The sequence below is a fragment of the Sinohyriopsis cumingii genome, chromosome 3 (assembly GCF_028554795.1).
Source record: "Sinohyriopsis cumingii isolate HCF-2022 chromosome 3, ASM2855479v2, whole genome shotgun sequence".
Taxonomy (NCBI): domain Eukaryota; kingdom Metazoa; phylum Mollusca; class Bivalvia; order Unionida; family Unionidae; genus Sinohyriopsis; species Sinohyriopsis cumingii.
In genome coordinates this window covers 99,486,465-99,558,553 of record NC_142963.1, presented here as the reverse complement: position 1 = coordinate 99,558,553, position 72,089 = coordinate 99,486,465, and the positions used below count along the sequence as shown (strand labels likewise).

Below are 72,089 nucleotides of genomic sequence, written 5' to 3'. Positions count from 1 at the left end.
GAGGGTGCGATCTTAATGAAACGTACGGTGGGTAAACAAAACGCACATAATTTTTAACAACAAAAATAAAATAACAAAATAAACTAACCCAATTAGTGAAACTCTCGGTAAATTAGAGGCTTCGGTTTAGCGTTATTGACCATATTTTTTCATTTTCAAAGGAAGCATTATTTTTCTAACATTACGTTTCAGCAAAAGGCCTGTTAACCCCCTCAGATGCTAAACAGAAACCTGGATTATTTATTCAGTTTATTCAAGTAGAATGTTTGACACAAACACAAAATGTGATCTCTTGTTGTTTTGACATACTTTATTAATTTTGGAAAATAGGTTACAGTATGCTTGTATACTTGTTGCGATGTTTGTTTGAAATGTGCTTTTTACTTCAAAAAGTGAGACCGACTGAATTCGTAATCGTTGATTAGCCATGCCCATTGGTCATGCAAATGAACTAACATAGCGTCGCTGTAATAAGATCTGACAGAGCGTCGTCACTTATACAATCTTATATATAAAGACCCAACTTTGTCTGTATGTGTGTCACGCATATCCAGTCACGCATGATGGGGGTTCGACACACGCGGCAGCATCCCGATTGTTTTTTGAATTTTTATGTTCAATTTTACCTTGCCACCTTCTCATCCCAATTCTCTTTTGGAATGATGCTTTCCGAAAATCTGATATTATCCATTAATGTTGTTTGACGCCATGGCAATATTTTGCGGTTTCGTTAAGTGTGCGATTTACCTGCGCAAACGATATTGTTGATGTATTTAAATACTGTGGAAACATACATGCATCAATTATTTTCCACAGCCTTTTTGCTTTGCTTCTGATGGAGGAGGCATAATATTGTTCACCCGAATTTAATATCATATGCATACGATTTAAACGGAGTACATAAGGAACGAATGCTTACCTAGATATTTACAATCGTATAGACACAGTACGTCCGTTAAGTATCTATGTAACCTTTTCAATCTTGCTTCAGGGCAGCGGAGAAGTGCAGACAAGAGCCTTCATATTTCTAAGTAACTGGTAGGAGAGAAAGAAAAATTTCAATGTCAGCTATTTACAATTAGACGCTTGTAATCATGTACTTAAACATTAGACATTGTACATTTTGTTAAAAGAACTAGCCATTCTTATTGTAAAGAGAAGGAAACTATTTTTTGAGATATTTGCACCTTTCAACCCATACATGTCATCTTCGAAGGTTTAGATTATGTATTTCTATTGGCATAAAAAGACACATGTAATACATTTTACTATGGAATGGAATTATATAAGTTCAACGTCTGTTGTAGTTAATCATGGACCACCCCAGCCCCGCCACTCGGAAGATCATAAGAAGGGGATGTAACCCTAATATACACGTTGATAGGTGTGGTATATATTTTTCAAGTCCTATTGAAAGCATAGACGTCCAAGATCCACAAGTGTTTTGTTTCCTTTTTGTATAATTACCATCAGAATAATGTTTGACTTCGCGATATATTCTCGTTCCGAACAGAATATCCGTTAACGTCGGTAACAATAGCGAGAACATTGTTATCTGAATCATAACCCATTGTCATGCATACTGCAGAGAAAACATGAAATATAAAGCTCTTTGAACACTCCTTAAAATATGAGTTGATCGGAATTGGTATTATTTTTACCAGTACAAAACCTTAACCTAATGAATCTCCTTCTAAGAAAGAATTAAACATATAAAACAGTTGTTTACCAAAACGGTCACTGATTGTGTAATAAGGCCAGCGAAAAGATATAATATCATTTATTAATTGTTTACGTCGAAAATGAAAAATAAATAGAACTGAACTCTTTCATGGATAACATCAAATTCAATAAACAAAATTACATTACAATAGCATTAACGGAACAAAAATATTGAATATAACAGATTAACAATTAATTTAAATATACGTAACAATTAACTTCAAATAACAGGATCATATAAATTACTTACAGATTGGGTTTTGTACGAGTTTGACCCAAAACATCAACTGTTTATCAAATAATTGATATACATAAACACATCTCAATACAGTTGTTTTCAAAAAGAATCATTTTTATAGCTATCTGAAAAGCTTTTTGAAGAACCGAGGGCAAGGAAACCTAAATCCATCAAACACAAATAATAATCTGTTGCATAATATTAATATTCAGTGTTCCCTTTTGAAAAATCTGTCCAGAAATAGAAACAGGAATGCCCCAAATCTAGAGGTTTCTAACTGATTGACAATCGGAAGAAACGTATATTCAACTTAAGTGGATACTCTGAGGAATTAAGATATATAAGCCTATGTTAATGGAGGTAGTAAAGCTGGTTTTAATAAATAAGATATCAAAATCAAACTGGTAAAATGTTAATTGAATTGAAAAAGAACTGGAGATCGTCGTGTTTCAACCATGAGTATAAAGTCTTTTTGCGTGTAAACAATTTGGCTGACTATTTAGCCCACATATAGGTCTTGCAACTTTGGGTAAGTCCTAATAATTCATAAATAACACAAAAATTGAACGGTTCAAATATCAGATAAAACATTCACGATATTTCAGTATCAGTAAATGAATCAAAAAGGGAACATATACAGGTGGAGATAGTCATGAAGAGATGTGATTTCATATATGCTTATCTACATGCATACCTTCATATAACAGACACACTTAAAAATATAAATAGTCATAATCGTTTTGTAAGTAATCGAAACCATATAATCAATTTCTCGCTTGGCTCGCAATTTAATTAAAGTACTCCTATTGGAAAAGTATTTCTCAACCTTTCAGTCATTAGTGCAGTACTGGCACTATAAGTTACATTCAATTCCTAGATCTTTATTATGACAAATGTCGAAGAAAGCAACGACATCAACAGGTTCAAATGATGTTACAACATCCGCGGATATGTGTTCAATACGAAATATATAAATGTCACAGTAACTAACGTCGCAAGAGAATTAGCTGTGTGGGATTCTTGAAATTGTCTAGAATTTATATCCGAAGTCTTTTCATTCTCATCCTGCCGAAGTGTATCCGTAACATTCACAAAGAAAACGGGACCACACAAACAAATGTAACGTGCAGAAAATAGGCAAACTATAATGCTGGTGAAGTAGCTGATTGGTCAACAGGTTAGTCGGCGTTCTTAACAATGACTTTGATCACAATTTTCATATTTTAGTTTCTTCAGTTTGGTTTTGTTTCGCCAACTTGATCAACTGTTTGCTTATCATGACACCCACACATAACAACCTGTTTTCCATAATGTTTAAAGCTACATTTGGTCTATAAGCATAGAAACATTTTTAGTAATCATTACATAAACCTTTTTCGATTGTTCGAAACTAGTCTATTCTATACCGACCATTCGTGCGATGCATAAGCACCTGCTCATTAAATACATAAATGGTCATCGTGGGCATTTATGCTGATTTTTCCCATGCAAGAAAAAGAGGGTCGTGTGCACACAATGCATGGAACGCAAACATAAGTGATAGCTGTTAATTTCCTGAATTGTTTGGATATTGGATACCAGCTTATTCCAAATTGGTGAAAATTATTGCATCTCTGTGATTGTTATACTTCGAACATATTTCTAAATGGATTTGTTTGACAGAACTAGAATAGCATATTTCTCGGAAAGAAATGTTCTAAATGTTTTTATAGATTTCTTAACTTTTTTTCTGTCTGTGCATATGAATTGTTCAATCCAATGTTTGCCAAATTAATTGTACACATTAATGTTCTAAATGTTAATTTTATGCACATAGTGTCGTTCGGTGTAATTAAAAATCAAAGAATAATATGGCAATGCAGTGTACCATGTGAATCTAGAGTTACACATCCTGAATAATTGTCCAATCGATGTATTGTAATAAATATGGAGTATACGCATTTGGTTATAGCGCCCCTTTGTAAGGAATTCTTAGATTTGTGTGATTACTTGTGTGATTAATGAAATTCGGCGCAATCGAAATATTTCTAGTCCTAATAATCAGCCAGTGATTAAGAGCAAACGTCACGGAGTGAAGTGTTGGTAAGTTTCCATGATACCATGGTTAACAAGTAGTGAATTCAGGCCAAAACCGAATGAATGTCCCTGAAGTAAGATAGTTCATATTAAAATCAAGTGGTGTACATTGGTGGTGTGACTGAAATGGCAGTATATACGGTAGGAAACCGGTAAATTAAGCAAGGGAATAAATAAGAAGGGACTTGGCAGATACCGTTTATGTCGCCATGTCGGCAAATATGGTGCAGTTATTATGTGCCTGGAAAGCATACTTTGACTGGCCTAAAGTGGCGGAGTTAAAATAGTTCCCATTGTTGAGGGATACTCATATATTTTCTAAGCCGTGAACGGATGGTGGTAAGGGAACAATATGAAGATAAAACATGCAGATGTGCGGTTGATATATATTTGGCAGGTTGTTTTATCTGTGGTTTGCATTAATTAGAGGAAAATTTAGGTATATAATGGACACGTCGGGCTTTCTAATTTACAACTGAAGTTGTATGGAAGTCTTTGGAAAGTTGGGATAAACGTATGACTTCTAGCGAGAATCGCGCAACGGTTTAACAACCGCTCGGTCAAGTAAATACCCGTGTGCGTGTAACAGTATTTTTAAATAGGTAACTAGAAAGGAAAAAAGCAAAATCAAAAGGTATTGTTTTACTTCTTTTGATGCACCGGTGGGCAAAATAGGACAACTGCATGTGCTGTTAAAGATGGTAAATAGAGTAATATGTACATTTAAAAATTAGAAATCGTCTTGAAAATAAAATATTATCAACAGATTGTATGCGCATATACTGATTGTAATGCACTAGTATAACGAGCTACGTGGCTGTGTTAATATGTATTGTGACAAGAATTGATCATATACTCTTTTCGTTCATTGCGATATCGTTTGCATGTTTTCTTCGAAGCCTTGTTTTCATTTGTGCAAGAAAATCTGGGAAAATTGCAATGAACTATCTACATGTCAACTGGAAAAAACGTAACTGATTTATTTATAACCGTGACAACGGTAATCCTTTGAATGAAAATCGTTTTCTTTCGTAATGTTTCATAGCACGTTGCAAAATAAGGAAGATATCAAATAACGGTTTGAATTTGATTTTATAACCGTTCTTATTTTGAAACCTTATTTAAAAAACACAAAATTAAAAAATATTGTTTTCATCGCTTAACACTACGTATATTGAATTGTAGGTTTGTTGTCCATCAAAGAATATCGATACTACAGTCGACTGCAAACATGTTCATACTACGAAATTCAGACTTGAAAATATATACAGGAGAACAAGTCACAATAGAGCACGAACTTGTAATGAGGATAATATATGTTGGAATGAACAGTGCAAACAAATATAAATGTGGTATTTCAGTCTTATTTTGATATATTTGAAGCACACTAAGAAAAAAATAGAAAATGAAGTGACTAAATAATTACATATTAAAGTATTACAACGTAAACAAACATTAGAAGGATCCAACATTTTTGAACATACAGTTAAAGCATACTGACTTACATAATTTACATAGATACTGCTATTAACCTCAACTTCTAAGTAATTAGACAGAAACTGATTTTCTCAGCACAGGAATTCTATTTAAGAAGGACGCAATGTATAGAATAAGCAAATTACATTGTAACACTCTTACACGATTTACCAATGAGAGTATTGCTCACATATCCAGTCTGTGAATTGCCTAAACTGGCATAGAATATTACTTTTATGTACCCTAAATATGTCAATTACACAATAACAAAATACAGGCTTTCATGTGTAAAGTAGAAACTGCCTAGCATATATAAATATGTCTGATTTATTTCGCTGGAACTGTCTTTATTATTTTCAAAACATGTATAGCATTAGTTCGCACCTACATGTGAGTGCAGATGGCGTAAGGATTACCGCCTAGTGGCACAATAATGAATTTATAAATCATTAAATATCTCTTATACTGTGACCAGCATTTGTGTCTATAACTTAGGTCAGAATAGGCTATATTATTTTCAAACGGAAATAGTTTAAACTCGAGACCGAAATTTGTTTGTCCCTCTTGGTATGTTTATTACATATTTCGCGTGCTTTATTTTCAATGTCAAAGTGTCTAAAGTAAAGTAGACATGATACATACAGCCGATAAAACTGTTTTGTCGCGAAACTGCATCCTTATGATTACTTGTTTATGATTTCCCTCTCGGTACTTATGTGTATGTGATTTGTGATTCATAGCCAACTGTAAGTAATTCCTCTTCTTTACCACCATCGTGGTATTCAAATTCATTTGTATAGACTCAAGTAACAACTTTATCTGATAATATATATTATTATGCAAAGAAAAAATATTTTGTAACATCAAATATACGAGTTCTGGTACTACTAGCTATTTAATAAATGTTGCTGACGTCATAAAAACCAAGTTTGAGATAGGCTTACAAAATAAAACTATTCTAACAGTTCAATGAAGTGACTGCAGCGTCAGGTATTCATTCTCGTTTACAACAATCACAGATTGTGTAGGACTGCCCGCACTTATATGGATAGCGATATGTACATTCCAAAGGAAACATTAGAGTTTGAAATAACTGAAGATATTAAAATAAATCATATATTATGCCTTGAGTTTGTTTCTTCTTAAGGTGTTTAATGATTCTGGGGTCAGTACGCACAAGGTCAACATGACATATATTGAAGATATGAAATAGATTTCGCAGATTAGATTGAGTTATGTTGCTTCTCCATTGTCTAATTGTTTGGTGATTTAAAAATAATACAAAGTATCAATCTCTTTCTTTCTGATTCTTAATATATTTCATCTAACAAACCAAAGATAGATTTACATCAGCATAATAATAATATTTTCCATATGTTTGGGATTATTAAAAATAATTTACGTTGTTCTTGTTCAATTTTGATTCTCGGTACAGCAATTGTCACAAACGATATTGCGTGCTGTAGATATGTAAACTGTTTCGGTGGTTTGTGCCGGTGTCTGACAGGTTGTTGAAAAATTGATTTTAATTTTTAGTTTACATTATTTTTCTATCGTAAATGTTCTGACAAACCTGCATCATGTTCAACTGTGTAGGTATGTATTTTCTTGTAGGATCATTTTCCAACTGCATTCACAAAAACTGTATTTCTTGGTGGATCAGAAGGTTATAACAATCTACTGATTCATCGTGTCTTATTTTTCATGTTGGCTTTTAGTTAAGGAGTAATGTACTTAGACCATGTTTGTAGTATACTCATAATGCAACGTGTTGGTCTTTTTCACTAATGATAACTATTGCCATTACTAAATCATAAAGAATGTACTTTTCGTGAAAATTCATGATTGTTTCAAAGCTTTAAGGGCATTAATTTGTTACAATTTAGCTTAAGAGCACATGAATTTATATTGGTAGCACATGGATGGCCAATATCGCATATCGTACTTATAAGTAATCAAAAGGTAGCAATATTTTAAATCACATTTAAAAGAGACACAGACTCGAGCTAGCACATGGGACAGGCGTATGCGACAAATCGTGTTCAAACACTTGTATTTGCATTTTGTTCTTAAAATTTCTACTGAAATTATAAAAAACATCATCTCCGGATCATCACAAGAGCAGTGTCTGCTTAATGAATTTTCATTTTAGCGTCGTTTCGTCCTCCACTGCCTTATGATTTATAAAGTTAGCAATTTCTGCCACCTAGATTGTCATTTAAGGACACACGGTACTAATTATCCGGAAGAACTGTTAACCAGTCTAGAAATGGGTGAAGAAATAATAGAGTATTTACGGGTTTGGTGGTCCATAATTGGTTAATAATGAAAATTAAAATTTTAGTAAAAATATCTTTTGATAGCTTATCCTATATGTAATTTTGAAACAATTATAGACAAATTTCTACTGATGCAATTTTAGTCGTTTTACAGGCTTGACTCAGGAGTACTCGATAATGAAAGTAGCACCTGATTCATTTGGTGCAGAATCAATAACATGTGTTTCATGCACATGTATGTAAACAAAATACCACGGCTCATACGATATTCTCCACACATAAGCTTGCACCAAGGTTAGATGTGCATAGATAATTATAGGTCTCATCATCAGCACCCAGAAATTTTAAGTTATTGAATTTTGAATATGATGGTGTTTCCATATGTTTACTATTGGAGTTGAATTAGTATTGTGTGTCCTATATGCGACCTATACTATAATAAGAGCTTGTTATTTCCATGGTTACCATGTTCATCCAGAGTATCATTTTGGTGGGTTTTGCATATGACAATCATAATGGAGTCTTTTTTTTTACATTGTTTGCATGTGATTTTGGAGAAAAAATCTATACAAAAGACAGATGGGGATGGTTTTATACACTGGACAGTGGCATTAGATAGCTCAGGCCATGGGGAAAAGAGTATAGTATGGCCTGATGGTAGAATTTCATAGGATGGTACCCACAGAATGGCCTATATGGTTAAATACCACTGAACACATACAACAATTCCCCAAAAGGGGGTGGACGGAAGATTTTATATGTAAGCCTCTTATGTCACAATCACTTATGTATCAATGCTGATCATTTAACTTTAGAGACACATTCAGCAGATCAAAGAAGAGAACATTGGAAAAATCAAGGACTGTGCACAAAACTGCACATGCTGCATTGCTTCAACCTATAAATTGCATTATTATATGTCGAGTAACATTGAATATCAATTATATCTGTCTTTTTTCTTATCGTAGAATTAAACTCCTTGACACCTATTCTATGTTCAGCATGTTTCTCATATTGGTACATTAAATTTGTTGGCAAACAGTATTGGAACTTTTCTGCATCCCTTTTGTTGAGGGAGCAGGGAGGGACATTTTCACTTAAAATAATAGTTTTCAACCTTTCATTCTCAATATAAGTCTGCAAAAGTCCTATATGCATTGCATTATTTACACAGGCAGTTTTTCTTCCCCAACCTCTCTTCATACAGTTGAAACATTCTTGATGTATAACTGCATGGTGAACATATTGCTCTCTCCCACCGCACCAGACCTCTTTTTTCTTCATGTACCAAGTCCCATGATAGAAAACCTTTATAGTCAGGTTGTTGGAACTGGTGCTTTCAGAACATATTAAACCACATCTCAGCATTTGTTCCTGTGTGCACTAAGCGATATGTGTTTTGTTCACCAGATATGTTGTTGTGAATAGATGAAATCAAGCTTCATGTCAGAAATATGGTTTCATATTTGAAACAAAAGCTATTTATAAAGCCAACATTGCTCTGCACTTACTATCAAGTAATAGCAAGGAATCATTTAGCTGTAAATTAGAGCTTGCTATTTGGTTTGCCAAATCAAGGTGTATTACGTCCCCTTTGACTGTAATTGAGTGATTGCAAGGTTTGCTTTGTTTCTCTTTTGTTCAATAATTTATGCATTTTATTCAGCTTTATATTAAAAAGTAAGTAATTTAGCATGATTTTATTGGAAAGTAGCCACATTAATGATTTTGAGACTTTTTCTTAACATTTTATGACTTTTGGGTAAATGTAGGGATAAATTTATGTATTAGACAACTTTAATATGCAATTCAATTCTATTACTTAAATTTAACAAGTAGTTCATGCAGTAATAAGTTTTATCAGTGTCTGAATATTGCATAGAGACATGGACTTGTCTTGGCATCGCAAAGTTTTTCATACATTTCTCCACCTCCAGCTTACTTAATAGCTTGAGCGGCAACAGTATGTACATACACTTTCTGTCTCCAACATCAATGTCAGCATTATAGGACCTTTGGATAGCTTTTTCAAATTTGTCTCTTGTTGTCCTTATGTAACAGACCTCATGTTGCTGTGTCTTTTGGGTTGATACACATTTTTCCCCTTGTTGTGGGGAACATTACCAGGCTTGAAGAAATTACTGTCTATTCTTTGCTTCCTCACCCTTCCCCATAGTTTTATACTAAAAAGTAGCACTCTGTTATTTAATTATTCAGTATAATAAGCTTATGGAACTTTTCTTTGGTTTTTATACCTTTTTATTAAGATTTGGGGGTGATGAATCACATGTGATGATAGTTTCAAAGTTTGGAATGTCAGCATCTCTTGATGCTTCATGGGTGTGTCTATTAGTTTTAGTCACAAAGGGCAATGGCCTCTTATCATTTTGACCTGTCATGTGACACACTTATTTGTTTTGTTTGATTGATGTAAATAGGGATGCACTGCATGTTATTTCTGTGAGAGTCAGCAAGAAAAGTAATGCAATTTTGAAATTTAAAACATTTAAAACTTGTCTTATAGCCAGTGAGAGATGAAAATACAATGCGTCATGTAATTTGCTACCCTGTGATGTCATACTTGCTGATGTCAGCATGCTTATGTTTCTTATGTGTAGCATGCATGTCATAGAAAGATAACATAAAGATACAAAGGCAGAAAACAATTATTTTAATAACAAGAATAAGCCACTAATAAGTACAATACAACACAGCAGAATGTAATGTGGATGCAATTTAGCTATAGACATTGGTATCACATAAAATGCTATTGCACTATTATCCATGCACAAGCATGGCCAGTTCTTTCTTTCAATTATGCTACAATATCATTGAGTAAAATACAAGGATTTCTAAAAAAAAAATAAGTTTGGTTATAGGACACACGGTACTAATTATACGGAAGAACTGTTAACCGGTCTAGAAATGGGTGAAGAAATAATATAGTAGTTATGGGTTTGGTGGACAATAATTGTTTAATATTGAAAATTAAAATTTTAGTAAAAATATCTTTTGTTAGCTTATCTTATATGTAAGTTTAAAAAAATATAGACAAATTTCTACTGATGCAATTTTAGTTGTTTTACAGGCTTTGACTCAGGAGTACTCAATAATGAAAGTAGCACCTGATTCATTTGGTGCAGAATCAATAACATGTGTTTCATGCACATGTATGCAAACAAAATACCGCGGCTCATATGATATTCTCCACACATAAGCTTGCACCAAGGTTAGATGTGCATAGATAATTATAGGTCTCATCATCAGCACCCAGAAATTTTAAGTTATTGAATTTTGAATATGATGGAATTTCCATATGTTTACTATTAGAGTTGAATTAGTACCGTGTGTCCTTAAGTTACCGTTTATGGGAAAAAGTGCAACAAATCCTCACAAAACTGCCAGGGGTGCTAAGGATATGAATGCATCTGAAGCATGGGAAACAGCATGCTTATGATTATTGTTAAAGAAGTTTAGAGTTCAATAACCTATACTAGGTTTGCCCCCACTGACGAGATCAGGTCGCGATGTTTTAAACATTAGATAGTCTAGCAAAATTGGTATGTGGCGCTTGTGCGTATATATATATATATATATATATATATATATATATATATATATATATATATATATATATATATATATATATATATATATATATATATATATATATTTATATGTGTGTGTGTGTGTGTGTGTGTGGCATTTGCATATACCTATCATTCGAAAGTATATTGATCAAAGCCTTTAAGGCGAAATTGAAATTTGAAATAACACACTCTAAATATGAGTGAACAACTTAAAGAAAATATAAGTTAAGAACGTTTTGAGAAAATTACGTTTAAGCAGCCTGAAGAAAAACACCCTTACTGTCGTCGGTACCAATAGTTCATGGCGTCGAACATGGGTTCGAATGAATGAATTATTGGCTCCAAATTCTATAAAACACCAGAGAATGGTACTTTTCGAGCCATTTCCTAAAACAGTGAAGTGCCGGTTTAGACGCAGGGATGTGTTTATTATCTAGTGTTGCGTTTGCAACACATCAGCACACTGGTAGCTTTGTAACGCCCGTTAAGTGTTACAGGTGATATCATTTATAATTTGAAAATAAAGGACAGTTATATAAAAATAAATGAATCCCTTTTCATCCTACATGTCTCCCACTTTTATTACATAAACCTCAATTGTTAGATGTTTTGGGGCTCGGATTTTTATAGATCATTCACCAGATTGAGATTTAGAAAATATTCCCTTTTATATTTAGTATGTTCAAGCAGAATATATAACAAGCCTCAGGATTTTAAATGAGATTGATACAAGGCGTTTAGAAAGTACATACATTAAAGTCCAAATATAGCAGGAATTGTTGTGGATTAGGGTAGGTAGCATACAAAAGTAATCTATAATGTAGACTCCGATGAAAATATAGCTGCCTTAGTTTAATATTTGGAATGGGAACACACTTTACCTGTAATTTCGGAAGTCTCAGTTCCTTGTACTTTTGTGATTATTGTTTTCTAATTGCTTTAACTATATTATATCATTTCGTTTTTAATCTTGTTCATGCATTTTGCTTAAAATATTTCAAAATAAGTTGGGAATTTTAAGAGTGTATTTGCAATATCGTCTTGTCTACTCACATGATTCCTTATCCAGAAAAAAAAACTATTGGAAGATAAAGCAATTGTACAACTTTCTTTTTTCATTTGATTATTTCCAAATCTTGATGTTAAAATTGTTTAAATTTCTAGGGTATTATTGCACAGGTAATATTTAATTCTATGACATACAAATTTAATTTTACTTATTAGTTTGAAAGAATATATACAAATCTTTATTGGTATTAGTGTTCATATTATCATGAAATCAAGTCATCTCCGTATCAATTAATACTTACTTTCATGTTTAGTTTAATTTGTGAAAGCAATAAGCTGCTAATAGGTGACCATTCTTTTGTATCTCTTTTCATTCATTTTGATACATTTGCCATTGATGTACTAAAGCAGAAATCAGAATTACAGATTGATATCAGCGTGGATGGGAAATATATATGTGCAATTGTCCTGAAACTTCTTAGGAACACTGCCATGTAGTCCGTTACACGCATCAAATACATGCATATCATATATGTGCAGTCACTACCTACATTTACTACTTATAGGTAAAATACCAGACTCAAGGACCATATGAGTAACAATATTAAAAGTCAATATGTACATTTAAAGCACTTATTTAAAATGTATTTTTGTAATGTTAAATACTTACATAAGATTAGTTTGCATATTAAGTGAGAAATGCACTTCGCGCTAGATTTGTACGTCTTTCTGATTTTTACAACTCGAGCATCACCGTTATAAAAGAACATATTTTTCCAGACAAGTTTTACTGTGTATATGTTTTAAAAATCCATCATGTACAGTTAGTTATTCAAGATGAGTAACTGTAACAAACGTTCATAAAAGGCAACGTCTACTTGAAATAAAAACATGTATGAGCATCATGCAAGCTTTGATATTTCTTTGTGATTGTATCAAAGATTGCAGCCGCTATATAATACACAAATTGGTAAAATAGAAAACAGTTTTTGAAATCTTCATGTTGAAATTAATTTTCCCAAATATTTGAAAAGAACCCAAAATAGAAGAAATTTGCAGAAGCACTTCCGATTTTCTTTGTATTGTTCATATGTCCAAGTTATTATCTTAAACAGTGTTCCAATCTTGATTTCAGCTTTCCGGTAGCAACATGAATGGCCGTCAAACCATGTCTTCGCGGCAGCAGTACCAGTTTTCCCACCGAGGCCACGCCCCGAAGGAAAATAATGGTATCATCCCTTGCTGCTGCTCCTAGAGGGTCAAAAGAAAATACAGAAAACATACTAAAATATTAAGTACGCGCTATTCTTTAATCATGCTATCACCTTCTCGGAGCATCGCTTCTATGTTATCGATTGCTAAAATAATATGAATGGAAAGTCTGTGTCGTACCTGCCATTCTGCATGACGTAAATACAATTACAGGTTAAATTTAACATTGTTGGATTCTATGTGTCTTAAATCACAAGGAGGAATGTGCATTGTTATGTATGAACTGTAGTTGGTCAAACTTAGTTCCCATAAATAAAACAATAAATTCATATTATACGGCTTGCAAAATACAACACGGTTCTCATGGACAAGGTATTTTAATGATAGTTCAGTAACGTGGTTAACCTCATATATATATATATATAAACGCTTACTTACCTATAGATATCAGGTGTCATGGCTCAAGTGGTTAGAGCATTGTAGTACAGTAAAAATTAAGAGGAGACATTGCAATTTCAAAACCACGCTAAGAAAGGAAAATATTTTTCTATTTTTCTACATTAAGATTGCAATCGAGTTTAACTCGTGTTTCATATATAAACTGAAATTTAACTTGACGAATTATCGATTGGTACTAATACTCACTAGATATTTAATTTGCTTGGAAAGGGATATACTTAACACATATCTATACGGACGTTTTAAAACTAGTTTAAAATGGCAAGTGTGTCTATAATTTTAATCAAATACCATTGATAAACATCATCCTGAACACGATTCTTTCCTTTTGTAAATTAAGTCACGAGTTAGCTGAAGCAAGTAGCCAGTGGGTCTAAGTATATACGCCCCCGAGATACAATATGTGATTGTTGTTTTGTCAATTAAATTGCATGTAAATAAACAATGACGGATACAACTACCTATGCAGTGACGTACGAAAAAACTTTTTGGGGAACCACCCGAAAGATCAAGGCGAAATTTACCTCTTAGGTATACCGTTAAACAACAGTTGCAAGAATGTTAGCAAGCAAACGAAGATCTTGCTGCTGGTTTCGAGCAAATATCAGATCCACTGATCAATTCAGCTTAAGAAATCGCTATCACAACTGCGCAAACGCAATGGACTCTTCCAACACTACAAACAAGCAATGGTGCTCTTTCTTCAATTAATGAAACTCGTCATGAAATTAAAGATATTGCAGAAGTCTTTGAGGAACAATGCAGACTAGCATCAACATCCAGTTATTTCACCTCATTAGATAATAAAGAAGTAATGAAAGATACAGTTGCAGTTATTTGGGTGGATATGCAATAAAGTAAAACATGCTGTTACCATGAGCAATGTAATGTTCGAGAAGATAAATCGATATGCGTGGTAACTACGTGTAATTGTAAGGATTGAAGGAAACTCAAAATTTGATAAGTGCAGTAAGGAAAACACATGGTAAATAACACTTGAAAAATAGAGAACTTCTCAACGAAGGAAACGATATTCACTATCACTGCTCAGCTAGTCCTGATCATATTTTAGCCAATGCTGATTCTCTAGAAATAATTATCGGCGATTGGCGAGCTGTTAATATTTCTCATAAATTTATCATTTAAGCGAAGAAGATCTGCCAGCCATTATGCACTGGTTAAATAACGAAGAGACATACGTATCGTGGGCTAGTAAATAATTATTCGATGATGTTTACTGCATCGACTAACGTACGGATGGTTTATATCGGCAACAGAAAAATATTATCATACACAACACTTAACCTATCCAGTAGAGGTCATAGTCATGGATTCAAGATTCCTTGTATACCGCGCTGTTTACAGCGATAAATCTGATGATGGTTTAGTTAGAAGAATTGTTCTCAAAGCGATTGAATTGTCAAGCAATCTGGAACGAAATTCATCGGAGTTGTCGGAGATAAAGCAATTGGAATGGTTGATGATATTACTGCAAAGGAATTTCATCAGAGACAGACTTCTAAGATCTGTAGTGTCTACAACACCTCCAGTAATGAAACTAGTACGCACAGCGATGCAGCAAATGTTAGTAAATCATAAATGCGCTGAGAATCAGCGATTAGGAGACATTTAGCAGAGAAATCATCTACTCCACCGCCGGAAGACATACAGACAGCAATGGAAACTCATAATACCGTTGGAAATCTAATACCAGGCAGCGTCCAGTTATCGAAACTTTAGACAAACATGACAAGTATAATAATCTATTCAAACTAATATCAAATCAAATATTTCACGGCATGTCATTCTGGGCATTTGTACTGACTCCACAGGCGGTAGATCAGCAGTCACATGTTCGCAAGAGGCAGGGGTGCTGTCTCAATCGTAATGAAATGTTTGGATATTTAATAAAACCTTATTTCATCTCAGGAGATTATTTCAGTATAGGTAATACTGTGCTTTGAAGTTATTCTCAAATAGATTCGTTGTAAGGGCTGGAGAAAACTATAAATCGAATGTTATCCTTAACGGAAAGAATATTTCTAACATTTTTAATACAATTCTTAATTATTTTTCTGTTTAGTTTAGCAAAGATGGTAGACTAATGTTTTTTATTTTCATTTTTCTTGTTTGCAAATATAGTAGAGTCTTTTTGGCATTTCAAGTGTCTGCATTAATTTTCTAGATATTAATTTATTTGTACTACACAGTTTCGTTTAGTATGACTAAAAATATGATTAATATGATTAAAATTCAAATAAATATAAAATGGGACTAAAATGCCTTGAGAAAATTATGAAGACTATTCTAAATCTTGCTTGATGTCATTTGAAACTAAAATTATTATTATAATTAATTTATAATATCTTTGAATTATTCTCAATCATCCAAAAGTAGGTCCAAAATGAGATCTTTGTAATTCCAATTAATAACATACAATATATATATATATATATATATATATATATATATATATATATATATATATATATATATATATATATATATATATATATATATATATATATATATATATATATATATATATATACACAAGTAGCTAATTGATGTACGATACAATAATGGAAAAGCAAAATGTTCTAGGTCCTTTAGATATTGTGACACTTTTACTGCGTAGGTCCAAAATGAGATCTTTCTAATTCCAATTAATAATTTAGAAAACAATTCTTGTAGAATCATATATGAACACAACTGTAACTTATTTCATAGACCATATATATTTATTAACTCCATTAGCAACGTTTAATCACGATCATCGCAAACCTATTGCAATTCAATATACATTGAATATACATAAAAGTGTATATGCAGACCTTAAATACTATCTTTATTTCCTAGGAAATTACTTTCAAAATGTTCTAGGTTCTTTAAATATTGTGCCACTTTTACTGCTTTTTCAAAAGTACAGTTCAGTACAGATACAATGTGTATGATCTGCTTGTATTTTACTCGTGAAACGAACTACTTGGAAGTGATTTTAACAGTTTTCGCAAGACTGAGTATTTGCTCTGTTTGTTCACTGACCCGTATTCCGATTTTTTCAATAGATTTTTTTTATACTTTTGTATAAAAATCATTCAAATCTAAAGAGAGCGACACTAATTATGGGAGTGTATAAGAAGGGCTCGCATTGATGACGTTTTGCCAAAATACACAGATTTTCCTAGGGAAAAATATTATATACACGTTATGATTTCATTTACAGAACAGTGTGATTGATAGACAGTGTTAGGGATTGAACAGTTTTTAATATATAAAGGGGACATATGAGCAAGACAAACAAGAAAACATATTGAATGCAAAGAACCTTACTACTATTTTCATTTAGTTCTTGAAGTTCTTTTAAAGCTTTCTTAGTTGTTGTGCAGTCAATGGAAAATGTATCTGATTGTCCATTTTCACATCTTTGGAATATTCATTTGATACGTAAAGGATCACTACTGCTTATTGTAAACATATATAAAATTCCAGAAAATATAATTTTCTGACGCATAACGGACTGAAACAGTTTGGTTTGCATAGATAATTGAAGCTACACTTTCAGATTTAAATACCGTCTTTTGGCATTATATAAATATCTCACAGTATTAATGTATACATATATAAATATCTCACAGTATTAATGTATGCATATATAAATATCTCACAGTATTAATGTATACATATATAAATATCTCACAGTATTAATGTATACATATTCGAAAAGAAGTGTATGTTACCGTTTAAGCAACTTTGCTTTTTCTATTATCTTGTTAGTGTCTTTTAGCCATAACCTTTTAAGCACATAATTAGATGAACCTGTATCTAGCTCCACGAACTTTCGGGTGCTTTGAGTATGTGCATCTTAGGCACAGGTGTGGTGTAAGTTGCATATTTTGGAGCATTTAACTTTAACGGCGTGGTGTTCATAATTCATAGAAAGGAAGAGCAGTAAATTGTGCTGCTTTTCTGATTATTACTTTCTGAAAATAACTATCCTTTAGTTAAACACGATACAAATGTCAGTTTAATAAACTCTTCACATGAACATATCTGTGAAGCGATATAAACATTATAAGCGTTTTGCATTTTCTGTAATAGTGGCATCTATATCGAAGTAGAATCTGTCTGCTAAGGAACCAACCATTTAAGTTGTATGTCCACAAATAAGATTAATAGTTTTTTCAAGCTATATGAGAGCACGAAATTTGTATTTGTATGGGAAACAATCCAGCACTCACCATCTTCCTAAACTTACATTTGCAAGTTTTAGCTTAGAGCTGGTAGGAGACAAATAGCTGATTTAATATGCAAATAAAAAGTTATTTTATTCTTTCATTTGCATCGAAAATGTGGATTTACTTTGTCATTCTAAGTGTATGAGTGTCTATACGGTAGACAGAACATGTTTTCGTTTCGGATAAGTAGGATAAGCAAATAACGTAATCAATTGGATAGGTGCATTTGGTGAAGAAAGGTATTTGCACAGAACATTAAGCAGGATAAATGGTGTATTAAACACCTGTCAACACTTCTAATTCAATCCAACTTAAAGGCGTAGGACTAGATGGGATTTATTTAACATCCTTTCATCTCTGCCTCTATAGTGGTTTCCACTTAAAACCTCAAGGTGTGTGTTTGTTACTGTGTATTTGAAAGTTTGAGATAAACAACATAATAAGTATCTACTTGCTTGTTCATAACAGGACTGGATCTATGAACAATAATTTTCATTGATAAATCATATAAGAATGCTGGAATCTGACTGGTTTATTCTCTGTCTCCAGTCCTTCTTATGTATGATTCTTCGGTCGGACAAATTCGACCCTGATGGATTGCTAAAATTAGAAGTAGCGGATAATAATTATAAGCGTTTTGCATTTTCTGTAATAGTGGCATATATGTCGAAGTAGAATCTGTCTGCTAAGGAACCAAACATTTAATATTTTCACACATATGTTAGTGAACACGCTGCTGTAATTTCTCAGTTTCTTCCATTTGTCTTGCAGTTATATATATTTTATTTATGTACATTTTGTAATTTCTTTTTTATCTTTATCTTCTTAAAGTTTACTTCACAGAAAGAATATGAGATTGCCACGTAAAAGAAGGCAATAAAACAGTTATCTTTGTTCTCACTACATGATGTTTTTCTTCGATAGGTATTATCAATATTCAAAGATGACTGTCTATAATAATTTTTGCTTCTCACCAATGAAACATATAGCTATATAGCTTTTCATTTAATATTGTTGTAATAAGGCTTTCTACCTTGGTTTGCGTAAACAATGGGCAAAACTTGTGGAAAAAACGGTCCCGCCCCCCCCCCCCGGAAAATGTTTACTGTTGAAAACGTTGAAAGTAAATTATATGTACTGATGACATTCACTGCAATGTTAGAATATTTCGTAGCACATACATCATGCAAAACACTCTTATATGACATACTATTGTCTGTTTGCATAATCCTCTAATAATTGCAATACTATTCCATACATTTTCAACATTTTAACTTTGCTTCATTATTTTCATTTATATTAGAAAAATGTTGAAATTACGATCCTTTTCACTTTAAAAGTCTGGACATCGCGTTCAAGGAGGGCCAAACTTTGATCCAATTTAGCCCTTTCTCGTTTAAAAAAAGAGTTCTTCGACGCGTGATATGGTCAAATGATAAATCGCTTTCACATTAATGTGTGTGATAATAATAGACTATTTACCTGTCTTCCACGCCTATTAACATTTAATTTGCACTATGGCGGAACATGGAACTAAACTGTGTTTACCATAACGGTTAACATATCATCATTGGCGACTCAGTCTCGGACGACCATGCGAATAGAGCCCTTGGGGTGTTGTCTGTCTCTGTTACCATCATCTGCTGTGGCTGTGCAGGCTTATACGTGAGTGACAATCCCTATTGCAGTTGGTGCAGACATACTGGGATGTCTGCGTTACTGTGGTTGCTGCCGCGTTCTTCTGTCTCTTACGTTTCGCCGCCGCAACTGACCTCTCCTCGCTTCAGCGACTGATATGCCGTTGTTTACCGTCAGTCTCCAGGTGCCTTGGTCCTCGGCCAGCTCTTCCGAGCCATCGGGTGAAATGTTGCATGCCTTCTTGTCCCTCTTGCATACATCCTTGAAACGGAGTGAGGGGCGGCCGACTCTTCTCATGCCAGTGGCCAGCTGTCCATATAGGATGTCCTTTGGCAGCCTCCATCCACCATGCGTCGGACGTGTCACAGCCATCAAATTCGGCGTTTGCTCAGCAGGGAGTACATGTTGTGGGTACTTGCACGCTGCAGGATCTCCCTGTGTGGAACACGGTCTTGCCAGCTGATTTTCAGGATGCGTTTTAGGCACCGTATATGGAAGGAGTTGAGCCGACGTTCTTGCCTCATGTAAGTACTCCAGATCTCACTTCCATATAGAAGGGTGCTGAGAACGCAGGCCTGGTAGACTTGGTGTGCTCTGTCAGCGCGTTGTTTTTCCACAACCTCTTCGTTAGTCGTGCCATGATGGTGTTTGCCTTTCCAAGCCTTCTGTCCAACTCCATGTCAAGCGAGAGAGTGTTGTTGATGGTCGACCCCAGGTAGGTAAAGTTGTTGACTGCTTCCAGGGTGACACCGTTGATTTTGATGGAAGGGCAATGGTGGTATCTTACACGCTGACATTTGTTTTTTCCAAGCTGATGGTGAGACCAAACTGCATGCAGGCATCAGCAAAACGGTCTCCCAGTCTCTGGAGGGCTTTCTCGGTGTGGGTCACAAGAGCTGCGTCATCTGCAAAACGCATTTCCCTGATGAGCACAGCTCTCACATTGGTCTTTGAGCGCAGTAGTACCAGGTTGAACAGCCTCCCGTCTGACCTGGTGTGTAGATATATGCCATCCGTGGACGTGTCGAAGGCGTAGGACAGGAGCAGGGAGAAGAAGATTCCAAAAAGTGTTGGTGTCAGCACGCAGCCCTACTTCACGCCGCTGTTAATTGGGAAGGAGGTTGAGGAGGATCCATCATATAGGACTGTTCTCTTCATATCTGCATGGAAAGAGATTATCATGCTGAGGAGTTTTGGGGGCAACCGATCTTACGGAGAAATTCAAAAAGGCCCTTCCTACTAACCAAGTCAAAGGCCTTGGTGAGGTCGATGAACATCATGTAGAGTGGTTAACCTTGCTCTCTGCATTTCTCTTGGAGTTGTCGTAGGAAGAAGATCATGTCTGTCGTCGACCTGCCTTCTCTGAAGCTGCACTGGATATCCGGGTACACACGGTCCGCCAGCAACTGCAGCCTGTTGAGTATGATGCGGGCGTACACTTCACCAACGATACTCAAGAGCGAGATCCCTCTGTAATTATTACAGTCACTGCGGTCGCCCTTGTTTTTGTAAAGGGTCACAATTGTGGCATCGCGCATGTCTTGGGGGATTGCTCCTTCCTCCCAGCAGAGGCAAAGTAGCTCATGCAGTGGTTTAATCAATGTTGGTTTTCCACGTTTGATAGCTTCGTGCGGGATGCTGTCACTACCTGGTGCTTTGTCGTTTGGGAGGGAGTCGATTGCTTTGCTGAGCTCCTCTAATGTAGGCACGTTGTCGAGCTCTTCCATGGTGGGAAGATTCCTTATGCTGCTGCTGGCTGCATCGGTGACGGACGTTTCTCGGGAGTATAGCTCTGAGTAGTGCTCCACCCATCTGACCATCTGTTGTCCACAATCTGTGATCTTCTCTCCCATTAGAGATTTCAGGGGAGCGACCCCTTTCACTGTAGGGCCTAGAGCCTTCTTGATGCCACTGTACATACCTTGGATGTGTCCGGACTCGGCACTGCGCTGAATCCCTTCACACAGTTGTTGCCAGTACTTGTTCGCACACTGTCTAGCGATGCGTTGGGTGTTACTTCGGGCACTTCTGATAGCAGCAATCGTCCGTTCATTAGGGCATTTTTGTAAGCTATGAAGGCTTTTCGTTTCTCCTCGATTTGTGGTTCCATCCTTGATAGGTGTGCGTTGAACCAGTCCTGGTTGGGTCGTTACTTCTTGCCAAACGTGGACATAGCTGTACTGTAGATGGCACCCTTTATGGCGTTCCACTTGGCTGTGGCGTCGTGCTCAGGCAGGTCCTGGAGAGCCTTGTCCAGGGCAGACACATACTCCTCCACCTTGGCAGGGACTGACATCTGCGCAGTGTTTATGCGAGGGTGTCCTTTTGGTTTTGAGTGGTGTAGTGTGTGTGGCTGTAGTCGCACTCTGCTGCTCACGAGGACATGGTCGGAGTCGCAGTCTGCACTGTGGTAGGTTCTGGTGGAGAGGACGCTGTTAAGGGCAGAGCGCCTGGTGATGACCAAGTCGAGTTGGTGCCAGCGATGAGACCTGGGGTGTTTCCATGACACTCTGTGTTGTGGCTTACACTTGAAGAAAGTGTTTGTGACACACAGGTCATGGTAGGTACATAGCTGCGGCAGTCTCTGACCGTTTTCGTTGGTCTTTCCAGTGCCATGATATCCGAGGCAGGTAGGCCATGACTCGTGGTCCGCACCTATTCTGGCATTAAAGTCGCCGAGGAAGAATAGTGGTTCGTTTTTGGGGCAACCTTTGATCTGTTCGTCCAGCTGCCCATAGAACTGATCCTTTGTGTCTTCTGAAGACGTGAGGGTGGGGGCGTAGACACTGATGATGTTGACAGGACCTGCAGCAGTGGTGAGGCTGATGGACAAGAGATGCTCAGTGCCCCCTGTGGGAGGTTCAACCCAGGCCAGGAGATTGTTTTTGATGGCGAAGCCCACTCCGTGCTGGCGGGGCTCCTCAGGTTCTCGACCGTTCCAAAAGAAGGTGTTGTTTTCCTCTCTGATGGAGCCACTAGAGGCGAGTCTGGTTTCCTGGAGGGCAGCTATGCTGATATTTAGTCTGGTGAGTTCTCTATCGATGATGGCCGTCTTTCTGGTGTCGTCCACTTCTCATATAGAGTGCTAATAATTGTATTACTTTATTTTATGAGAGGGACAGACATAATTTTGGCGTAGCGTGAACAATATTTCAGTCATATCGCTATTATATCTACAGTGTGATAGTTTATAATGATATTTTGCACTGGGGCATCATGCTGCAGACATGTAGTCACATTATCCTGACACCAGGCCGACCAGTCCTAACACTAACCTCTTAATATTTAGTGCCTATCTAGGCAGCTGTAATTGCCATTTTTATAAGACTTTGGTAGGACTCGGTCGAGTTTTAAACCGCGACCTCCCGCATCCAAGGCGGACTCTCAAACCACTAGGTTATCAGAATGGTCAGATAAATAGAGAATAGATGTTCTGATTATTGCATTTGAAACACTTTGCGATTTACTCGCAATCCAATAACAAGCAATTGCATGATTAATCATCTGCTTTAAAACTGCATTTGAAAACTAGTTTACCTTAAGATAAAAAACATAACTATGCATTGTTCATCGCATTGGAGACAGCAGTAAATACCCTATTAATCTAACATTGCAAATCGGCAATGAATTAAGCTGGATGTCATCAGTAATAACAATACATATATATGATGTATCGTTAACCGTGTCAACGGTAAACATTTTCCGGAAATAAAGTTTTTTGTCGCAATTTTCAGTTGCAGTTTGCAAAGTGCAGTAACATAAAACAAATCTGGAATTAGCTTCATCTGTCCATTATCTACTCACCCTAACTTTGAAAGTCTACAAAAATACATTTTAAATAAAGAGCGATGTAACTATAGTATTGCAGAGAAAAAAGTTATGAGCGTCATCATTAAATACTGAAAATACATGTAGAAAGAATTATGTAGTGAGAAAACCTCATGTTTTCAAATAGACAATATGAAACACACGCTTTTAGGTGTTAAGTGGAAACCACCATCAAGACAGAAATGAAAGGATGCTAAGTAATATTTTCGGTATTCAATAATGGCTATGCCTTTTTCCTTTAAAAGGATTCATTTTGAAGTGTTGACAGGTGTTTTAAACACCCTTTATTCTGCTTAATGATCTGTGTAAATACATCAACACCAAGTGCCCCTATCCAATCGATTACGTTATTTGCCAAAAGCAAGTTTCATTTGTTTTCCATCCTAAATTATTTGTACATCCTCTATTGTGTTCTACTTATCAGAAACAAAATTACATTTGCTAATACATTCCACCCTTTCTCAAAGCCATAGAACTAACTATTGCATTATCTTTTCAATGCAAATAGTTATTATTATCGCACATTCTACTGAATAACTGAATATAAAGTCTCGACTACACTTTTTAAAAGAAACCGTCAAAAATCTAAACAATTTGTTGGAATTTATTTTAAAACAATAAAGTCAAGAAAAGGCGGTAAAGCTAAATATAAAACTCATTTTACTATACTTATGTACTGCCAACAAGTTTACGCTGTCGCATAGATATCAAATGTTATGGTCGTAAGATGAGGAAATTAGGACTTTCTTTAAATAAATAAGACAATTCTCATTTCCTATATCTTTCTGAAGTTATTCACTTCATATTTTGTTTTTTATTTTCCATTTCAATTTAATATAAAAGAAGATAATTATTGAATTTTGAGATATATATATATAATTCGATACAGATGCTCCGTCATCAAATTCCCCATTCCCAGATCTGGCTTCATCCTGAGAAATATCTCAGTATTAATATTATGTAGGAACGTTGATAAATCTTTATCGTCATGAATAATTATTGATAATCTTTAGGGGAGTGTATCAACTAACAAAGGCCTTATGGAAATGGAGAGTCATTTCAGTTAGGGCAAATACACAATACAGAAACTTACTGTGATTTAATATTTACACTTGTGTGAATCTGTTCATTTTTATATGTTTATTGCACTCTCAATATGTTGATCTGTAATTCACGTATATCGTTAAAATTAATATGTGAATTAATTTAAAGGATTGAAAAGAAACCATGTTGATGCATGGTCACTGCAAGTTAACCCCATAAGCTGCTACAGTGTTGGGTTAGAATTTGTTCAGAGGATACGTAAGATACAATGCTTCTTTTTATAATATCAGTGTATGCACCCTCCAGCCTGATGGCATAGCAAGTTAGTTTAGGATTCCAGCCGTTGTTCAGTCTGTTCTAGACTTTGTTTTCCCACATTGACTATTTCTGCAAGATACATTATTGCTACACGTTGTACGTATATTTTGTTTAGGGAACATAATAAACGTTTGATTGGGTCTCAAGCATTTTAAAGATGAAGGCACACGTACCAAGATATGGAAAGCAGTCTCCACACGATAAATTGATTCCCGTCCATGATTTATTGACTTAACTTTGCTATTCATCTACTTTTGATATAAGACAGACATATATCAATCATTCGTAACAAGTTGTATGGTCTCAGGCACTCTAAAATAATGTTTGCATGTTACGTCATGAGTTCCTTATTACGTATTTACCAACTAGTATGGATGCCTTGCATTTACAGTGAGGCCATCTGAATCAGAAAGAAAAGGAACTCCCACACAATTATTTAAGATTTGGACCATATGTCACGGATACATTTCGTAAATCAACTGCACTTAAGAGAGGAGAGAGAATTATTAATTTTGAGGTTAAAAGGAAAAGGATCAAGATCCTACTGACCACAGGAAGCAATATATTTTCTAGAAATTAATAGTGGAGAGCAATTGTCAAAATTTGAAATGCAAAATATATCATGAAATTTGACCACTAGAAAGAAATCTTGTGAAATACACTAACGAAAAGAGCAACGGAAATGTTGACATTTTCATCACTATGCGGATATTTTCAATATTAAGTTTCGTCTTTTGGTATGAAAAATTCTCCGTCAAGAATTCTGCGTTAAATGAACATGTTAACATCTGGGCTAGATATTTGTGACTCAAACAATGACGATGGCATCATCTAAAACGACGCTTGCAAAGATTATTTGGAAACCATTAAAATATTGTATCAACTCAGTGACGCAAATTTGACCAATAACTTACGAAAAAGTGAATTTATCATTCTTCATTCCAAATCCCTTTCACCAAAAGCAATTGATTCAATGTTCAAATGTGCGTGATATCGTAAATTTTGAAAACACCTTTTTCCAATAATTACTAAACAATTGACAAATTTGTGGAGTAATTAAATTAAAGTTTCATTGGTCTGACAAATGTCAGAAGGATTTTGATGAGATAAAGGCAATAATTAAGAGTGCACAATTCTTTCAGCTCCAGATTTCAATCATTTCATATGAAACCTCTACTCATGGAAGAGAGTGCAATGCTCTTGATTCCATTAAAAACATATAAAACAAAACAAGACAGATTGGTGAAGTTCATTTTGATGCTGCAGGAAAAAGAACGCCAATATTAAACACATACAAGGAAACGATAATATCAATGCTGTTGCAATTTCACTTGCATAGAAATAAACTATTGTAATTGTAATTATCATATTGTCATGCAGATGTTTGACTAATAAGTAAAATGAACAATATTGCACAAATCTTTCTTTTTCTTTGTGGGGGGTGGGTGGATGGCGCTGTGTATGTTTAACTTGAATTGCATAATTGAATTTTGTCTGAAATTTAGTAAGAAAGATTGGACCGACCGGTCAATTGTTATTTTTCAAAACAAATATGTTTAATTGGATTTTAATTCATGACCTTCGTTTATCCATGGTAATTCTATGGTTACCTGCTTTTGCCATGCTTGTGACTTATGGTTATGTTTATTACTGATAAATGAGTTCCAGTTCAAGTAGCATTTACTGAACATAGAATGTTCTAGAGGCGAACTTATTTACAAATTTGATGAAGAAATAACCCACATCATGGTAATCTTATATATATAATTTATTTAATCATAATATTTCCTTAGTATCAGTAATTGGGAATCCATGATCAGAGTTTATATTTGTACCCAGCTATAATTTGATTGTGGTTAATTATTTAAATAATTCGTTGGAATTACAGACAGATCATTGACTGCTGGAACTAATATACTATGTGGAATTGTTGAGGTGTCATTACAAGACAATCTGGATTATATCGTTGTGATACATGAATATATTCTAGATTAATGAAATCCATTCTCAACATTCTATATATTTGGACATGTGATAAACCATTTAGGATTATTTGGTATGCAATTCACAGTATTGTAAGTAGTTCATAAATGTTCACTTTGTAACTTAGAGAATGGATTTATTTGCTGATTTTATTACACATGTTCGGCTTTGCTTCCATCTCTTACATAATTTAAGACGCAGGGTCGTAACAGAAATAAGGGTTTGTCCTGGATCTGAATACATTCAAAACATAGAGAAATGTAAACAAATTATCTGTAAAATTTAATTTGTCTTTCGGAAGTTTTCGTTGTGCCGGGTAATGATTTCAATTTCATACATCTGAGAAATCTTTAGTAAAACCACCAAGTATTTACAGTATAAAGTACAGTAGTGACTGTTTATTTTTTCAAGTCCTACCATAGGAGGATAAGAGTCCATGACATAACATTAAATAAAGAATATTTTTATCCAATATATGGTTGCAAATTACGTTTTGGATGATGGTTCTTTTGATTTGCTAGTCAATCCCTATCAGCCAATGCGAAATTAAGCCATTGTTGTCATTGTCAATATTAATATTGTAAGCTGTTGTTGTTGTTGTTGTTGAATCACATAAAATATTATTCCAGTTTTTGAATTCTGTATAAATTCTAGTGAATATCTTTGTCCAAGAATTATCAGAGTACGTTAACATTTCCAGGGAAAGCAATCTCGCCAGTTTAACGCCATTGTTCAGCACAATATAGGCTATTCCTGGCGGCCAATTTTTTATATGCATTTGTTAAAGAATTTAATATAGATGTGAGAGTTCATTATTTTACCAATTTAGTGTACCTATGCCGGATCGTGAGGATGCAAATGATGGAATGCAAAAAGACTTTAATGTCTCTAGTTTAACAAGTTTTTGGAACTCAGAAATACTGAACAATCTGGACCAAAGATTTCCACATCTAGGACAACGGGAAAAGCGTAAACTAAAACAGCCAATATGTGAATATGAGCAAATGTTTCCTGATGTTCGAAACGAACAAATAAACTGTGCCATGACGTTGGTATATACTTGTGAAACAATATTCCTACATCATGAAGAATCTCACACTGTAGTATTTGAAACGGAAATTCAATATTTATTGGATAATTAATGATGTTGAAGAAAGTAAATTCAATCTCAATCGAAGTTCGCCGTGTTTTCTTGTGTCTAAACAGGATAATAAATTTCGGATCTGTATTTATTATACAAAGATCAGTAGTGTCCATGATGCGAAGTACTGCATTAACAAACTTTGAAATGCAAAATATGTCACAACCTAAAGGAATCTGGATAACTCAACTCACATCAAACAAACGAAAGATCGGCATTCGAAATTCTAGATGGACTATCTCAGTATAAAATGATACTATTTGGCATGAGAAATCCTACTGAAACATTCCTGCGTTTGATGAACATGTTACATTTGTATTAGACACTTTTGAAATGTACCGCAATGACGTTGCCATCTACAACGATTCCAGGGAAGATAGATTGGAAACAATATGAAAATTATTGGGTAGACAAGTGGTGTAATCTTGAAGGTTAATTTAGGTAAAACTTCGGTTTTGTCGTTCTCGTTTCATATTTTAGGATATGCTGTGGAATAGGCTCTGCTTAAACCAATTAAAGTGAAAGATATCTCTGAATTCACAGCGAATATTGGTATAATTAAATTCATACGATTTGGAAGCATTGCTAAATATTATAGGAAATTTTCCTCAATTTGTTTTCCATAATTGCCGGACCTAAGATAAGTGTGTTCAACAAGAAATCTAAGTTTCATTGGTAGGACAAATGTCGTGAGGCTTTTGATAAATTAAACACATGAATAAAAGTCCGCGAGTTACTTAAGAGCCAAATGTTAGCCAATAACTTAAAATGCCGTTGGTGCAATTGATATTGGGGATTCTGGAGTATTTATTCAAGAAGACAATAATGGCAAGAAACATGGAGCATGCTATTTGTCCAAAAATCTAAACAAGCACTAGATCCAATATTCCAGAAATTAGAAATTAGAAGGAATGTTTTGATTTGACATTGGCATTGCAATTATTTGAGGTGTATCCTGGTTCAGCTATTTATAGTAGTGTGCCTGCTTTTATCTTGGCCAGGCTGTTATAAATGTTGCTAGAATTTAAAAATGGGTATTATTTCCATTGTGACCAGATAAATTTGGCAAGAAAGTGAATAGTAAGAATCTTAAAATCCTATTTGTTCTTGCATTCATCAAGTGCACGGCGATTATGCAAAACGTTTTCATAAATTAGATCTATACGAGTAGACTGATGGTGAATTACATAACAATCAAACGGGATGCACGTAGTTTATCCCATTTCGTTTGAGATTGTTTTTTAGGCGGTGTATTAGCCCTATTTGATGGTGCTATAACAGCTATTTGATGGTGCTATAACAGCTATTCGAATGCCAGTTAATGTTTTCATCAACAATCACATGTATAGTGTTCTCTCATACAATCATGAAAGCCAGTGACATAGCTGTTTTCAAGTAAAACGATCACCAATAAATGTTAACGTGTATTGACCATGACTGGTGCTGGTCACAATTTAAGGGCCGGCATCGAATCCGTTTTCTTATTTTGTCAATTAGTGTCACATCTTGGTCACAAACTGCTATCCATCATTGTCCTAATTATTTCATACCTAGTACTAAATGGAATGAAAGGAATATGTAGATCTCAGACAGATGTGAATTTGCATATCGATAAGTATCAATAACTTGGAGAAACCTCGCATATACTGTTTACGGAACGGGTGTAAATTTGAAACTATTTTAAATGTACAAATACAGGTGATCTGTTTTAACCTTCCAAATCAACTATCTGTACAATTTAGAATATATTCTGGAGAATCCAAACAAATTAAACATATCAAGAACATAATACTGATAGCAAAAAATAGCACTGTTAAGTCGATGTGTATCGTAGCTTTTATGCATTCTACGGCATGCGACATACCTTTATCAGTATGTATGTATGTATGTATGTATGTATGCATGTATGTATGTATGTATGTACGTATGTATGTATGTATGTATGTATGTATGTATGTATGTATGTATGTATGTATGTATGTATGTATGTATGTATGTATGTATGTATGTATGTATGTATGTAGAAGCAGCTTGAATTACTTCAGTTGTTGTTGCTATGGTGTTTAACGCCATTTTTCAGCACACGATAGGCTATGCATGGCGGGGCCAGTATTAATGGTGGAGGAAGAACCGGGCGAAAACCCCGGGAAGAACGACCGACCCACGAGAAGCTACTGGTAAGCTTTCTCACATACCCACTTTAGCCGAATTCGAGACTCGGACCCACGCAGACAGAGGTGAGATGGCAGTGATCCGTAACCACTCGGTCACCCTGGGCCCCATGAATTACTTCAGTAAAGTAGAGCCAATCAGATGTCATTTAATGACAAATTACAAAATGTAATTAAAAAAAATGGAACTTTGAACATTGGAAGACAGCTATAACAACATAAAAGTAAAATATTTGTTTCATTTTAAGAAATTCTGGATTAATTAGACATCGTTCCTCTTTTACTCAGGTTTTCGGAGTTAGAAATGGTTCAGTTTTAACGTTTACATTTTTGTTTGTTAGACGCATTATATATTATACACCGAATCGGGGCGTATACAATATTCCATTTTATATTCAGTATGTTGAAGTAGAATCTCTGATAAGCATCAGTACTAAAATTGAGAATGCTATGAGGCTTTAAGAAATGACACACATTAATAGCACAATACAGGGTTTGCAATTAACACAGGTAACACTAATCATTTCATTGATATTGAAAAAAGTTGAAATTTGATTTTTCTAAATCAGGTAATCATAATCAATAGAACTACTGAATAACTTTTATAGCCGCATCGCTGCGATTCAACAAACTTCTAAAACATTACACACAATGTTTTGATTTGCTCGGTGTTGGTACTTTACCAAAAGGTGTCGTTTATTTCTTCTTTCTTTTCGTTCCTTTCCATACATTTGCAATCTATACTCTACAGTCAGGATATCGGATTAACTAATACTGGCTCAGTGTGTGAGAAATCCATATGCAGTTTCTTCTTTCACTTGGAATTAACACTGCAAAGAGGTTCGCAACACGTCTCAAATACATACATATCATCTCTATGCAGCTCTACCTACATTTGTTATTTACAGGTAGTATAGCATACGCCCAAAGTAAATAACGTTCAGTTTAAAGTATATATTAAAAATTTGTTTATTTTATATTAAATAATCCAAACAAGTAATTATAATATCATGGAACAAACGAAATTTAAGCCAGGTGTTTACATTGTGATGCTTTTTGCAGGATTGGAATCAACGTTACGAACGAAAATATTTTCCTATATTATTTTTCTTTCACTCGTTTAAAAGGGCTTTAGATGTAGAGCTATTTAAGAAGAGTAATTGTAGCGAATGTCCATATGTGGTAAAGTGTGCTACAGATAACATTCTGTATAAGCATTAATGCAATTTTACATCTTTTAAAAATACTTTGTAATTTGAGTCAAATTTCAATATGATATATCCGGCGTTTTACCATACTGAACCGAATTTCGTAAAAATGAAATTGATATTTTGAACTTACTTTATGGAATTCCTGTTTCGAACATTTTATAAAGATCATGCGCAAAAATGTGCATTGCATTATCGTTGAACAAATCAAGGAGAAAACCCACAACAATATTAAATATTTATAATCACTTAGGTCCTTAATATTTGTTGTTTAAATATCCATGTTTTATCTCAAACGTGCTTCTATCTTTACCTTCAGACTATCAGCATCATTTGTACCTAAGACTTATGTGTATCCCAAACATATATATATATATATATATATATATATATATATATATATATATATATATATATATATATATATATATATATATATATATATATATATATATATATATATATATATATATATATACTTTACAGGGCAACTTAATGCAACTTTACATCTTTTAACAATACTTTCTAATTTGAATCAAATTTACTTTATGGAATATATATATATATATATATATATATATATATATATATATATATATATATATATATATATATATATATATATATATATATATATATATATATATATATCTATTACAGGGCGACTTAGAATAATATTCTGGAATGTTTGCGTAGAAAAAATGTGCAGAGTGTACTCTTGTAATATATTTAGTAAGTTTGTGTCCAGCCTAAATATTTGTCAAATTGTCTTGCGACAGCGAAACCTTGTATAGATAAGATTAACCTTTAAATGGCTCAGTGAGGAAAAAGGTGTATATTCAATTATTGTCAGTGCCTAGAAAAAATCGTCCAAGTACCTCGTTACAGGCATGAAATACGTAAAGATTTTACCAGTAGAGTATGTGCCTCTGTTGTACAAGTGTTTGGACAGATGAAATGTACACGTGGCTTGAACACAGACATGGTCTCTAAACAGGTTTAAAATAAGTTCTTTAATATCAATTCGTTCTCATGTTTCATTATAAGCATCCTATTATACACTATCTTAAGGAATGTATGAAGTTATCGACATATTTGTTTATGTTGTTATGCAAGCAAGGCAAAGTAACAAAACAAAGAATTGTCACTGATCACTTTTTAAACTTCAATTGTTAAAAACATATATCAGTAGTAGTGTTATTTAGAAGGACTGACCCTATCAAAAACTTGTACATACATTAAAGTCTACTTCATTTAACACCCTGCATAATTCAAATGTTACACTGCATCTTTAGAATATTAGTGACTATGTTTCGTCACATTTATCACATGAATCAAATGTTTCATTAGGTTTGCATATATTTTCTCAAAAATTAGTGTCTCGATTTCCTCTAAATATTTTATCTTTTCTCTATATTTTGTGATTAATTTAGTCTTACATGGTAGTTTACGATATTTTCCCATCAACAGATTACAATTAGCAAATCTTATTTTCAATTTTATAAATTAACACTACTTTCTGGAGGCTATTTCCCAGTTTTTCACTATCTACTGCGCCTTTGAGTACACGTCGTTCCACACAGATACTAGCTGAGACTGGTGGAACAAAATAGTTGCCATGAAAAAGACGGTTATGGTAATAAAATTAGTATTCCTCGTTGTAGAAAGGACACGTGCATCATCCGGGCTGGCCAACCAAGAATCTGAAAAAGGTTTAATCTTTGTCGTACTGCCAGCTAGTTATGTAAATGATAGGCAGAAATGGATATTAAACTAAAACTGATTCTGATTCTGATTATTATAAATTAATAGGGATTAATGCATCTTTGTTATTTTTGCACTTTCATCCCTTTCGAATTGGACTGTTCTGACAATTGGAACAATGTATATATATATATATATATATATATATATATATATATATATATATATATATATATATATATATATATATATATATATATATATATATATATATATATATATATATAAATGGCAATACAAGCCTTAAGAGAGGCGAAAAGTGAAATGTACCACATGAAATTTCTATGTTGTCCTTTAGAATATTCTTTATCAATTTAGGTCATTTTCCAGAGTTATTGGCTTTGAATAATGTTCCTTTTGATGTAGTTTTAAAAGTGTGACCAATACACACCAAATCAAGAAGAATTTATTACTTTGTAAATTTTGATTCGCTGTCGCACAAGATACGACAATTTGTACGAGTCTAATGTAAATTGTATGTGTTCCTTTCCTTATGATATAAAACAATGATATGTGTATATTTAACATTAGAAGGCATCCATATTTCCCATAACGTATTCAATCTCTTCTCAGGATACATTTAATGGTGGACATCGTGCATTTATATGTGTCTCTGGGCCATAGAGTAGAAGTGTGGTCTGTTCCTTCTATAACGTTGGTCTACTGGACTTGCCTATTAGTTACAGGATCCATTCACACCTTTGCCCCTACTTTGAATTTGGTTGCACCACATATATGGTTTCAGCGGAGACATGCACCCATCGTCCCGAAAAGGCTCTTGAGGCATTAAAACTGAAGGAATAACCAATAGTTATCACAGCATTTTATGCTGACCTTTCTCCTGGGTGCCTAATTCAATATCTTTAAGCCTTTTGCAAGCCATCGCATATATTAGGCGATCATCCACCCGTGTTTCTACACGCAATTCAGTGTCTGGTTTAACCAGTGAAGAAACTCCACCAGGCTGAAATATATATGTCATCCTGTCTTAATCAGTAGAAACAAGAAAACAATAAAACTAAAATTAGTCCCAGTTTAAAACCAGTTCTAAATATATATGTCACCCTGTCTTAAGCTTTAGAAACAAGGAAAGAATTAAACTTAAATCAGTCCCAGTTTAAAACCACTTTTAAATATATATGTCATCCTGTCTTAAGCTTTATAAACAAGCAAACAATAAAACTAAAATCAGTCCCAGTTTAAAACCACTTTCTTCCTTTCAGTTCACAAAGAGCTGAAGATATTTCATATATCAAGCCTTTTTCGATGATAGGTTAGGGTCTTCTGATAATGAATACGTTCTTCCAGAATCATCAACGTTATATTATATTCCACATGTCTCAACTAGTATCTGTATCGGAAGAAGCTGCCACATGGCCTGGCATAAAGGGTGAAGAACATACAGAGGCTGTCATAGTTTCAAACAGAGGGACAATATTTAATTCATTTTTCCCTTTTAAATATATACGTTTCTGATGATCATTTAGTAATGGAGTACAGGAGGAAAACTAAGTATCATACAAACTTGGGAGATAAATAACTTAGGTTGTGTTCTTACAATACTTTGGAAGACTGAGATTTTAAATTATGTTATGTAAACCAGTGGAGCTATATCAGGCCCCAAAGTGGTGATATTGGAATATTTTATACGCAGACATAGTTTTACAGGCCACTGTCCAAGAATTAAGATGCAGTTACCAGCCCGGCAGTACCAAGTTCACTCAATATTACTCAGTTTCCTATAACGAAGATATGTGCTTCGTCTGTTGAAATGGAATATCCAACAAGAATCAGTTAAACATGATTGCTACAGCAAATGCTGAAATATTCACCAAGGCAGACTTGGGAAGCGTACGAAGCAAATTAGAACATGACAATGCATATGACTGTTAAGATGAAAGTATTTGTGCTCATAGAATAATGTTGATCATCATTATCTTTAAGGGTTTTGATTTTGTACGAGCTATGTCATTTTCTCTTTCCTAGAGTAATTGATCTAATTGGATCCACAAAGACGATACAAAAGTGGATGGATGACCGTTGGTTAGACACGATGGCCTATAGCTTCATGTTCATTGAGTAGAGACTAATAAATGTGTGCTTTCTAAATTTAAATACTTTATTGTTGGGACCAGTTTCTTCAAAGGGAATACATTAAGGATTATACGGATTAAATGGTTATGGTTAGGTATTCTCGAAGTGTAAATTGAACATAATTACCTTTGGAATGATCAGTTACACTCCTAAGAAATTCAAAAACTGATTTGAAGGTGCATGAAAAGAAAAGAGTTGATTTCAGAATAGGAAGAAAAAGGAGAACCTATTCTTGGAAACACATTTCAAGCAACGCATTCCTAAGATGAATGAAAATACCTTTTATTTCTTGTAGATGTCTTGATCTATACTTTCTAGCCATAAGATGTAGACACACATATATATGTTTTATTCTCTACTACAAATTCCACAAGAATGCTACTTAAGAATAACACAATGTAGAGAATTGACCGATTAAATTCCACCATTCCGATATGATTTAATAATGAAAATTATTGTGTACAGATATAGCCCAAGTTTTGCCCAAACATGTACATTCTCCAACTGGGATTTACACAAACCTCTGTAACAATGCACAATAACCAACTTTTATTTTTTCCAGTCCCGCTAAATGAAAGGGTATCAAATAATGTTGAGGACTATTAAATCTTATCAGAGTGATAAGTCTTTAAGTGGACCTAAGTTGGAAGTGTTGACAGGTGTTTCGAAAACAATTATCTTATTGAATGTTCCTTGTAACTAGTTATTGAACATCGTTGTACAACTACACGTGATTACCTAATTTCCCCAAATCGACTTTATTATGTTTTCCAATCTATGATAGCAAATTATCCTTTGTAATCTACTTTTCTCAAACCAAAACAACCTTTCGACTTACATTTTCCTACCTTTTAATACTCTTTCTAAAGCCTTAGAAATAGCATTTGTGCAATATCGTGTCAATACAAATCGTTAGTATTATCTAACACTCTAATTGAATAAATTGAATAACAATATTCACACTTCTCTTTAAGAAAACAAGACTTCTACAGGTTCAGGTTTTACAATTATTACCTGCAATAAAATTAAAATAAATAAAAGAACAACTGAAAGCAATATCCTATTCACATTCTGTATATCTGGAGGACATTTTACGCTGTAACACGTGTCTTAAAATATACTGCCCAAATATTTGGAAATTTATAATTTTATAAATCAGTATATTTCTCTTTCATTTTGCTAAAATTAGTTTTATCTTTTATCATTTTTATAACGTTCATTTGTCCTAATTTACACTTCCAAGTACTTAAAAGTAGCCATAAAACTACCATCAAATGGAGTTTTGAAGACTTTATCAATCTTTAAAGAGTTTAGAAATCCCGTCTGAATTAACGGATACCATTGAGGTATGGATGGATCATATCTCCTAACTTTAAAACTGAAAACGTTCATGGCTTTGAAAGGACTTCCTTTGTCTTTGTTAAGATGTTTGTTTTTGTTAAGATATTCGTTTCATATGTAATTTCAATTTCACTTTCATTAAGTAGATTGGATATTGAAATTTAAGATGATGGATATATAGTTAGATACAGATGGCCCATGACCAGTTTCGCTTTACCAACTCCTGACTGCATTCCGATGAATAGCTCGATACAATCTTTATGTGGGGACTCGATTAGTATATTTTGTCACAAAACTCGGTATCCTTCTGATTTTAGTTTTTGCGTATCCACCAAAGCGTAGGTGATATATTCGATTTCGTAATAATTAGTACGAGAGGGTATGAGATGTTAATGTTTGGAGCAAGATGATGGAATAACATGCCTATCCAAATAGTACAATAAAGTATTTGAAGCAGGGTAATTGTACCATTATTAAACTATTTCGGTGTTACCTATTTTCACACTTGTGCATATCCACCTTTTTGTTACACTCTTAATATTTAGATCTTCACACTACTTACATGATGAAGAGTGACATGTGATTCATCTCATGGAGAGAAAGTCAACTGTATCAAACGTAGGTGATTGTAGAATTATTGTAAACATATGTTCATCAAAGTATTTTCGTTTCAACGTGTTTATATAGTTTTGGTTATTAAAATATATAAATGATGGCATAATATTTCGAATTCTTCGTCCACGAACAAGTATCTCACTTTTTCATAATTTTCTTGATTCATTTGTTTAGTCACTGAATTTTTTAATTGTAGTTTAAGGTTTCTGAAAAGCGGAATATATAACATTTAACCACAAAAGCATGATGTTGAATATATTTAATAATTCTCAATGAATTTAATTTTTTATGTTGGATACGTCAGCGTTCTTTTACAAGGACAAGTGTCGTAAATATATCGCAGACGCAGTCACAATTCCTCACAAAAATGTGTTTATGATGTTCAATTTAATGTTATCTTTTTGGGATTCATTTCTACATTCCAACCATAACCTTCCGTAGTTCCTCCTCCCGAGCTCCACATTAAATTTCGAGGCCCCGAGTGGCCGAGTAGTCTAAAGCGCTCACCGTTACGGATCACTGCCATCTCACCTCTGTCTGCGTGAGTTCGAGTCTCAGCTCGGGTAACGTGAGTGTGTAAGAATGCCTGCCAGTAGCTTCTCGTGGCTCTGTGGTTCTTCCCGGCGTTTTCCAGGATTCTTCCTCCACCAATTATGCTGTCCGCCATGTATAGCCTATATTGTGCTGTAAAATGGCTTTAAACCCTACAACAACTACAACAACAATATTAAAGTTCACTTGTTTAAACATGAAACAATCTTAATTTATGCATAACTAAGACAAAATGTATAAGAGGTATATTTGGAACATTTAGTATATCTTTAATTTTATTTTCTGTACCTCATCGAAGACATGTTGGAACATTTAGTATATCTTTAATTTTATTTTCTGTACCTCATAAAAGACATGTTGCAACCACAGCTATACGAGTTCTGGTGCATATCGTAATTTAAATAATGATGCTGCTAAAGAAGAGACGAGTAACAGACTTTAACATATATATATATAGAGTTTGATGGATAAAGTCTTACTTTCAGTTCAAGATTTGACAGAGAAGAGACAGAAGGTCTCAGTGACAATAAAGTGAAGAAACAAAATTTGGAATTGCTTGTGAAAAAAATTTCGCTGCTTTTGGAATGCCATCAAAGCTGCGACCTGGGTCACAGTAATCTTTCATTGCTTTTTAATTTATCAATAGCGTATTACAAACTCGAGATAAAATAAAAATGTTTTTCATGATGTGGCATTTATTATTCTAATGTACCCTTGAAACGATTACTGTCTATCCCGCTGTTTCTGGCCGTAATGTCAATATAGTTCATAGGAACGTAAAGCCAACAATTACTTTAGATTACCATGACACGTATTTCTCTTTAATACAAGGAGAAATGTTGAGACATAAAATTTTTAAATTTATCTTTAAACATTTTAACAGACTCATACAGTTATCGTACATTCAGTTTCGTTCAGACTTCAAAGTCCTATAAAACACGGAGATAATAAGTGATATCAGATAAATTACACAATAATGTAATGATCACGTCATTTTCAGCTGAGTCGTAAATATTGATTCCACAACGGACATCGTTAATGCAGCTTTATCATTGCTGTTCTTCTTTATATTTACGACTTGTTGGGTTTTCTTTAATGATGTGGTCTGTAAATTGTTGCCTCAAAATGAAGTCGATTTAAATGGAAAATACGTCCATTTTCACTCCTCTGAAATTCCTCACTATGAAGCGCGGTAGCATACGAAGTACCTACTATAACCTCAATGAGGTATTGGAAGAAGATTCAGTATTATTAGTAAAAAAACACACATTATTTCAATATAAGAAAAATCCGCTTTTAAGGTGGCCCACTTCTATGCCACCATGAACCCTTGTAACAGGGTATTGTACTTAAAAATATTTGAAAATGAAATTTCATGAGTGTGTCAATACTTTATTTCAAGCCACTTTTATAATTTATTTGTAACAATCTCTATTATATCTGACAGGTACCTGCTTTGGAAACGCATGCCTAGACACGGAGGTGTTTGCAGTCCTTAAAGACATCATTTCCTGATCATTAAGGGAGCAGTGTCTACTTAATAACATATAATTTTAGCATAGTTTCTTCCGTCACTGTCTAATAATATATAAAGTTTGGCAACAATTTCTGACAATGGGTTTCTCCTTCTACAATTAATTCATGCACATTTATACGAACTATAGCCCAGACCATAACAAATGAATCATCGGCGGAGAAAATGGTGCACCTGCTACCTACATGGTGAACAGAGCAGTGTGGTCATTGAGGTGGCGACATGGTACAATTACCACCTCTGCCAGGACAGTGATGCGGTTTTCCTCGGGCTGTATAAAATATTCCGGATAGCACGAAGGAGGATGAATGAACAAGTATATTTGTTTGGTTAATATCCCGAATTAATAGATAATAAAAGATGTTTTGACTTCTAAAAAGAAAACATATTATCAGTTAAGAAAAAAATAAAATACCTTTGAACCTCATTGATATTCACGACTTTATACAATGGTATTGCTTTTGTACTACATAACAATCTTGTACTGTTCAAACCAGTTTTAGTATAATTTTGTTGAATCTAAATATTTTCCCGTTCTGACACTAATATTCAATACACTTATAGCATTGCAACATTGTGTGCAATGCATGCACATTAAAAATAGATAATTCAAATATCAATCCCCTTTCTCGTTTTTTTTAAAGAAACTTTTAAACGTCAATATGTTTTGCTTTAGTATGATGATGAATAAATATTTAAAGCGGTAGTGCTGTATAGAAACATTTTTATTTTTATATTAAGTACATTCAAGTAGATGTTTTGATAAGCATTATGACTTATATTAAAACACTTAAATAGATTTGAGCGCCTAAAAACAATATACAATTTTAGCAAAATATAACACACAAGGTGTTTACTTTGGACAGGCTGGATGCAAAAGAAACTTTACAACCAATTTAGCTTGCATAAGAAATGAAACGTAATTTTGCCAAATGAGGTAATCCATAGTAGAAGTATAAAGCGTGTACAAAAATAATTTACACAGGGTCTTAGGTAGAAACCTTGAGTATGCAACACGTGTCAATACATCCAACTCGGGCACTCTTAAATACTTAACGCTAGAGAGTATTTAATAGCCTAGACATTATATAATATTCTTTTATTTATGTCTTGTGGCAGTTTCAATTGAAAACAACCAAGTGAATAGTTTACGTTAAAGAATCAACCTTGCATTTCATTTGTAAATCACATAAAAATGCTTTGACTTAATTGGTTCATTTTCTACATTGTGTCCTATTTAAGTAGCATTCTTCAGCTAGGAAATTCATTCCCTCTCTGAGTACTGGAAGTAGAAGTAAAGAAGAAACCATTAGCTTCAGAGCATCTTTTTGTGATATTTAGGTGAGTTAAACTACCCTTTGACTATTTATTTTTCTTCTTGGAACGCGATTCGCTCTCTGCTATGTTATCAAATATATTTGAAACCTCTAGTTCAAAATATTCGAAATGCTTGCAAGTATTACAAGCAAATAACATATCATTTTTAATTAAACATTTCTCATAAGGAGGGGTATTTTTTTAAAATAAATTGTTTCTTTTTGTCTATAATTATAATAGACAAATCGAATCATTTAGCTGCTAGATTGTATCATCTTAAAAAAAGAAACGTACACCTGATTTTCATGTTGTTGTATTGCTATGCAGAGTGGTAAGTTGATGTCCTTACTGCATACAAGTTTAATCTTCGTCTGTTTGAAATGAGTAAATAATGTGAAATGTCAATGTGATACAGTGCAAACCATTTATATTCAGTAGTACTACAACACCCAAAAAATATTTGATGACCACTCTAAGGTTTTATTCTGTCATTCGTTTTCTTGGATGCACCGATAAGCATTTTAAAATCAACTTGATCCTTAGTTTCTTTCACGCTTCTGCTGCTGCTGCTGATCTTAATCTTATTCCGATGTTTAAAATATGTCAGGAATATTGGGATACACACAGTTTGTTCGTCCACTGATTTGCCTCTACTTACGCGATTTCCTTTCTTACCGCTAAATTCGGTCTTAATCACTACATTTCGTGGTTTAATTCTTTTAGGTGAGGACGATATTGAAAGAGGTATGATCTTTGGATCCATTTCCTAGCAGTTCTAAGATGGAATTAAGTCAGTTGTTTAAAAACATTACGGTGACATTATGATACTCATAAGAAACCTATATATTCGCAGATAACACATGAATATTTCGGATATGTAATTTATTGAAAACTTCATACGCGTACAGGAGGATCATTAACATATGAGGGAGTATATATTACATGGTACCATTTAAGAATTCACCACTTGTAAATATCCCCTACTAATACTACTACTAATACTACCGCTTCTAGTACAATTATTATTATTATTATTATTATTATTATTATTATTATTATTATTATTATTATTACTACTACTACTACTACCACTACTTCAGGTGATCAATATGAAGAGTTTAATCGTTCTTGCCATTACCGTCCACCTGGTCAGCGTACAGGGATCCGGGATAATTCAACAAGAAATCGACTATGAGCATTTGCTTGACAATGGTAAGATCCTTACATGTACGGTTTACTTTTATGTATATATGCATGTATGTATGTATGTATGTATGTATGTATGGATGGATGCATGGATGCATGGATGCATGTATGTATGTATGTATGTATGATCTTGAACCACTTTTACACTGATGAAATGTACATGAATCTGCATCGTTACCGCTTAAACATATCATTTTGAATATATTACTATAATAAGGAATTAAAATAAGTTTCATTCTTATATATCAGGGTAATATATAAGTGAATACAATAGACTGCATTTTTTCACTTACTTATACTTGCAACGTTTTCGTTCAACAAAGGTAAGGATTACACTAGTGTTGACAGCAGTGACGTAATCATCGCCGGTCACAACCTAGCCGAGCTTCAGGATATGGGAACCTTAGAGGTTGCCCGTCTAGAGAAGAGAAACAATCGTGTCAAGTGCGAAGGAACAACCTGCAAAATATGCCATGTTGGATGTAAGTGTCCGGTTGTATTTTTATTTTCTTACAGATGAAACATATGCATTAGCTGACATTATCTTCTTATCGTACAGTTGTGTGCATTTGTATCTACCAAATGATGTATTTACCTTGGATTATGTATACACGTTTGAAATAAAACACGACATCTGCAAGATAACCCCAATGTTGAAAATACTTCAGTGAATCAACAAGGTATTTATGAATACAATTATGCATTGAAATTCAAATCAGAGTAGGTAGTTGTTCTTGTTTTAATAACTTATATATATTTTGTAAAACAAATGTAGAAAAGAATAGACTGACCCAGTAAACATATTCTGGCCTGCAATATATCTAGACATGCAAGGAAGTGATTTGTTAATCAGACCGTTGTATAATACATCTCTGGTCATTTTTGTATTGGATAGCAATTACAGCGGGAGCATTATGTTACCACAAGACTATCTCTAGTACTACTTTTTATTATACCTACTCACGAATAAAAGAAAATGTATCTTTACTTAGAAATTGATTATAGGACAACACTCATGCAACCTAATTTCACACAGGTACCCTGCTTGTTCAACAACATAATAATATTTTCCTTGCACAACAACATGGCCAGATTCAATAATAAAATATTTGATTTGTGATATATATTTGATTTGTGACATATATATATATATATATATATATATATATATATATATATATATATATATATATATATATATATATATATATATATATATATATATATATATATATATATATATATATAGATAGATAGATAGATAGATAGGTAGGTAGGAAGGTAGAGAGATAGATAGATAGTTAGATAGATAGATATCATGATCATGCAAGGATTTCCTGTGAGTAAAGTTTTTCTTACTAAGCTGAAAAGACTTCAAACATTCGGATAAAGACTATACAATCATTCTTAGTCAAACATCATCATATGTATGATCAATGTACTTTACCCCGCATTAGACTGTTCCTTTTGCAAGGGAAATACAATGAAATATCTGTCTTCATCTAAGTTAAAAATGTATATTGAATGTTCTCTCTGCAGTATGCCTGGGATTGACGCATATATCACACAGTCAGAAGTTATATTTGCATGTTACCTTCCGTGAGCACATCCTCTATGACAAGACCATTCATGGTAAGTCCACGTTTTCACTTCAAGTAAGTTAGATCTATGATCATATTCGAGTGGATTTGCATTCAGTATAATTAGTTACTGGTTTCGGAGTGTTGTCCTCATCTATGTGACAGTAGCATAGTCAGTAGCTAAAACTGACTGAATGAGTGCTTGCGTCGTATTTTGTTGTGGTACTTATCATGTTGCGGTTTGTGTGGAAACGAAAAACGGTTAGATAAATGTTAAACCTAGTCAAGAAAAATGTATAACAGATATATTCTCCCCAGCAGACTCCAAGCTTTACCTTCTCAAATGCACATCAAACCTACTCAGCTCAAAGCAATTTTCAGTAAACTTCATATTTGAACTGTGTTCTTTTCTTTCTAGCAAAAGACTGGTCGCGGTGCCAAAAGGTGAAGATTTTTAAGCGCAGTATGACACCCTGTCTAACGCTATCCAAAGTGAAAATCGAAGGTACTAAAATCTGTACAACTGTTGCGGTTGGCATGTCGTCTTATGCCAAGAAATCGTATGATAATATTTGTGTGTAAAGAGCAATGGCAATTGCTCCAATGTAGCTAATACTGAATAATATTAATGTTGATAACAGTATATGAATTGTCACTGCTCAAGGAGCGAACCTATCCTAAATAAAACGTTAATTTCCTAATATTATTTCGTCCATTGTTATATATCCTTTTTAAGTTACTCTCCATGTTTTCTCCAATGAGGCAGACATATGTGATCCTTAAACATTCCAAAGGTTCCATATATGTTATAGACATATTTCGTCAGCAATCGGTATCCTTTCAAAACACTCTCAAGACTCAGGCAATTTAAAAACTTTATTAATGAAGATTACACTCATTAATAGTCTTTAAAACATCGTTGTATTCAGGTGTGAAATAAATATTATGTTTTATACATAAACCCAATGATATGTGGTCTATGTTATGAAATGAAATCTTTTGATGACGCCAAGAAATCATATACGCGATCTACATGGAGTTCTATATTGTAATTTATTTTGTAACCAAACACCTAACGCAAATGACAGTGCCAGAAAAGAGAAAATGTTATTGTCATTCTATATTGTACATTTTACAAGCAATATTGAGCCAATAAGCAGTCAGGTTGTAAACCTTAAAAATCCATTCATGTCAATGACATCAAAAACAGCACACCAAATGCCATGACGAGTGTGTCTTTGCTTCATGTCAACTCGCAAGAAGTATGATAGCATAGTTTTCAAATGAGCAGACTGTATACATTAAATTTGAAATAGTTACAATTGTTTCTCTAAACTGTTATTGAGGAACCAAACCGACACCGATGCTTTCAAAACAAGAGAGACAGCAATGATTGTTTTGAGCAAACATTCTACTCATGTATGTACAAAATTTGCGGAAGGGGTGGAGTTGTCCAAGCAGTTCTTTACGGTAGACAACAAATAAGTAAACGATCACGATGATTTAAGTCTAAAGTACAGAGATTCCTCATATGTGCAGTGTAACCTAAATAATAAATATACAAATATATTCCACTATTTATTCATAACTTGCATCAATTTCATTTTCTTCCAATTACCAATGAACAACCCATATCAAGAAAACTCTCTAACACCAAATAACGAATACGAATATAAATCGCTTAGTTCAAACGTTATTGTTCATCCATGAATAAAATAGGAACGAAACCCACAAAGAAACTTATGTTAAAAGAATGAGGGTTTTACATAGTTATCTGTTGATTGCTACTGATGAATTCATCTTGCTCAACATCTAAAGGATGATAAAGTTACAGAAACAATAAAGAATATTGACGAAGTGGAAACCAGAAATTTGAAAACATATATTTATCAAATGTCAACATATTATTGTTTGAAAGATTTAATGAAACTGAAAAGGCAGTAATTTTATAGAAGACTCACTAAATCTTGAATTATAACAAAGGATTACCAGTTGTTGAAAGAAGCTTGCCCAACTAAATACCTATAGTGTTCTTGACGACAGCTACGTGCAGAAAAATTATTTAATGTTTTGTTTATGCTTTGGAAGAATATAGTTCTGTGTGTTTAAAACAAAGCCAAGCTCATATAGTATGTGCCAAAATATTACAACTTTGAACCCATGCTTTTCAGAAATTTTAAATCTAAACACGTAATATAGATTAAAGAAATGGAAGAATATATTATATATTTGACTGATATATGTAAAACTGCATTAATTTTCACTGACATTTCGAAAAATAAAACAAATATTCTTTGCGACTAAATAAAACCGTATTATGATTGTTCAAGTATTAATACAAGAATTATGTGGTTTTACAGATAAGCTATGTTAAGAAATAAATGTATGATCATGTCAGAATTATTTACACGATCGAAGGAGAAAAACGCAATGATTGCCGGCGCGTTCAAATGGTAATTTGGTTCAAACCACGTACTGGGGAAATTTAACTTCATAATAAATTAAATTTATCCTTAAATTTCTTTGCACTTTACATTATTTAATATGAAATACAGATCAAAATGGGAAAGGATGTGCAGTTAAAACTTTTCTAAACGCTTTTATTCAGGTTGGCTGAGAAAGACCTTAAGTTTAGTATGTTGTCGTGCTGTCACACGTAACAAAATCTCTGCAGATACATTGGAGCAATGTTGCTTTAAATTTTGTTTATAATAACAATCTCGCTTTATGAATATTCTTCTATGGTAGAATTTTTGAATTATTCGTTGGATTCTAAACGTTATAGATGTTATCTGTGATAAGTTTACAGTCCTATTGCTTATCAATAGGGAAAGTACAATTATTGTGCCATCAAGGTCACATGTGATCCATCGCCACCAAACTGTTTCCATAAAACTATAGGCATCTCTATTTATCCTTCAATAGTTTCAAGCTATAGGAACACTCCACCACAGGTTTTCAAAATAGTTTGTGAAAAGCCCAAGAGTACTGATCTTGAATTTGTTATGAACACGCTAAACTCTAATATCATATTGTCACTTACGCCTTCAATACTGCACTAATATGCAAACTGTCCAAGACACAAATCCAGCACATAACTCCACTTCACTTGGAATCTGCTAATCCCATCCCCGAATGACCCTTCATATGGAAATTACAATGAAAATAGGCTAGGTATCACTTAAATGGACAGGATTTATCTACCTTGCATATCTTCTTTTTGCTACTATAGGTTATCATCATGTTACTAATATATTTTGTTTAAATTAATTTTTCTTTCTTTGGATATAACAAATTATGGCATGCTTATGTTTTGGGGAGGCTTTATGTTTTTGAGTCTGTATTTATAAAACCTTTGTACGTGGCTTCATTTTAGGTACTTAGGTTGACAGCAAAAATATATACTGTAATTAGGTAAAAAAAATTGGGTAAAACCCCTAATCCCTTGACTTACAAATGTGAAAGAGAATGCCCCATCTGCCTCATTTAATAACTGCATAATTTCTCGCCCATGTGACGACTGAATACATTTCCCCGTTATTAGCTGGCTTAGATAACTATCGTTATGTTAATCGTATTTACCTGTGTAAATAACTAGGTCTGTAATAGCAAGTCTTATGCAAACAACCTTTTCAACAATCACCAAGAGAAATGATCTCATCTACATTGTAGCCCCAATAGAGCAAATCGATAGGACAGAGAACCAGAAAGATACACACAGATGAGTAATAAAGACTATTATAGTGGAGCGGTCAAGGAATAAACAAGAAAATGTCAAGCAGTTTGTATTCAATCACGCTGTAAAGCGAATCTGCTGGAAACATTGCGTCAAACTCTTAAGTCTAAAATGTAGGACATCTTCCTCAAAATGAAACCCTATAATACTTAGATACAATACAAAATATTTGATGGATACAACTGAGTATCGTTATCTTTCAACAACAGATGTGTTCGGAACGTCCAAATAAATATTTGGTGCGAATGTCAGGAACTAATTATATGATTCCATTTTTACTAAAGGCTATCTTCATAATATCATGCAAGAGTAGTAATTTTAGGAGATTTTACAGTAGATTAGTCAGAATACCTAAAGGGACAGAATAACGATTGAACATTTAACAAAGATAAGTTACCTCAAAACGACAAGGAAGTTACCTAAAGGGCTGAGATAATTTGGAAAATATATTATTGAATGGCAAAAGCTCGTGTTGGTAAAAGGAAAGGATTGGATTAATCTTAGTTATTTTGAATAATATGTTGTCTACCACGTCCCGCCCTGTGTACCCTGAATAACATTTCTAAGAACGACGTAATACTATGATGCAAAAGTAAGTATTGTGCTATATGAAATTATCCAATGATTTGTATTATATTTAACCTAAAGTGGCCTTGGATGAAATTGAACATCAAAAGCAATTATACGCCATACTAACATTGTAGAAATATATTGAAGTCGAAATATCTTTATAGCGGAGGAGATAACAAAATGACACAAAAATCAATCCAATATTACTTGTACGTGCGTAAATGCTCTCTTTTATTTGAAACAATAACAGCACAATATGTGTGTAATTGAAGAACAAGTCAAAAACTATTTGATCAAAATGGTCATTTCGATAAAATAGTATAACATAAAGGCACACACTTTGCCTCCTACAACAAATATAAAATAATGTATTGTAGACTGGTTCATACATGTCGCCTCCTACTTAGAATAGTAATAAAGAGAAAGTTCCATAAAAACATAGTCGACAGAAATATACTAGACATGTGTATCAAAGATTTTAAATGACCTTTGTTTCCAAGGTGAAGAAAAACCAAATTTTAATTGTGTTTCTTTGATGATTAATCAATTTGTTTTGATGTTGATGTTTCGGGTGTTTCTTATTTATAACTCCATCATTTACTAATTTTCATAATCCATACTTGCGCATACAATAGAGATTATTTTAAACCGACTATGTACAAAGTGATAGATCATTATAATTTAACTGTAACATAAAAGGTCCTGAACATTTACACCGTAATTTGAATTACAAAATAGGAAAAATTGTATCCACCATGCGGATCTGATTGCAAAAGCATTAGAATAAAATATAATCCAAGTCATCGAGTATCAATACTACCAAATAATGACCAAATATAAATCCTTTAATGACAATTGTATTTTTGATCAACGTAAAACTTGGGAAAATAAAAAAAAATGTTTACGGTTCAACGAACAGTCAAATTTGAGGTATTTACCCGTGATTGTGTCAACAAATAGCGCACCTTGCTAAAGCCCACACAGGAGAAGACATTTACAGGAAGTAGAAACAAGAATTTTGGGAAATGATAGTAATTCATACCAATATATGGGTCCATTTGAAAGAATGAATAAAACTGAACTGTTACAAAGTGGTTTTAAGACCCTCCAGATCTTAAATTATCGCAGAGGATTATCAATTTTTAAGATATATTATGAAACATTTCCAATTGAATGCGTCTGTTGATCTGGATTTCTACTACTGAAAGAAAATTTTATTGTATGTTTTCGTTTCCTTAGAATATAGTTTACTGTGTATGAATACATACAAACAAGACACAGCACAGTCAAGACTAGTGCCATAAACTATTCATTCCGTTCTGGAAATGTGGTGATATAAAGCAAGGACCTTTCCCGTCGAGTTTTACATTTGTTACAATCACATTTAAAATACATCTTTATTTTTTAATGTACTAACCAATCTTCGCGGAAGTCTCTCATTTGATACAAAATTTAATAAGCAGAATGAAAACCGATTTCCGCAAAACTATAGAAGCTTTGGATCACACCTCTCGGCGACATTTGTAAATTGCATTTAAGACAAATGTTACGACTATATGTATTTAAACTAAACGTTTAGTAACATTCAACAAATAACTTATTTTTCTACCATAAAATTATAAGGAACCTATAAGAAATACTAAACATTTCGTAATAAACACCTTATGTTTCATGGGTGGCTCGTAGAATAATGTTATACATTAAAATGTATCATAATGTTTCAGTCATTGGATAGGTATTGAATATATCTATCAAATGACTTTAAAACACACACACACACACACATATACATTTATATATATATATATATATATATATATATATATATATATATATATATATATATATATATATATATATATATATATATATCTTCATGCACGTTATTGCATATGTTTTATATTCCTAAGTTGGGAAACTTTCGATCTTACATCAAACACTAGATGACTAAGCAAACCAAAACAAAAGTGGATTAAGAAAAACTATTTGCTTGTTGTGGCAAAGACATTTCTCGCCACGAGGTGCAGATTCCTAGTTACCGAAAATATGTGGACTGTTTAGAGGAAAATACAAGTGAAATTTACGTAGGATGTTTTTAAACAATGATTAGTACTGATGTAGGATTAATTCTCGTACAGTTTCATGATGTAAGTGTAATATAAACCAAAATTTTGAGTGCAAAATATCGAGAAAGCTAAAATAAAAGATTTACACAAGTGTTCAAATTAGATCACATTTAGATGGTTGTATATGATGTACTTGCCCTCCTTCAAATGCCTCTATGTCTACATATCTTGGTTAGGTTTGTATTTGTAAATTAAATTAATGAATTGGATCCTCGCGATACACCAACCATCGTCTTGCTCCAAGCACAAAAACCTCATTATCTCTCTTACATATAATCGAGAAATAGAATATATAAGATGTGTTTATCATTCAAACCAGAATGATGCAAAGTTTTGAAACGAAAGATTTATCGAGGTCATCACATAAACACTTTACTGCAATGCTCCTCTGAATGTAGTTAGTTGTGGGTAGAGGGAAATTGACGACGGGGCATCTCTGTCTCACCTAACAAGTTTACATATACTTTTAAGTCAAATCGAAACACGTTAAATATGAAGCGAATATCTCAAACCAACATAAATCATACAAAACTATTTTAAAGATCAGGAGATATAACCAATCTAGATACTGATATCGATGAATTCGGGCAATGGTATAATATATATTTAAAGTTTCATGTGAACAAACATTTCCTTAGATGACATAGAGGTAAGTATGATGCCATCTGCAGGCATATGTTAGTGCGAATTGATACATGTTATGCAATGAAAATATATTGTAATTAGATAATTATATTCAGTTTTGCCTCACGTTCTTTTTCTCTTTGAGGTTAATAATTGTTTTAATATATCTCTCAGATATTTGGTGTTTGTTCAAACAGAAACTTTAATTTTGGATTCAGTTTATTCAAGTAGAATGTATGAAAAAAACGATTACTTTTGGAATGAAAATGCAATAGTTAGTTTTGATGGTTTCAAAATGATTTGGTAAAATAGCAGCAACGTATTGCATGAAAAGTTCTTGTTTCAGACATGTATGTTAAAATATAGAATTTACAATCAATTTATATTGGAAAACAAATGAATGGTTATTTTGGCAGATTAGGTAGTCAATGGGAGGGGTACAATTGGTGTAGAAAACTAATTTACACAGAACATTAAGAAGGATAATAGTTTTTTTAAACACCTGTCAACACTTTCAAATCAATTCAACTTACAAAGTTATAACGGACTAGACAGGATTAAATAGCGTAAACATTACTTAACTTCCTTTCATATTTGTTGTGGCATCTCAGAATGTACATATTCGTATCCTATCCGAAATAATTGTTGGTACAGCTGTTTCAACTTAAAACGCTGAAGACTATTTCTCATTATGTAATTGAAAGCTTAACCTAAATAACAGCAGGATTAAAAACCTGTTTGAGCAAATTACGAGCTGGATCAATGTACAATAATTTTAATTGGAATATTATATAAGAAAACATTAAACTAGATTTTCTATACATCGCGACCTATTTAAATACGATTTTTGTACCTGGAAAATCAGTATACGTCTGATTGCCAGAATCAGATGTAAAGGTTCGAAGCACCATCTTTTCAAATTAGGTAAGTGAAGACGGTTTTGCTAATTTCGAAACTCTCCGTTCCTTCCATTTTGTATTATTGTTTTTATATTTTGTTTTATATGTGCAGTTTGTCATTCCGTTTCGAATTTTGATTTTCTTGAAGAAAAGCAATTCAACATTTTTTGCATTCACGGTCCTTTTCAATAGGTATCATCAGTAGGTAAAGGTATCTTGGTATTATAATCGTTCTCGTGTTTATATTTCCAAGTTTGAATTAAATCTTATTTGCATCATATCAGTCAAGTATTGTATCGATATGCGTTGATTGAAAACAAACATGCATTTCACGCTGCGGTGAGTTCAAGAAGAGAACAATTATTTATTATTTTCCATGTCTAAATATGATGCGTAATATGGCCACGTGATAAAATAGATGATAACCTGAGATGTCACATTGGATGATGGTACAAGTTTATAGAATAACGCTTTCAAAGTCTACAAACATGATTTTGACGTTGGCACCAAAATTATTTATATGTAGAGCATATGTAATGCCACCTAGCCCAAGTTCCAGAAAGGTATCTTCATTAGTTTCGAGGTTATCCGACAAAAAATGTACAAAATTACAAAGTGTGAAATTAAGTTAGCGGCAAGAAGGACTATATATTGGATGTGACACATGGTCTGTAAATGATATATACATGGGCAGACTACCCTCGAACATATCTCCAGCTGGCTCAGCGTTCTCCACTGGTTAACCAAATGCTAACAACCTATGGCGTATACATCGTTCAGATACTTTTTCCCAGTTTAAGATAGCTGTTAAAATGCAATAGTCATCATTTAATACAATGTGGTAATGCACTTACCTTAAGCAATGACAGTGCATGGTATGCAACAATCTTTCTTTATTAGTATACAACACTGTCAAATTATTATATAATTTGTAAAACATCAAAAACCGGCATTTTAATATCAGTATACCTTAAAAGCTGAATATCACTGGAAGATTTGTACAAAATTACACTCACATTTATGCACACTGATTCTACGTTTTTTTTTTCAAGGAGCAGGTAGGCTGTATCACTTGTACAGTTTGCACCGGAGTGAGTGTAATCTAAAGTGAGACACAACACACATATACTTACGTCAATAATGCATCAGTATATTACCAGGTTTCCGATCTATATTGCTAGGGGTATGATTTAACCGGGCAAATGCTTTCAAAAAACTATAAATATTTACTTTCATTCGTACTTATGTCCTGGGAACCTTAACGGTTTCCATATTTCAAGGATAGGCAAGTTCCCAACAACAGCGGCACAACCCATATTATTTGCTGAATATACATGTAGTTCTTTCTCATCGTGCCCTTCAAACCTATATAGTTATAGTCTGGTGGGTTAAACCGTTTCCAAGTGATGACCCAGGAGCAAGTCTCCATTATGGTCAGATAGGAAGTGTGTACAATTCATTATGTCCTTCAACCAACATATATGCTTAAACGTCATTGCTCGCAAATGCTTCACAGCGATTGTCCTGGGGCATGCATACAAGCTAATGGGCATGATCAATAGTCCGCACTGGATATACCATGCCATTATGTCAAGTTACAGCTCGTGTCTGTGGTATCTTTAATGGTGTAAGAGACACATTGTAATGATGAAGGAGAGACAGACAGACAGGACGATATAATCCCCACCTTATGAAAGATAGATAGGCATGTCAATGTTATATATAACTATTCAAACATTATGACTATTCATGGGCATTATTAAAAGATCTCAAATACTATCAACGCTTAGGGGAAAACATTTGGTTATAAAATAACGCATTACATGAAACGGCTTTCTATGAGATGAGAAATAAGAAAGCAACTGACACATCAGCACGTCATGATATAGCTCATAACTACATAACGTATCTATAATACGCGACTCATTTTCATTTTCAATACAAATTATAATTTTGTTACAAGTATAGACACATCTGTCTAGGCAATTTTTTACAATAGCATATTTTTTATCTGAGAGATAGATCGTTTTATCACTCTATATGGAGTCTTCAGCACTCATGAACAGTCCCAATTGTTCAATTATCTATTCATTCTTTCTGTGCTCTATTTATGCAATTGGGATATTCAATGGAGTAATTAAATGTGGTATCACTTCTTGTTAATTTTCAGTGCCATTGAAATTAGTAAAGTTTTCGCAATTCATTAGAGAAAGAAAAAAGAATACTTCATCTAACTATCGACCTAACTCTGTTTTTTACGTTCACCAAATATTGAAAATCATGTCAGCATGCATCGTTTCTGATATCTTCATTTTTTAAATCGCAAACATGTTTCTGACAAAAGCATTCATGCCAAACGACATAGGCATCAGAAGAAACGTAATTTTTGGATCCATTCTTTGGGACATCTAGGAAGGATATGTATTCCGACAAATGCAACATTTAGTAACCGTGAAATTTGAGGCTATTTAATTAGAAGACTTGTATAGGCAGTCAAATTTGGAAAATGCATCAAAATTTTACTGGGTTAGGGCCACAACACGTAGGGCAATGTGTAAAGAAAGATGGTTCATTATACGTATTTTTTTCTTGAACCACTTTTACACAGAAAAGCACATATGAAACTGTATCGATAGTAAGCAACCTATATCATGTGAAAATATTACTCGTTAACATTTATATTTATTATTAGTCGAAGGAAACGGACTTCAAAGTAATGTGTCCTCAGGTATAATTTTACAATGTTTCTATGAATAACGTACACATCTGTTCAAAATTCTCATTACTAATGCATATTGATTTATTTTTCAGAGGGAAACAAAGCCCAGGCAGTGTCAACAAACATTTTAAAACTGAGCGGCGATACCAGCGATCTTAAAAGTAAAGAGAACAGAGACGCAATTAGACCTAGTAAAATCCGTGATCTGCATACGAGCGGATCCTCGTGGCTGGAAGTGATGTTTCCACCTTTAGGAATTGCGAACGCAGTAATAGCTCTGACAAAAGATGCTATAATTCCATCCTATCCTCTTGTAAAAGTAGTATCTCTCGTGGAGGACCTTAAAGGACTTGTAAAATGCCATGACTACACCTGCAACATCTACGTGCTAGAATGTAAGTGTATTGACTTTAGTTTCCTTTTGTCTTTTTTTCCACAGGAAAAATGATATTGACTGTCGGTAACTTTTTTATTGGACTATTTACTAAGAAATAGACGTTAGGACAACACTCAAATTGTATGATTTCATTAATAATGTCCTCTTTTCACACTTGCAAAGTTTGTAAATCAACTCTGCAAACAGATTTGTTTACATAACCACATATCTAGTTATTAACTTTGATTGACGTTAGGTATGTTCAAACAGACACTGCATAAATTCAGTTCTCCCTCCATAAACATTTGTTTTGCACAATTTCGTTTTATTAACTATTACATTTAGTGACATTATATAAGAATAATGATCACACAACTATTACTGTATACAAATGTTTGGCAGAGGATTGTAAAAACAGTTGCAACAATCATTGGTTCAAACTCACCACTCGTGCTTCGGCAAACATTGTCCTACGAAAACTATATCTGAGCCCATGTTCCATCAGCATTAGAGTTCTCACCATAGAAATTTATTAGAATAATACATTTGTAAAGAGTTGAGCCAAATCTATATATTTAATGTTTTCTCTGCAGTAAACATAACAGCGGCCTATGATCCAGTTGATATTGGAATCTTCTTTATTGCCCACTTCGACGGAATTTCGATTGTGAATGAGAGAATATCGAGTAAGTCAAACATTTCGCTTGTTGTAAGTTATATATATATATATATATATATATATATATATATATATATATATATATATATATATATATATATATATATTCCGTATATATAGAGATAGAGTCAAAAGGAAGATAGAAAGTGAAAAGAAAGAATTTCTATGGTCAGTCTTGCCAATATTACGAAGTCAAAGTATGTGAGTACACAATTGAAACAAAGACATACGTTGTACTTGATGCTGGCCACTTTCGTGACGTTGTAGTGAACATAAACGATACTAGTGAACCAAATAGTTGCTATGTATTTGCCGCATGACATAACTATTTGGACAAAGTGTAATGAGTAAACTTGTTAAGAAATTGAACAATGAGACATAGCTTATAAAACAGGTATTGTTATGAAGCTGCAACCGCCACAAACATAAATACAAAAAGAGAGCTTGCGGCATGTATGACAGCAACAAACCTCTTGGGTTATAATACTAAGAAGATGGGGTCCATCATAAGCCCCTTCGCTAGATTTTCCAGTTTGGCGCCTGGCGGCGTTTGATGTTGACAATGGTGCCTTCATTCTGGGCCACTTCACCTCCGCCTTCATTTTGGCTATTGATGGCTTCACTTACTTTTCTGTCATTTGCGACGCCACGCAGCATTCTTTGTAGGGGACATTTTGTAACGAATGCCACAAAAGGCAAGTAAGTACATGCATTGCAGTGTTTTACTACATAGCAATTTGTTGCAAATACAAAACGCTTATTGTAATATAAGAAACATCTCTGTTCGTTGTATTGAGATGAGGCACGACCTCCGTAATAGAAAGAAAGAAAATGAAAATATGAACAAAATGTGACCATTATGAAAATTATGGACCATTGATTGGAGGTGCGGAATGCAATATAAAACCAGTACCAACAGAACAATTAAAGATCATTGGGCCTAAACTGGCTCAGCAACATATATCCCACTGACATGGAGAGAAGCAGTGGACGCAGAAGGCATAAATGACCAATCAAGTGTAAAATTGTGAGGTGCGATATCCAAGTACGCCAAGCATGAAACTCTTAGCAAACGTAAAACGTACGGAACCAACTGATAAACACACAGGCCACTGATACGGAATGAACTGGTAATCATAAAATGCAGTGGTACGAACCAACTGATAAACACACAGGCCGGTGATACTGAATCAACTGGTAATCATAAAATCCAGTGGTGTGGGAACCATCTGGTAAACACACAATCCAGTGATACGGAATCAACAGGTAATCATGACATCTAGTGGCACGGAATCAACTTTTAAACACACAGGCCATTGATACGGAAACTACTGTTAATCATAAAATCCAGCGGTACGGTACCAGCTGGTAAACAAAAAGTCTAGTAGAGCACGGAATAATATAGGAAATACAAAGTCCAGTGGTACGGAACGAACTGGTAAACCAAACAGGCTCGTGCAGCCAACTTGAAACAGAAGGTTAACATAAAATCCAGTGATACGGAACCAGCTGGCTACATACAATCCAGTGGTAAGGAACAAGCTGAAAAAACACAATCTAGTGGTACGGAACCAATAATGTCCGAAAGTATTTTAACAGTGTACCAAGAACAAAAGAGAGACAATGCACTCTTATGCACATATCTTCATGAAATCATTTATGTAAGAGACGATGGGAGGTATATCTACATATAGCGTTATTGTTCTCTAGTTTCATATTGAGTACGATAGTGAGATCGAATAAATCTCTCTCTTTCTCTCTCTCTCTCGCATATAGGAAAATACACAAAAGTCTGAAGTTGATATTTTAATAAAACGTTGAGAAAATACACTCAAACGTAAGAAACCTATCGATTTGGGTTCGATCCATCTATTTCGATTTTCAGACTAGGGGTTAACATGCTTAATCACAACTAACGCATATGGAAAGTATATATACGAAAAAACTTTAGATAGAACTTGGTAAACATACCACATCCACCAACGTGTCTATTTTGTTACATCTTTATATTAGGGTGGAGTTTCCATGCATAATCAAAACAGAGTTCGTTGGGCCTCTTTGATTACATTCAATAGTTGCGTACTAAGGCGCATAGTAATATATCTTACATGTGCAGGACTACCTATACAAACGCATACTCGAAATCTTTGAAGATGATCGGTGTGTTTTGAAATGTGCAAGTATCTCAAAGAAAGTTTCCTTCTCTTTTCAACAAGAAATGCCGATAATGTGCGCAGTATGTAAATTGAAGCTTAGATAGCGTTTGATCAACCAAGATAGTACATACCTTCAGTTAGATCATTTAATAGCATGGTGACCATCGTTTCTGCGAGACAATTTCGCTGAGCGAACACTTAGGATGGATACCGGCACAGTTCAGAAAGTAATTCCTATTTTAACCCTGTAGGGTAGGAGTCCAAGAACACGTCACTGTGCTTACGGTGACAGTTGGCGAATACTATACAATCTTTGTTTTCAGTAAAGCAAACAATAAAAGCAGCGCTGTACCCCTGAAATGGAGTTACTGCTACAATGTATCTTCCTGCTCTAATTTGGACACGTCGTTTACCTGGCTCACTTAACAAACACGATTTAATGGATGGTCAGTGAAGGTGATGGAGATAAGAATTGTTTTCATCTAATAAATTGTTTATTTAGCATGTGGGCGCTTGAATCTACGCAGTTCGTGCTTAGAACCATTTAAATTGGAGAAACGAATTTTAATGCATTCAGTTTGATTTCTTCCATGCACAAAATAAACATTTGTTTCATTTTGCTTTGAAAAACCTATTCGTTTGAAGGCTGTAAACCTGGATAGCATTTTCTTTCTTTCTGAAAGCTAGATCTCCATAATGGAGCAAACATATCTGGTTCATAATGAGAGAATATACTTACTGTAAAAAGGATCGAACATCCTGAAAGTAAAACAGATCAGAAGAAGATAAATACTATTCTAATATACCAGGTAAGAATTTCTGTTTTATGAGCTTAATGATACTGTGTCTGCTTCTATCGTGACCAAGGCCGTTTTAAATGCTGCCAGGATTTGAAGAAAACAAGTGGGTAATATATAACATGTGACCAGATCATTCAATATACAATAACGCCTCTCATTTGCACTGTTTTATTATTTTCGTCTCTAGCAACAGGTTTTCGTTACTGCGAACCAACTGAGCTGCAATCCGTAAAGTGAAGGTCTGTATTGAGGTCAGTCATCTGGAAGTCAGCGAAGAAAGGGCCTGTTTGAATCTGGGGTTTTCCTTGCTCGGTTACTCTCATGTATTTCCAGACCTTTGTATATTTGGATCAAGAGCGGAAAATTGATTCTCTTCTTTATATAATGATAATTACCATGTAATATTGCAGTAAAGATATCACACTATATAACTTGTCGCCTCTGAACGAGTGAATTAGTCCTAAATAAAGACTTACTATTTATATTTGTATTCCCTTGTTATATGCAACTTTTCAGTTATTTTGTTTTCTACTTCTTCTACCTATGGGACATGACGTATGTTATGTAATCGTTCGTTCTAGAGGCAAATACAATCATAACAGTTTCCTACAATGTTTATGTCTACCTCGCATTGTTACTAATGACTATAATATTATGAAATATATCCCTCTTCATTTGAGATCATGAGTGTCTTTAATTTTCGCTAACAGTCTTTTATTGTTTTCGGAGGAGAGTAAATTATATTCAGATCGTGCTTTAACATATACAAGATAGTTTTGTCAATTAAGCCAGCACTGGTAATTCACAAAATAAAAATGTCAATAGGTTAATCTCGCTAGATTACCTGGGTTGTTATTTAAGTCCTAATTACAATATATACTTCTATGAAATAATTACCTGTATTATTTGAATTACATCGACATACACGTACAAACGTCGGTAGTTGTGATTAAGTGTTTACACTCTCCGGGATATCATAGTTTGATTTACAATTGTTACGATCGTGCAATCGTGTATGGCTTAACTATCTTTAAGGTCGCTCTACACGGCATAAGTAGGTTTCACTGTGTGATAACCTTACCTGAAATTGGCAGCAAACTGATTCTTTGTCCAGGGACGATGTCTATCGAGTTGTCTCGATCATTCCAGACATTTCTTGAACCAGTAACTGTTTCTATCTCACCTTTTGAGCATTTCAAGTTAGATTTGGAATGTTAAAACAGATCACTCGTATTTGTACAAGAGTCTCAAATTTACACCGGTTCTGTCAAACATATCTACGAGGTTTCTCTAAGTGACTGATACCTATCGAGATGCACTGCAAACAAATTCACATATGTTCAAGATCTACATATTCCTTTTATACCATGTATTATTTGGTACGTCAGATGTTGAAGTAAAATTAAATTTCACCGATTGCTACTTTCCAGCAAGCTCTCATTAACAATTACTGATCACACCCTTTAGCAAAGCGTCAAGATTAAACCAAGGCTAGGAGTCCCAAGAAGTGATAAAGAAAACCTACAGCAGTGATGGATATCAATTTGTGCCAAAGATGTGGCACTAGTTGTCAAAATATGAAAAGGGATTGGATACTGGCCCTTAAAATCTGACCTGCAGCAGTCATGGTCACTACACGTCAACATTTATCAGTAGCGGGCCTGGGCGACTGGCCCTAAAATGTTACGAAAATGATTGTACGAGAGAAACTATAAGTGGTGTTTGTTATTTCAAAACATTCACTGACATTCAAATCGCTGTTATAGCAACATAAAAAAGGGTACACACATCGCCTAAAAAACCTATACGAAATGGGATGAGCTATGTGGATCAAGTTTGATTGTTTTGAAATTTACTATCAGTCTACTCTGATAGATCTAATTTATGAAAACGTTTTGAATAATACCTAACTCGAGACCAAAAACGTTGCGATGTGAATATTACATAGGATATAAATCAGCTGCAACACAAATTTCACATGTATTTCCCAAGTTTGTTTTCTACTTTTGGTGTTGAAAATTGTGATTTTCTCTTCTAATCCGTTTGGTTTTACTTTTGGTCTTGTTTTGTTTTACATATTCTACATGTACCACATTCATTTGTGTCATTTTTTTGCGCTTTACCTTTCTTTTGGAGCAAATATTTTAATATTTTCTTCTCGTGCTCTTACCTTCGTTTAAAAACTTGGCTTCTATTATAAAAAATAGGTTCATAAACTGGAATATAAATATTAAAAAAGTGAAAGCCACGTCCAGGTTAACTACAACAGATACTTGCTAAATATTGTCTTGTAAACTGTTTAAGAACGATGCGACAGTTGTACAGTTTGTAAGAGAACTATTATTGATTAAATAATAATAATAATAATAATAATAATAATAATAATGATAATAATAATAATAATAATGAAAACAATAATGTGGTCTTTGTATAGCGCCTAATCTTTGGATGCACTATGCGCTTTTCAACATTAGACAACACCTATAAAATAAAAGACCTAATGATAAGATTACAAAAAAACAAGCACCATGAAATCAGAAAACAAAAACATGCTGAAAACATTTAAGGTAGTAAACATTAATAGGTCCTTAAGTTTGTTCTTGCAGTCGAAAAAAGTGAGTTTTAAGAGCACTCTTGAATTGGATCACTGTGTCTTTGAGTCTAAGTTCATTGGGCAATTTATTTCACGTTGCTTGGCCCTGGTATGCAATATAACTTTGTTCATCTTACTTCGTTTGCGTAGTGGGAATGATGAGTATACGATTGTCAGGAGAGGAGCGTACATATCTTGCTGGTGTGTACACATGGGTGAGGTCGGATAGGTATGTTGGACTGAAGTCTGTCAATGAAACTCTGCTCAGAGAACAAATTTTGTGTTTGTTCTGTATCGAATGGATATCCAGTGTAGGGTACAGAGCAGAAGGGAGGTGTGCTCTTATCGTGGAACTCTAAGTAGGATCTGAGCATCTTTCTTTTGAACGTTTTGAAATTTGTTGAGTAGCTATTGAGATGAACCAGACATAATTGAGTTACAATAGTCTAGTCTTTAGAGTACTAATGAACACACAAGTGTTTTAGGGACATCAACATAAATATATTTGCGAATGGAGCTAGCTGATGAGTCTCAACTCATGATATGCAGTCTTGCATATGTTAATGATATCTTAGTGCAATTTGAGGGTATTGTCCAGATTAACACCTAGGATTCGTGCTGACTGTGTATTTAGTGTTGGTGTTGCTGATACTTATTGTGCGAGGCAAAGGATGTGAGTGAGAAAGTCTTTGTGTTAGATTGGTTTTAGATTTATCATCTTTAATCTGCAACTTGTTACATCCCATCCATGATTTCACATCAGAAATGCATCTCTCTTCACCTTGGATGGTAGCATCTACTTCAGTTTGGTGGCTGGATTTGTATATTTGGGTGTCGTCAGCGTACAGTTGGTGAAACACTGGATGATGATGCATGACATTTGAGAGTGGTTGATTGTATATAATTAAGATAACAGATCCAAGAACAGATGGCTGTGGAACACCTCAACAGAGATGAACCGGTCTGCAGTGTATTCCATTTGCATACACTACTTTTAGAAGAGTAGTTTCAGTATTGTGGCAAGTGCGATATGCCGATTTCACATTGATTAAAAGAATGTTTTAATTCAGATGAGATAGAACAACATTTTCTAAGATTGTTTATATGAATGGGAGATTAGAAACTGCGCGGCAGTTCTTTAAATCAATATTGTCTAGTGTTGGTTTCTTCAGCAGAGGCTTTACAATGGCAGTTTTGAAAAATGGTGGGAATTCCCCGGATGAGAGATGTATTAATAACATCAGTTAGTGAAGACAATACTTGATCTAAGCACTCAAGCAGCAGTGATGTTGGAATTTGATTAAGTTGACGTGACTTGCGTGCACTCTTTATCACGATTGTACGTACCAAATCCATAGAGATAAGTTCAAATGATGATAATGGTTCCGCTGCAATTGTGTATCCCAACTGTACTTGTTTTGTCAAGCTTATCTCTAATGGTTTATACTTTGTCACGGAAGAAATTTGCAAACAGGTCCGGAAGGTCGACTGAATAGAAGGTAGTTGGAAGTGATGTACATTTTGTCCTTGACATTAGCTTGTTATTAATCTCGAAGAGCTCTTTGCAGCTGAAACTTTCTATGATCTTAGTATTGTAGTAGGGTGATGTCGCTGCATGGACTATGTTACGTTTTTCTTAGTGGCTTCATAGATTTGCTTATGAATAGTGAGCCTGGCGGAAAGCAAAATCCTCTCAGCTTTACGGCCGGTCTCTTTTAGCAGCGCGAAGCTGGTCCCTAACACTGCTATACCATGTAGAACACTTTTGAATTGATACTCTGTACCTGGTTGGCTGGGGTATGTTTGTCGAGCAATGAACGCAGGCAGTTATCGAGTTGTTCTGGTGAAGGAGATAAGAAAGTTGTTAGGTTTACTTGGATGTCATGCAATAGTTTGGTTCTATTTATCATATGGAGGGTTCGTTTAGCAGCAAAAAATGTGGAAGGAAGACTGGTAGATCAAGATGGCAAATAATGCAGAGGTGATCTGATGCGAGTTCCTGGGATACCAGGTAGGACCGGTGAATATTATCATCAGGGTTATGACGACTTCAGTCTAAAATGTGACCATGGTTTTGGGTGGGTTGGTTAACTTAATATTTGAGGCTGCACACATTAATGGAATCTAGGACTTTTGATGTGTTTGGGTTTCCGGGACTGCCAAAACAAATTGATTGATACAAGAATGCAAAATTCAGAATAGGATTAGACCATTAAAGATGTCAACGATTTTCTCATACATTTAGTTTGTTTAGTTATCGGTATAACATACGTTTATGATGATTAGATGCTATTAAATCTATATCAACATATGAAATACTCTTGTCATGGACAAATACTTAAACATTTTTTAAACATTGCCAAGGTATGTACGTTATAATGTTCTAAAATCTGTCATTTGAGACTTGAGAGATGATTATTTATTTGAAAATTAAAAGACAAATGACAATCTCTGACGTTACGCCGGAACGATAGCAGTATCTGAAAAATATCACATGAAATATTCAACAAACCATGAATAAACTTAATGGATAGCCTGCACGAAATGCGCCATCTATATATTATGGTTTCAATAGGTCCAAGATAAATATTACTGACTGATCGACAAATGGTTTACGCGGATCATCTCGAGTTTTGTGACCTTAATCTTGTAGTATATGTCCAGAACTTAAGTTTAAGACAATGTAGTTATCTACTAATTTCGGATTCACAATTTCAAGCATCCGACGAATGAAACAATTCTATTTACACATGTCTGGTATAATATAGACATTATACGGTGATTTTCATCTTTGTTGATAATTGCTTAGACTTATAGCAATAAAAACAAAAAAATTTGCATCTTGCAAACCTAGATACTATTTCACATGCTTATGTGCATCTGGCGGGATATGTGGTGTCGTAACGTTTTGTTTTCATTCATGTCATACATTAGAAATGTATTCAGATTTTGTTGAGGACAATTTCGTTGGGAATTCTGGAGCATTTAACCGTTTGAAAACTTTATGTAATGGTTCCAGCAGTCTAATATTACTTTCAGGGGCACTTTATTTCTTTACTCTGATACAGTGTTTAATCAGATTTACGTTTCCCATGCAAATAACCTATGATACCGATTTATAGGAGGTTACGATATGCATATTATTTACACGACAACGAAGACACCTAACCTTGGTATTTTCATACTGTGACATTGTCTCCGTCTCGTTTCACAAATATATGGTCTTTGAATTGATTCAATATACTCTGCAGATAATGAAATAATTAGCGTATAAATCTAAATTATTCATTTTATTGTTTTCAATTATTTTCAAATAGACGAATTTACGTGTTTGGACCATCAACCACTAAGACCGTCATTTCTTAAGTTAAGTTATATTACTTAGTGCTGCCCCACCTCGTTTGAAACATATTTCACCAGCTGTTTGGTGAACGCAGCATTGTATTAGGAACCAGGAGATTATTTATATTAATTGGAATGGTCATCATCAGAAATTTGCGAAGCAGCAAAACTAACGTTTTGAAATAGAAAATGACGCCACGATAATTTACTAGAACATTGACATTTCAGTTATTCTCCAGCTAATGTAACATTTGGCTGCTAAATAATTTGCACATATGTTGTTAACATTAAACTTCTTTCAAAATAATTTCCAAAAAGTGATAGTATAAAACAAATTCGAAGGGTGTGAAATACACATCATGTTAAAACGACAGATCTACTAATTAAGTGTATTGATTCCAATGCAAGCTCATTGAGCCAAGGTATGATATATTGCAATAGCCAACATTATGTACAATGTGCATTGATCTTGGCGTGTGTGCTATTTTGTTTGTTCCCTTTATTCATGTCTTTGTGTAAACAACACCGACAGAGAGTTGTAAAGAGTAAGATATCGAATTGGAACATGCCGGCGTTAAAACAAGCTTTTTCAAGTATGACTTAATTTTATCTTGAAAATGCATTTTGATATATCATGTTTAATTTTTCCGTTTGCTTGAATCCACGAACAAAATGAACATTGCAAACACACTCTGTCGTTAGGCACCAAATTTACTGCAGTTGGTGGTAAATATGCTAACACCGGTCTTTTCTTATAATAATTATGTATATGGATTATTGTTAACCACAAATATTATGTACCCGAAATTGCTATCTATTTACAAATGAATGACTTGGTAGGACTTCACATATTTGTCTGTATTATAACGATCGAAACAATGATAAAAGATCGCACCCATGTCTGAATTGCAAGGAAATCCCTGTTGCACCGTAAGCGCTATGAAGTGTACTTGGACTTCCATCCTACAGGGATCCAGTGGGAATTACTTTGTGAACTATCCCGGTGTACATCGAACGTCTTTGCGCATCCATTTTTTGTCTCGAAGAGTGGAGTTAATGCTACTATGAATACTATCAGTTATAAGGGTGATCATGTTAGTAAACTGTCTACTAGTAAGTTGTTACAATCGTGGTGAATTAAATGTGATCACTTGTTGTTTTGACATACTTTATTAATTTTGGAAAAGAGGTTACAGTATGCTTTTATACTGGTAGCGTTGTTTGTTTGAAATGTGCTTTTTACATCAAAAAGTGAGACCGACTAAATTTGAACTCATTGATTCGCCATGCCCATTGGTCGTGCATAGGAACAAACATAGCGTCGCTGTGCATACGATCTAACAGAGCGTTGATACTTATACAATCTTATATATAAAGACCCAACTTTGTCTTTATGTGTGTCACGCATGTCCCATCACGCATGACGGGGGTTCGACACACGCGGCAGCATCCCAAATGTTATACGTTTTTGAATTTGTATGTTCAATCTTACTTTTCCACTTTCTCATACCAATTCTCTTTTGGAATGATGCTTCCCGAAATTCCAGTACTATTCATTAACGTTGCTTGACGCCATGGCAATATTTTGCGGTTTCGTTGAGTGTGCGATGTTTACCTGCGCAAAGGATATTATTGAAGTGCAGACAAGAGCCTTAATATTTCTAAGGAACCGGTAAGATAGAAGAAAAAATGTAAATGTCAGATGTTTACAATCAGACGTTTGTAATCATGAACTTAAACATTAGACAAAACCTCTTTGGCTATACAAGTATTTCTACGAATGCTATTACCTTCTTAGATAAATATATACAGGTAGTTTGACAGTCTCACTAAGTAGAAAATAAGAAATTATATTGTAGAACTGAACCCCTGTGCAAATTATGTACATTTATTTTAAAGAACTAGCCATTCTTATTGTAAAGAGAAGGAAACCTTTGTTGAGATATTTGCACCTTTCAATACATACAGTTCGTCTTCGAAGATTTAGATTGTGTATTTCTATTTGCATAAAAAGACACATACTATAGAATGGAATTATATAAGTTCAACGTCTGTTGTAGTTAATCATGGACCACCCCAGCCCTGCCACTTGGAAGATCATAAGAAGGGGATGTAACCCTAATATACACGTTGATAGGTGTGGTATATTTTTTCCAAGTCCTATTGAAAGCATAGACGTCCAAGATCCACGAGTTTTTTGTTTCCTTTTTGTATACCTTACCATAAGCTTAATGTTTGACTTACACGATATATTTTCGTTCAGAACAGTATATCCGTTGACGTCGATAAGAAGAGAGAGACCATTGTTATCTGGAAAATAACCCATTGTCATGCATACTGCAGATGAAACATGAAATATAAAGCTCTTGATTAGGTGTATACAAATGTATTATTCTAATTCCTTACTATTGAGAAAATTCGAATGATGATGGAACATTGGCATATATATAATTTTCTGTTAGGCAATGTTTGCCAAAACACGATTGTGGAGTATGAACCAAATTTTTTAAATTGGTTTTACAATCCTCTGTCAAACATTTATATACAGAAAAATGTATGTGATCATTGGTCTTAGAAAATAGTATGTTACTACAAATAACAATTCTTAAACAAAATTTAGGAAGATAATTTGCATACAGAGACAACATAACTTAATGCAATATATATATATATATATATATATATATATATATATATATATATATATATATATATATATATATATATATATATACTATATATATACTATATATATCTATATACTATATATATATATATGTATATTATATATATATATATCTATATATATATATATATATATATATATATATATATATATATATATATATATATATATATATATATATATATATATATATATATATATATATATATATATATATATATATATATATACTTTTTTCAATAAGCCTAACGTCACACAGACAATTGCTTTTTCAAACTGGACATGCAGGCATGTAAGCAAATGATTCCTTGCAGAATTGATTCGTAAATTGATCATGTTTGTAAAGAGAGAATTATCAGTCGAATTTAAAGTTGGATAGTTTTACCAACATCCATTTCTTAGTAAAAAAAATAATCTTAATCATGATGAATACATTTTGAATTGTCTTAGTGGTATGAATTGCCACAAATATTTTATTTAGGTCATCAGATGATTTCTACAATATTTCCACTGCACACAAACACAAACACACACACATACACACACACAAACAAGCACAAACACACGCATACACACGTTAAACCTACTTTAATAGAAACAACTATCTATGTATACTTAGAGTACCTGTTGAAATTATTCAGACCTTCGAGCCATGTTGACACACCGCGTCTTTTGCTTCAAAGTTCATTGAAAGGTACGTTTTCTTTAGGAAAATGCACAAAACTGTATGATATGCATGATCTCAGTATGCCAATTTACATGACTGAAATAACCGTTATGTAAAGCACGCAGAGACAATGCTTACGTAATGATCCATTAAAACGTGATACTGACAGACAGTGCAATTGTTCTTCTTTGAAACAAAGAGCAAAAAACCAAAACAATTTCCATTACACTTACAGACTGCCATGCAGATGTTGCATTTGTAATCCTGGCAATGAACAGATGGTGTAAGGTCTGGAGGTTCATTCAAAACTTCCTCAAGCTCCTTTCTAAGTCATGTAAGTAAATTTGTGAGATCCTCGACGCCCGAAACTAAGTCAGGGACATCTAAGGATCAACAGCATCTTGGGAATAGCGGACACTTCCAAGCCCAGAACGTATGCCCAAGCCCAGAGGATCAGCAAAGATCGAAATTAAATTCCGGAAACGCCCATTGTCTGGATTGTGACCTATGATACTCCCAATTATGTCTTTACTCTCAAGACCATCGCCGATTGGAATAGCTCTACTTTCGTATTTGTTGTCTTTATAATAAAGAGTGTTGCTATCGCCGGTCAGTTTTACAATGTCTGTTGACACTTCCCTGACGTGGTTTCCCTCTGGAAAACAAATCAATGCGGTTTAAGCATTAGTAGCGGAACATAAATCCAGTGTAATATACTCATTGATACATTACAATAATGAAAACGCGGACACTAATTATACCGAAGTTCATTTCCATTTTACAATGAGAAATAAAAATGTTTGACGTTTTATCTGTTCACATGATGCCCATTTTTTCATATGTGCAATGACAGAGAAAACGTGTTTGAAAGTATACATAAACACAATGGATATTGATCTTCAAACAACACTTTATTCAAGAAATCGTGCATAAATAAACCTGAACGTGCGTACCTACATGCATACATACTTCCCCTTGTCAAGCCCATGGTGATTATCGAGGACTTGTTGAAATAGCGAGGATCCATGCACGTTGAGAAGACCCATGACGACGATAAGTGCGATGAAAGTATCCATGTTGATCACCTGTAGCAATAGTAGTAGTAGTAGTAGTAGTAGTAGTAGTGCATATATCCATGTATTTCGCATGTCGAATTTTGAAATAGATTAAGTTTGCACCATCTATTCCCTCAGACGAACTTTAGAGATAAAGTATTATCATATTCAGCGGTTGACAAGGAAGTAATATAACGGACAGGCGTAGAAATGGCATTCTATTGATGTTTGCCACGAAAATATGTTTCATATTAAGTTAAGAAAACTATATGTATTGCCCTTCAGATTGCGAGAAGTTATCATTACGAAAAGTACATATATATATATATATATATATATATATATATATATATATATATATATATATATATATATATATATATATATATATATATATATATATATAACAGCGAAGGTGTATACATCGAAAATTAAAGTTCAAGATTCCGGGCAAATTTGATAGAATGTTATGAGAGGTAGTATTTTGACAACGGTTGCGATATGTGATTGATATGTGTATATTAGCTGAAAAATTGATCAATGTAGATACCAAGAAGTTTTATGGTTTGAACGCTAGTTACGTCTAAGTCACTTTGAGTTATAAGTCACTAAATCATTATAATACAAGCTCTGCCTTGTTCCCGTAGCCATATATTTCATTTTAGATTCATCAATACTTATTCTGTTTTGTAGGCACTAAACTAGGAGCTAATTGGAGTGGATTTGAACTTTATATTTTCTGGAGATGTATAAGTTGTATGCAGAGTAGAAGCATATTTTGTATACAAGGCTACTGTTGTTTTGAACAGTTAACAATGAATAGGCACATATATAGAGACATTTAAAACACTCCTTAATATATAAGTTGATCGGAATTGGAATTATTTTTACTAGTACAAAAACTGATTTTACCAAGGTAACTGAGTTTGAAGAAAGGTTTAAGCTAGCAAATACTTTTAAAATTAACTAAAATGTGTGCCAGTAACTTCGCCTGATTCTATCGATAGTAGCCACTTTTATTTTGGTCTTGTCAGTGCCATTAGAAATTAATCCTTTTGTCAGAAACGTGTTTGTGAATTATGGGAACACATATATTCTAAGATATCCGAAAAGATAGTTGCTGTCATGTTTTGCAACTGTTTAAGCCACATAACATACATGAGTCGATAATTATATGGGGTATGCTTTTCCTTTCTCTTATGAATTGCCACTATTGCTATTAAGTTCAATGAATAAATAAACTATAAGAGATATGACGGTCAATTACTTCATTCTATGGCACATATATATTTGCGGTGAATGCTTTCTATCCGCCCTGATTTAGTAGCTACTATTTTAGGGAAAATGTTATGTTACAAAATATGAAATAAGTAAACAAAAGAGTGAAGACAACAAGCTTGGTAAAATTAAACAATAATTTATTTCCATAAAATACTAAGTAAAAAACTAGCAAAGGAACTTACGGTATTACAAATTAAGTAAAACATTATCCTAGATTTCAAAAACACAAGTCCTATCAATGATAAGTTCTAAGTGAATCAGAGTTCAATTCCCGATGGGATCCAAAATGGAGGACCATGACGTCTGTAATACACAGCAGTGTCTTGAAGTTTCAACAGTCTATGTTGAATCAAAGAAAATATTATTCCAGTTTTTTTAATTCTGTATAATTACCAAAGAATTCTAAGAATTATCAGAGCAGTTATGTATTTCGAGGGCAAAGAATCACTTGAATTTCAATAATTTGAAGAAAAGAAAAAATAAACTCAACCGAAGTTGGACACAGCATAAAACAACTTGACGTCTCAAGTGTTAAGGCAGAACTGCTAGAATTAATATCATAACATCAGTTATAAAACCAGCAACAACGCAAAATAGATTCGAGAATGGGAATCAAGAGTTCTACCATCTGGAAGACACAAAAGCTTGTTACATGATAACTATCACGTCGACCAGCCTGGACATTTACTCAACTTAATGGTTCTGACTCTAAGAAAGAATTAAAACAATTAAACAGTTGTTTACCAAAACGGTCACTGATTGTGTAATAAGGTCAGCCAAAACAAAAATTACAAGGTATCGTTTGTTAGTTGTTTACGTCGAAAATAAAAAAAAATAAAAAAATAAAAATCAATCAGAACTGAACACTATTATGGACAATATCAATTTAATAAACAAAATTACATTAATATAGCATACAATGAAATAACAAATATTGAATCTAACAGATTAACAATTAATTTAAATATACGTAACAATCAACATCAAATAATAGAATCATATAAATTACTTACTGATAGGGCTTTGTAATGACTTTGACCGAAAACCTCATATGTTTATCAAATAATTAATACACATGAACAAATCTGAATACAGTCGTTTTCAAAAAGAATCATCTTTATAGGTATTTGAAAAGCTCTTGGAAGAGCCGAGGGCAAAGAAACCTAAATCTATCAAAAACAAATAATAATCTGTTCCATAATACTATTACAGGTAATGCCAAAAACCGCAAGCTATAATTGTGCATCAAATACAATTGTCAAAAGCCAAAATAATATTCAGTGTTCCCTTTTGAATAACCTGTCCTGCAATAAAAACAGGAATGCCCCAAGTCTAGAGGTTTCTAACTGATTGACAATCGGACGAAACTTACATTCAACTTAAGTTGATTGTCTGAGTAATTAAAATATATAAGTCTATGTTAATGGAGGTAGACAAGCTGGTTTTAATAAATAATATATCAAAACCAAACTGGTAAAATGTTAATTGAATTGAAAAAGAAGTTCGACATCGTAGTGTTTCAGCCATAAGTATGTCATACTCCACTTTAAAATATAGAGTGTGGTTCTTATAAAGTCGGTCAGTGTGTAAACAATTTGGCTGACTATTTAGCCCACATATAGGTCTAGCAACTTTGGATCAGTCCTAACAATTCATAAAGAACACAAAAATTGAACTTGTGAAACATCAGATAAAACATTCACGATATTTCAATATTAGTAAATTAATCAAACAGTGAACATATACAGGTGGAGATAGTCATGAAGACATGTGATTTCATATAAACTTATCTACATGCATACCTTCATAGAACAGACACACTTAAAAATATACATAATCATAAACGTTTTGTATGTAATCGAAACTATATAAACAATTTCTCGCTTGACTTGCAATTTAATTAAAGTACTCCTATTGGAAAAGTATTTCTCAACCTTTCAGTCATTAGTGCAGTACTGACACTATAATTTACATTGAATTCCTAGGACTTTGAATGACAAATGTCGAAGAAAGCAACGACATCAACATATTCTAATTATGTAACAACATCCGCGGATATGTGTTCAATACGAAATATATAAACTTCACAGTACCTAACGTCGCAAAAGATTTAGCTGTGTGGGATTCTTGAAAGTGTGTACAATTTAT

General features: G+C 33.8%; 1 protein-coding gene and 1 long non-coding RNA gene across 2 annotated transcripts; both read left to right on the top strand.

Annotated features, from left to right (window-relative positions):
- The first annotated feature begins 40,764 nt into the window (after positions 1-40,764).
- LOC149803383 (uncharacterized) lies at positions 40,765-44,314 on the top strand. The gene is made up of 5 exons (XM_089951396.1): positions 40,765-40,870; positions 41,947-42,058; positions 42,376-42,534; positions 43,592-43,684; positions 44,051-44,314. The coding sequence occupies exons 2-5, from the start codon at positions 41,956-41,958 to the stop codon at positions 44,212-44,214; spliced, it is 519 nt and encodes a 172-aa protein (XP_089807522.1). The 5' UTR covers positions 40,765-40,870; positions 41,947-41,955; the 3' UTR covers positions 44,215-44,314.
- Positions 44,315-51,549: 7,235 nt separating this feature from the next.
- On the top strand, positions 51,550-58,781 carry LOC149803382 (uncharacterized). Its single transcript, XR_016419956.1, has 4 exons — positions 51,550-51,612; positions 54,399-54,701; positions 55,276-55,368; positions 58,505-58,781. It is a non-coding gene; the product is annotated as an uncharacterized LOC149803382 (long non-coding RNA).
- Positions 58,782-72,089: the final 13,308 nt, after the last annotated feature.

Bases quoted from the DNA above. Each gene is read 5' to 3' on its own strand.
- LOC149803383 (XM_089951396.1), top strand. From the start codon at position 41,956: ATGAAGAGTTTAATCGTTCTTGCCATTACCGTCCACCTGGTCAGCGTA. The intron at 42,059-42,375 runs GTAAGATCCTTA...CGTTCAACAAAG, and splicing joins TGAGCATTTGCTTGACAATG to GTAAGGATTACACTAGTGTT. The intron at 43,685-44,050 runs GTAAGTCCACGT...TTTTCTTTCTAG, and splicing joins CTATGACAAGACCATTCATG to CAAAAGACTGGTCGCGGTGC.